We start from the raw sequence: 72,089 nt of genomic DNA, 5'->3' as shown, positions 1-72,089 counted from the left end.
AAAGAAATTGGTGAGACCAAATTTTGCCTTTGAAGTCTAGAGAGAAGACAAAAATAGCTAATGATAGTGTTTGTGATAAATTTAAAGCACCCATTCAATGTTCCACCTCTCCTATGATAACTACTTTACTATTTTAGGAGTAATTTTATGATGATGTGTTATGAAAGCTCAAGCCTAGACCCATGGTGGTTTTAACTCTTGAGTGTCTAGTTAAGTATCCTCAAAAATAGACACATACACTTAACACATTAACAAAACATGAACATAGACATGCATAATAAGTGATTAACACATTCACAAACATCCACAAATATCTATAAATATTCAACCATGGGAGGAGCACAGAATTGGGTCTCCTCCACCTTGACTGAAAGTTTAAACATATCTTACTCATTCAAAGTTACTGACAAGTGGTCTGATTTATGGAGTGACTACAAACACGATTTACTGGCCTAGAGTGTGGTTACTTGGTGTTTTGGATATTAAGGTGGCTCAAAGAGGTAGATCCTCTCCACCTTAACCAAAGGTCAGGGAATTCGAGCCTATTTCTGCTCCTTCAAGGCTATGACAGGAGGTTTGACCCAGGGACTGGCTGCCTGCAGGATATTTTATCTAAAGTTTGCTATATGTCCTAACTAAAACAACAGAATGCTTAACTAGGATATAGTGGCTTTATGTTTCAAGTATTGAAGCAAGTAATTGCTCTGTTTATTCTGTGTCATGTTAAAACAGTCTTTTGCATTCTCTCCCCCCTTTTTGGACTGGGTATGTAAATATATAGAAAATAAACATGGGCATATTCAGTATTCACTGGATTGCCCTCCTGATTATATCCTATATCTCTGTATTTCTTTCACATCTCTCTTCCTCCTACCTGTTTTTTTTTTTGTAATTCACATGCCCCTACACTGAAATGTGCAAACCCCATTGAAGCTGGACCCTGACAGATATTGCCCCAATGTGAGGTTATGACACATGTACACATAGAAACCCTACTATATTAACATCTTGAAAATGCCAGATCTTGGAGGGAAAATAGAAATGGAATTTTGTTGTTGTTGCTGATATTTTTTTCCTTGCTATGCAGCATATCAAAACCAGGTCTTCCTATATGCTAAACAATACACTGTATTACTGACCTATATCTTTATCTCTGCATACTGTTTTCAACATAAAATGTACAATGAACAGATTCTTTTGTCTCACCATTTTTTAAGAAAGCTAATTTTCCTTTGAACAGGATAAAAGAAACTCTATGTCTCAAGTATTTACAATACCAACTAAGTAGCCAGGCATGTTAGTAGGCGCCTGTAATTCAAGCTACTTAGAAAATAAAGTGAGAAGTACTGCAAATTCAAAACTAATCTGAAAAAATTAAATTGAAACTTTTCTCAAAAAAAAAGAAAAAAGAGTAAGACAAAAAAATCAGTAGCACTCCTTTACACAGATGATAAATGAGCTGAGAAAGAAATCAGAGAAACATCCCCTTTCACAATAGCCACAAATAGCATTACATATCTCATAGTAAATCTAACCAAACAAGTGGAAGACCCGTATGGCAAGTACTTTAAATCTTTGAAGAAGAAAATTGAAGTAGATACCAGAAAATGGAATGATCTCTCATGCTCTTTCTTAGGTAGAATTAACATGGTAAAAATGGCAATCTTACCAAAAACAATCTACAGATTCAATGCAATACCCAGCAAAATTCTTCACAGACCTTAAAAGAACAGTATTCAACTTCATATGAAAAAGCAAAAAACCCAGAATAACCAAAACAATCCTGTACAATAAAGGAACTTCTGGAGGCATCACAACCCCTGACTTCAAACTCTACTACAGAGCTACAGTGCTGAAAATAGCCTGGTGTTAGCATAAAAACAGACAGCAGGACCAATGAAAACAAAGCAAAGACCGAGATATTAATACAAGCACCTATGAACACATGATTTTTGACAAAGAAACAAAAATATAAAATGGAATAAATAAAGCATATTTAACAAATGGTGCTGGCATAACTGGATATCAACATGTAGAAGAATGAAAATAGATCCATATCTATCACCATGTTAAAAACTCAGGTCCACATGGATCAAAGACATCAACATAAAGCCAACCACATTGAACCTCATAGAAGAGAAACTGGGAAGTACACTTGAATGCATTGGCACAGGAGACCGCTTTTTAAATATAATCACAGCAGCAGAGACACTGAGAGAAACAATTAATAAATAGAACCTCCTGAAACTGAAAAGTTTCTGTAAAGCGAAGGATATGGTCAACAAGACAAAACAGCAGCCTACAGAATGGCAAAAGATCTTTATCAAGACCACATCAGACAGAAGGCTGATCTCCCAAATAAAAAAAGAACTCAAGAAATTGGTCATCAAAAGAACAACTAATCCAATAAAAAATGGGGTACAGACTTAAAGAGAGAACTCTTAACAGAGGATCTAAAATGGCTGATAGACACTAAAGAAATGCTCAGTGTCCTTAGCCACCAGAGAAATACAAATCAAAAAAAAACTCCAAGATTCCGTCTTATATGTGTAAAAATGGCCAAGATCAAAAAGACTGCTGACAAATGGTGCTGGAGAGGATGTGGGGTAAAGGGAACACTCCTGCATTGCTGGTGGGAGTGTAACTGTCATAGCTCCTTTGGATATCAGTATGGCGATTTCTCAGAAAATTAGGAAACAACCTTACTCAAGACCCAGCAATAACACTTTTGGGTATATACACAAAGATTGCTCAAGTATACCACAAGTACATGTGCTGAACTATGTTCATAACAGCATTGTTTGTCATGGCCAGAATGTGGAAACAACCTAAATGCCCCTCAACTGAAGAATGGATAAGGAAAATGTGGTACATGAACACAATAGAGTACTACATAGCAGAAAAAAATAATGAATCTTGAGGTTTGTAGGCAAATATATGTAACTAGAAAACATCATATTGAGTCAGGTAACACAGACTCAGAAATACAAATATCGTATGTACTCATTCATAAATGGCTTTTAGACATAAAGCAAACAAAACCAGCATACAATTCACAATCCCAGAGAACCTAGACAAGAATGAGGATCCTAAGAGAGACATGCATGGATCTAATCTACATGGGATGTAGTAAAAGAAAAGATCTGTGTATATTGGGAGCATGGATACCATGGGAGAGGGCTGAAGGGGAGGGGAGATGAAGGGAGGGTGGTGTAGGAGGCTCTTCTGTATTTGTGTGTTGCTTTCATTGGTTATTAAAGCAACTGCCTTGGCCTAGTTGATAGGGTGGAACTCAGGTAGGCGGGGAAGACAGAACAGAATTCTGGGAGGAAGAAAGCAAAGACAGGCAGATGCCATGGTTTTCCTGCCTGAGACGGATGCTGGTTATATTCATGCCAGTAAACCACTGTCAAGTGGCAATACACATCAATGGAAATGGGTTAAACTAGTATGTGAGAGTTAGCCAATAAGAGGATAGAAACAGGCAGTGTTTTAATTATTATAATTTCTGTGTGATTATTTCAGGTATAAACTAGCCAGGTGGGGCGGAACAATGGGTCCCACACTCACAGACAATAGGAGGGGAGCAAATAACTATGTAGAGCTCAATAAAACCAATAAAAAAAGAAGCAATATGTATTTCAATTTTGGTTACCTAGCTAAATTGACAAATGCAAATTGAATCCAGCAACTTTAGTATTGGCTACCTAGCCAAAAGAAATGAAATAATCATATCAAATGAAACAGCATATCTGTAATCCCATGTGCCTTGAAGCATTCTTATTCACAGTAGTAAAGATATAAAACAACCCAATTTTCCTTTGACAGATTTAAAATTGTGACACAAATAAATGGAAGAATAATGCATAATGTATACTTCCTTGTGTGCTTTACTTAGTACATGTAATTGCCCATTCATTTTATGACTATTTAATATTATTTTAAAACTTGCTAAGGAAATAATATTCAGTTTATCCAATTACTTTTATTTAAAATATTTACATAACTATATTTTGATCATTTTCCCATCTATCAACTCTCTTCATATCCTCTCTACTTTCCTATCACCCACCTTCATGTTCTCTCTGTCTCTCACAACAAGCACCCAAGAAACAAAAAAGACCAACAAGACAAAAATAGGAAGAGAAAATAAAATCAAACAAAATATCCACAAAATGCATAAATAAAAAATAAAGAGTTCATTTTTGGCCAACCATTCTTAGGCATGATGCTTACATTGGAGTTGTTTGATAAGCCCAGTGACACCCCATCACAGAAATCTGATTCTACCTTTTGCAAATAGCTTCTTGGTTGGGTGTGGAACCCAATCCCTCTTCTCACTCTAAATGTTGGTAGACTGTCTGGCTTGAATCTATGCAGGTCTTGTGCATTCTGTCACAGTCTCTGTGAATTCTTATGAACACCAGTTCTATTTTGCATGAAAATCACTCCTTGAAGTCATCCACCATTTCTGACTCTTGTGATCTCTCTGTCTCCTCTTCTGCATTTATCCCTAAGGCTTCATGGGAAGGGTTTGATAAAAATATCTGTTTAGGACTGAATGTTCTCCAAAGTGTCTCCCTATTCACATTATCCTGTTATGTGTTCCCATATCTGTTCCCATCTTCTCTAAGAAAATAAGAATCTCTGATGAAGCTTGATCAATATACTGTCTATGGGTATAGAAATATGTCAGGAGGGCACAGAGGCGGAGCGGCGGCGGCCAGACGCACAGAGGCAGAGCGGCGGCGGCGGAGCGGCGGCGGCCAGAGGCGGCGGAGCGGCGGCGGCCAGACGCGGCAGAGCGGCGGCGGCCAGACGCGGCGGAGCTGCGGCGGCCAGACGCGGCGGAGCAACACCGCATACAGGAAGAGGCTTTCGGGGACCGGCGCAGAGACAGACCCAAGCGGCGGGAACAGGCGTGCAATAAGGAGAGCAGATCGCCCTACTACAATCGAATCAAAGAGGTAGGCCTTTGGTTGGCCAGGTCACTGGCACAAGGGGAGCCTGGTCCTGTCCTGAAGATCCTTCAGAGGGGTGAGAGGGTTCTTGGCCTGCAGCAGGAACCACGAAAGAGAGTGAGGGCATTTTGTAAGCGGAGCCCTTGGCCAGCAGGGAAACCTGATCCGGTTTTTAAAGGACCCATTGGATAGGATCAATAGGAGGAGATGGGCAGGCGTCAAGGCAAGAATTCTCCCAATAATCCGAAAAACAACATGAAAACATCAGAACCCAATGATCTTACAACAGAAGTATTTGAACAACCTAACACAGAAGAAATGGAAAAAATCGACTTTATGAAGATAATAGAGTCCCTTAAACAACATGTAAAAAATGCCCTTATAGAAATGGATGAGAAGTATAACAAAAAGTTTGAAGAAATGAGTAAATACGTACATGATACCCTGGGAAACCAAGAAAAAACCATCAAACAGGTAATGGAAACAGTTCAAGAATTGAAAACTGAAATGAAGGCAAAGAAGAAAATACAAACTGAGGACCAGCTGGATATGGAAAATCTAGGCCAACGAGCAGAGTCTACAGAAACAAGCATAATCAATAGAATACAAGAGCTAGAAGAAAGACTCTCAGATGCTGAGGACACCATAGAGAAAATAAACGAACAGATCAAAGAAAACAGCAAAGCCAACAAATTCTCAACACAAAACATTCAGGAACTATGGGACACAATAAAAAAACCAAACCTAAGAATAATAGGAATAGAAGAAGGAGAAGAGTCACAGCTCAAAGGCCCAGAAAATATTTTCAACAAAATTATGGAAGAAAACTTTCCCAACTTAAAGAAAGATATTCACTTAAATATTCAAGAAGCATACAGAACACCAAACAGACTGGATCAAAGAAAAACATCTCCTCGCCATATAATAATCAAAACACAAAATATACAGGTTAAAGAAAAAATATTAAGAGCTGCAAAAGAAAAAGGGCAAGTAACTTATAAAGGTAAACCGATCAGACTTACACCTGACTTCTCGATGGAAACTATGAAAGCCAGAAGGTCCTGGATAGAGGTTCTGCAGAAGCTAAGAGACCATGGATGCAAACCCAAACTACTATACCCAGCCAAGCTATCATTCATTATCAATGGAGAAAACAAAACATTCCAGGATAAGAACAAATTTAAACAATACGTAGCCACAAATCCAGCCCTACAGAAAGTAATAGAAGGAAAATCGCAACCCAAGGAATCCAACACTGCCAACACTGCCTACAATAACCCAGGCATCTAATGACCCTTCACGAGCACATCTCAAAGAAGGGAGACAATCTCTACTACCAAAAGCAATAAGAATAACCGGAGTAAACAACCACTGGTCATTAATATCACTTAATATTAATGGGCTCAATTCACCTATAAAAAGGCACAGGCTAAAAGATTGGATACGAAAACAGGATCCAACATTCTGCTGTTTGCAAGAAACACATCTCAACCACAAAGACAGGCACCTACTCAGAGTAAAGGGTTGGGAAAAGCTGTTTCAAGCAAATGGTCCTAAGAAAAAAGCAGGTGTGGCCATACTAATTTCTAACAAAACTGACTTCAAACTAAAATCAATCAGAAGAGACCGAGACGGTCACTTTATACTCATAACAGGAACAATTCATCAGGAGGAGGTCTCAATCCTGAATATATACGCCCCCAATATAAAAGCACCTACTTATGTAAAAGAAATATTACTAGAACTCAAGGCAGACATCAAACCACACACACTAGTAGTAGGAGACTTCAACACACCTCTCTCTCCAAGGGACAGGTCAATCAGACAGAAACCTAATAGAGAATTAAGAGAATTATTGGAGGTAATGAAGCAAATGGACTTAACAGACATCTATAGAACATTCCACCCAAATAGGAAAGAATATACCTTCTTCTCTGCAGCTCATGGAACCTTCTCAAAAATTGACCACATACTCGGAAACAAAGGAAACCTCCACAGATACAAAAAAATATCAGTGTCCACCTGTGTCTTATCAGATCATCACGGATTAAAATTAGAAGGCAACAACCACGCTGCCCCCAAAAAACCGACAAACTCATGGAAACTGAACAGTCAACTACTGAACCACACCTGGGTCAAGGAAGAAATCAAGAAAGAAATTAAAGTCTTCCTTGAATTTAATGAAAATAAAGGGACAACATACTCAAACCTATGGGACACAATGAAAGCAGTGCTAAGAGGAAAGTTCATAGCACTAAGTGCCCACTTAAAAAAAACGGAGAATGCATACATTGGGGACTTAACAACACACCTGAAAGCTCTAGAAAAAAAAGAAGCAGACGCGCCCAGGAGAAGTAGAAGACTGGAAATAATAAAACTGAGGGCTGAAATCAACAAAATAGAAACACAGAAAACAGTCCAAAGAATCAATGAAACAAAAAGCTGGTTCTTGGAGAAAATCAACAAGATCGACAAACCCCTATCCAAACTAATTAAACGACAGAGAGAGAACACGCAAATAAATAAGATCAGAAATGAAAAGGGGGACATAACCACAGACACAGAAGAAATTCAGAGAATCATTAGATCTTACTACAAAAGCCTGTATGCCACAAAACTGGAAAATACAAAAGAAATGGACATTTTTTTAAATAAGTACCACATACCAAAGCTAAACCAAGACCAGGTGAATGATCTAAATAGACCGGTTTCTCGCGAAGAATTAGAAATGGTTATCAAAAATCTCCCTTCGAAAAAAAGCCCAGGACCAGATGGTTTCAATGCAGAATTCTACCAGAACTTCCAAGAAGAACTAATACCTATACTCCTTAATGTATTTCACAATATAGAATCAGAAGAGTCATTGCCAAATTACTTTTATGAAGCTACAGTTACCCTGATACCAAAACCACAAAAAGACCCAACCAAGAAAGAGAATTACAGACCGATCTCACTCATGAACATCGACGCAAAAATTTTCAATAAAATACTGGCAAACCGAATCCAAGAACACATAAGAAAAATTATCCATTATGATCAAGTAGGCTTCATCCCAGAGATGCAGGGCTGGTTCAACATACGCAAATCTATCAATGTAATCCACCATATAAATAAACTGAAAGAAAAAAACCATATGATCATTTCACTAGATGCTGAAAAAGCATTCGACAAAATTCAACACCCCTTTATGATAAAGGTCTTGGAGAGAATAGGGATACAAGGGTCCTACCTAAATATAATAAAAGCTATTTACAGCAAGCCAACAGCTAACATTAAATTAAACGGAGAAAAACTCAAAGCCATCCCACTTAAATCAGGAACACGACAAGGATGTCCACTCTCTCCATACCTCTTCAATATAGTGCTTGAAATTCTAGCAATAGCAATAAGACAACATAAGGAGATCAAGGGGATTCGTATTGGAAAGGAAGAAGTTAAGCTTTCGTTATTTGCAGATGATATGATAGTGTACATAAGCGACCCCAAAAATTCTACCAAAGAACTCCTACAGCTGATAAACAGCTTTAGTAATGTGGCAGGATACAAGATCAACTCCAAAAAATCAGTTGCCTTCCTATACACTAAGGATAAGGAAGCAGAGAGGGAAATCAGAGAAGCATCACCTTTCACGATAGCCACAAATAGCATAAAATACCTTGGGGTAACCCTGACCAAGGAAGTGAAAGATCTACTTGACAAGAACTATAAGTCTTTGAAGAAAGAAATTGAAGAAGACACCAGAAAATGGAAAGACCTCCCTTGCTCTTGGATTGGGAGGATCAACATAGTAAAAATGGCAATTCTACCAAAAGCAATCTATAGATTCAATGCAATCCCCATCAAAATCCCATCAAAATTCTTCACAGATCTGGAGAAGACAATAATCAACTTTATATGGAAAAACAAAAAACCCAGGATAGCCAAAACAATCTTATACAATAAAGGATTGTCTGGAGGCATTACCATCCCTGACTTCAAACTCTATTACAGAGCTACAGTATTGAAAACACCTTGGTATTGGCATAAAAACAGAGAAGTCGACCAATGGAATCGAATAGAAGACCCTGACATTAACCCACAAACCTATGAACACCTGATCTTCGATAAAGGAGCTAAAAGTATACAATGGAAAAAAGAGAGCATCTTCAACAAATGGTGCTGTCAAAACTGGATGTCAATCTGTAGAAGAATGAAAATAGATCCATATCTATCACCATGCACAAAACTCAAATCCAAATGGATTAAAGACCTCAATATCAGTCCGAACACACTGAACCTGATAGAAGAGAAAGTGGGAAGTACTCTACAGCACATGGGCACAGGAGACCACTTCCTATGTATAACCCCAGCAGCACAGACACTAAGGGCATCATTGAATAAATGGGACTCCCTGAGGCTGAGAAGCTTCTGTAAAGCAAAGGACACTGTCACTAAGACAAAAAGACAACCCACTGACTGGGAGAAGATCTTCACCAACCCTGCAACTGACAAAGGTTTGATCTCCAAAATATATAAAGAACTCAAGAAACTAGACCGTAAAAGGCTAATCAACCCAATTATAAAATGGGGCACTGATCTGAACAGAGAATTCTCAACAGAAGAACTTCAAATGGCCAAAAGACACTTAAGGTCATGCTCAACTTCCTTAGCGATCAGGGAAATGCAAATCAAGACAACTTTAAGATACCACCTTACACCTGTCAGAATGGCTAAAATAAAAAACACCAATGATAGCCTTTGCTGGAGAGGTTGTGGAGAAAGGGGTACACTCACCCATTGCTGGTGGGAATGCAAACTTGTGCAACCACTCTGGAAAGCAGTGTTTCGGTTTCTCAGGAAATTCGGGATCAACCTACCCCTGGATCCAGCAATACCACTCTTGGGAATATACCCAAGAGAGGCCCTATCATACAACAAAAGTATATGCTCAACTATGTTCATGGCAGCATTGTTTGTAATAGCCAGAACCTGGAAACAACCTAGATGCCCTTCAACGGAAGAATGGATGAAGAAAGTATGGAATATATACATATTAGAGTATTACTCAGCAGTAAAAAACAAGGACTTCTTGAATTTTGCATACAAATGGATGGAAATAGAAAACACTATCCTGAGTGAGGTAAGCCTGACCCAAAAAGAGGAACATGGGATGTACTCACTCATATTTGGTTTCTAGCCATAAATAAAGGACATTGAGCTTATAATTCATGTTCCTAGAGAAGCTAAATAAGAAGGTGAATCCAAAGACAAACACATAGGCATCCTCAGGAATATTAACCTTCATCAGGCGATGAAAGGAGACAGAGACAGAGACCCACACGGGAGCACCGGACAGAAATCTCAAGGTCCAAATCAGGAGCAGAAGGAGACGGAGCACGAGCAAGGAACTCAGGACCACGAGGGGTGCACCCACACACTAAGACAATGGGGATGTTCTATTGGGATCTCACCAAGGCCAGCTGGCCTAGGTCTGAAAAAACATGGGATAAATCCGGACTAGCTGAACATAGCGGACAATGAGGAATACTGAGAATTCAAGAACAATTGCAGTGGGTTTTTGATCCTACTGCACGTACTGGCTTTGTGGGAGCCTAGGCAGTTTGGATGCTCACCTTACGAGACCTGGATAGAGGTGGGCAGTCCTTGGGCTTCCCACAGGTCAGGGAACCCTGATTGCTCTTCGAGCAGATGAGGGAGGGGGAATTGATCGGGGGAGGGGGAGGGAAATGGGAAGCGGTTGTGGGGACGAGGCAGAAATCCTTAATAAATAAATAAATTTAAAAAAAAAAAAAAAAAAAAAAAAAAAGAAATATGTCAGGAGAACTAATTTTATTGCTATATTTCCTTCTGCAGAATGTAGAGTTTCCTCTTACAACCATGACCTCAGTAGTTTTGGGTTCTTGGGTACTTAAATAGTGCCAAGAATGAGCTCTGTCTCATGGGACAGACCTTATATCTAGTCTACAAAGTGATTGGTTATATTTGTTCCATTGTTATACAGGTGTATCATGCAGGCAGGTCACTGCTGTAAGTAATAGGTTTTGTGATTAGGTGACATTAAAGATTACATTTTTCTTCAGATAACGTGGATAGCTTTTAGAGTATCTTTCAGTAGCAGTAGGTATGAAGCTTCTACCAAAAGCTTCCTTTTCCACATTTGATTACATAAGTAAGTGTTGGCTTCAATCAATAATAGGGCCTTACATAAGTTGTAGAGAGCATCCAGTGTCCTAACCTGTGATGTTTGGGTGGTTCACTTGGATACCTCTGTCTAATGACTCAAAAATATGTAACCCATTCCTACCAATGGAGGTTTTGTGGCAAAAGTTGTCTAGTTTTCTCATGAACTACATTATAATCTAAGAAAAAAAGATACTCTAACTTTAACATTTCTACTTAATTTAATACTGGCAGAAATATAGTAGCTAAACAAAAAACAGTAATTAAATAAGTGTCTATCTTTAAAATTTTGGATATATGGTCTCACTATGTAGCTCTGGTTATCTTAGTACTCAGTATGTAGACCATATTGACATCGAACTCATAGAGATCCACCTTTCTCTGCCTCCCAAGTACTGGAATTAAAGTTGTGTGCAACCATACCTAGGGAGATATATTTATAATTCCACAGGAGAAAAATAGTCAGTCATGCATCAAAAGTCAAGGAACTACATAAAAACAAGCAAAATCTAAGGCAAAATACTTGCTTAGAAAATTAGAGAATATATTCATATATAAATTCCAAGTATATTTTGGATCAATATATCTACAAAATTTCTGACCCTTTTTATGTTTTTATATGTTTCACTAAGTAGCCTAACCTAGAACTCCTTATATATCCCAGAATTGATTCAAGTATGTGATTTTCGTGCCTCAACTCCCCAAGTGACATTATAAAAACCAAAGAAAATTGATTGCTTATATAAGTATCCTTCTGTGCCATCATCTAAAAATTGCATACCCTTTAAAGTCACAAAAAATGATTTATCCCAGCAATATATCAATAACTATAAACAAGGAATAGAAAACCCTGTCGGTTAATCCATTTCAATCTATGCACACCTCTTTGTATTAATAAGCTCACGATTTGATATAAAATTATCTTGGTACTCTGAAGAATGAGAACAGATTAATGTGTTGAATATAGTTGACTAAAGCCTGACTTATAAATGATCTGTAACAAGTATAACATCAGAGGTGTGGCATCATATTGTGTATCGAATGCAAATATGCCTCCCTCTCCAATTCGTTTGTAAAAGATCTGATTTAAGATATATTAATTATTTTTTTTCATCTCTATGATACAAATGCCTTACCAGATGTTATTCACAGCAATATGGAAATATTTTGGTTACCAGTTCCAAGAGAAGTATTTTGTAATTGCAGGGAAGTCAGTAATAGCAGCAGGGAATAGGAGATGGATGCACTGTCTCATAGCATAAATAGGGTGGAGAGTGATAAATGCTGGTGCTCAGCTTGCTTTCTACTTTTCAAACAATCTAGGTTTCTGACCAAGCAGGGAATGGTGCCACCCACACATAGGGCAAGTTTTCTTACTTCAGTTAGTGGATAATCCTTCATAAGCTTCCCTACAGGCTTATCTTTCTAGTGATCCTGAATTTGGTCAAGTTGCCTGTCAATATTAATAATCGTGTCAGGTTAACACAGAATATTATTAAAACTTGAGATAGAAATTTTAAATATGATTATTGGGTTAATCTAAGTTGTGAAGATAGACTCGTCAACAATATGACTTTTTCACATGAAAAAAGATACTAAGTCACTAAAATATGTTGGTAGAGGAATGATTTTGTAAAAATTCACTGACTACACTCTGAATCATAGAGAGACCTGAGGAGTAATCAAAGCCTTTTAACTTGGAATTAGAAGTTCTGGAACTGGGGGCTGGAGAGATGGCTCAGAGGTTAAGAGCATTGCCTGCTCTTCCAAAGGTCCTGAGTTCAATTCCCAGCAACCACATGGTGGCTCACAACCATCTGTAATGGGGTCTGGTGCCCCCTTCTGGCCTGCAGGCATAAACACAGAATATTGTATACATAATAAATAAATAAATAAATAAATAAATAAATAAAGAAGTTCTGGAACTGTGAGAAGGTAAATTGCTGTTTTTCAGTTTATGCAAACATTAGTTTTGTAGCAGCATTGCTAGAAAACTAATACTAGAGACTATGTGTTTCCCCCACTTATTAATCAATCCTGTAGAAGTTAATGGACAAACCATCATAACTGATTTGATGCAGTGGTGACAACCTGCATTCCATTCTTGAAAACCACATGTTGAAAGCAGAGGACTGAAACCCTTTGACCTCTGCATGAACTCATATCCTCTCCCAACACAAAATTGTTTTAAAACATGATAACAGTTAATGTAAAATTTTTAACAGCAAATATACACGGTTTTGCTTGTACATTTTTGTCTATGTTTTTGTTTAAGAAGGTTTATAAAAAGTAGCAATTTCTAGGTCCTGAAGAAAGTAAATAAGGGCAAGTTCACATTATATATCCACCAGGAAATAGTAAAGTACTCCTCCACATTATATCCTATCCCAAACATATCCCATGTCTTGGCAGTCACAGTTCTATAAAGCCAACTGCTGGGAACTGTTATCATAAATCTGCCTCCTCAGCATATGGTCTTGTTTCAATTATGTAATTATAAGTAGATATAAATTAGAATTGATTTTTCTAAGTGTTACTAAATAATAGATAAATTTGGAGCTGTGTACATATATAAACTGCAAAAGAATGACTATAGAGATTCTTAGACCAAATGAAAAAATACCTGCCTAACATGCTTGTTCATGAAATAAAATCAAAAGCTTTAATTTATGTTTTCTATAGTACATATGTCTATTAGTAAATAAGCCCAATTCTTTCTCAAATGATAACTTTTAATTGCTTTAGTAGTCATTTTAGTTTTTGCAAGGATTTCCCAGTCAGCTGATGTGTTGATTATAGTTCTTCTGCCCCATCAAATTCATTCTTCAATTTTCCCTTACGTTCTCCAGAGGGTGACTTCTGTACATTACATATTTAACCTTCCGTTATTATTTTCATATTAGTAGAACAATGGAATGGGAAGTCAGGAGATAATCTCTGCCTCTTCATTCTTTCATTGTGATATGGGAAGAACACAGAAATATTTTGATAGTACAGCTATAATTTCTTCTACTTTACACTGTGGGAAAGACTAGGAGTTTCCTTGCAAATAGATGTTAGGTATTAGAGTACAAGAATAATGGGGAATCTAGTTGGAAATTCAGTGTAGCCGTACATTTTAATTAGTGTAACTCTAAATGGTAACAGCCATTTTATTTGATTCAGTTCTTACTAACTGAAGAGAAATGCGAGTTCTTCTTAATTCATAGAGCCATCTTTTGGGATGAATTCTAGGAAGCTTCTAGAATGTTCCATAGAAAGTAGCCGCACAACATTCTTGCCTATTTTTAAAGATTTATTTTATTTTATTTGTATATGTGAGTGCAAGAATGTATGTGTGTGTGTCATGTGCATTTCAGGTGTCCTTGGAGGCCAGAAGAGTTTGTAAGAGCCATGGAGGTAGAGTTACATGTGGTTGTGAGCCACCCTTTGTGAGTGCTGGCAAGCAAACCCTTGTCCTCTGCAAAGTCAACATGTGTTTCTAACTGCTGAACCATTGCTCCAGCTTCATATGAAGAAGATTTATTTCATTTATAGTTTTTAACTAGAAATAGAAAAAGCATTAATCTTACATTTTATTAAGCAATTTAGCTACTTTGAACCAATTTCTTCTTCAATTGAAAATATAGATGATTCATATCACAGAAAGCTTCTAAAAGTAAATTAATCCAGCATGCATTATATGCCAAGCAATGTAAAGGACATCTGGTTAAAGGCTGGTGCTGAAAAGAGCCAGTTTATGATAAATTAGATGAATTGAGTTTAATGAATTACATACATATGTACAATATTCCAATCAACACCATGGACCACATATATGACAGTGGTCAACAACAGCTTCATATGCTTATCACTTTCTTATATGTTTGATTTAATTTCATATTTCTAGATTCATAATGTACAATAGGCATGGAAAATCTACTGCTAAAGATGTCAGTAAGATGCCACTTCAACTGACGGATGTGGAAACAAAATTAAAAATGAGTAATGACTTTGAAGGTGGAAGAACTGACACATATATGCACAAAAAGAAATGCATCCCTCTCAGCACCTCGATGATCATAGCAAAGAATGCTGTCTGTGATGTTCAAAAAAGCCTAGAATAACCTATTATGCTGAATTTTTTGCTAGATCTTAATGGTTTAAATGATTACAGGGTTTTTATTCACTCTACTGTGTTTGAATAAGTGGCCTGTTAGTAATGATACGAAGGGAGCTAAAGAATTCTTGGAACCTGTAGATAAACTGCTTATAGAGGAAATTGTTGGGCCAAAGCACGTCTACAGAACAAATGGAATCTCCCAGTTCTAGAAACAGATACCTACAATGATTCTCTTTTATCAGGAAGCCAAATATATAAAACATTATGATGCATTTAAAGATAAAAGTCTTGCTAGGAGGAAGAGTTTAGGGAATACAAATTGAAATTATGATCTGACACAATGAGGACCCTTGAACCTTCAGGCACAAAAGTAAATACAAACTGCAACCTCACTACAGAAGCAATAAAAAGGCAGAGATAAGCCAATTTAGCTATACCAGTCATATGAAGAAGTACTATATAGAGGACAACATGCTCTTCAAGATTTTGCTTATGGTTCATAATGGTCTAATTCACTTTCCTTTACTGTGACATTTACCCAACATCAAAGTGTGGTTTACACCAATGAACAGCATCTCTTTCATTCAACCAATACTTCAAGTAGTTACAGAGGGTTCTAAGGTCTACTACAAGAGAAGACCCATATTCCAAACTAGTGCTGCAATTTAGGAGGAAACTGAAAATAAAATGTATATAACTTTGGAGCTACTAAAACATAGACTGAACACTTGTCAGAGGTATATGAATGTTATGTGGAAAACTAAAGGGAGTTTTCTCATGACTTCCAAGTACTTTTTTCATTTTATTCAAAATAGATTTTTCTAACATAATATATATGACCATAGTTTCCTCTCCCTCTAAACCCAGCTCCTCCTCACCTCACCTTACTTCCCCTGCAAATCCACTCCCATTCAGGCTCTCATTTAAAAAGAACAGGATCTCTGTGTCTGTGGATTGTAGCATGATTATCAATTGTTTAACAGCTATTTTCTGCTTATACAGTGTTTGTCTTTATGGATCTAGGCTACCTCAGTCAGGGTGAATTTTCATAGTTACTACTACTTTCCTGAAAATTTCATGATATCATTTTTAACAGCTGAACTCCATTGTGTGAATGCGTTTTACACATTTTAAAATAATCTATTCTTCAGTTAAGGGATATCAGGGTTGTTCCAGTTCCTGGATATTACGATAAAACTGCTTTGAACGTAATGGAGCTAGGATTCTTGTGGTAAAATAGGGTGCACATTTGTCATATACCCAGGAGTGCTATAGCTGGGTCTTGACTTACATAGATGCCAAATTTTCTGAGGAACAGCCCCATATTAATATCCGAAGCACTTGTAGGAATTTGTACTCCAACCAGCAATAGAACAGTATTCCTCTTACACCACATCCTGCCCAGCATTTGCTGCCGCTTGTGCTTTGGATCTCAGCCATTGTGGTAGGTGTAAAATGGAATCTCAAAGATGTTTTGATTTGCATTTTCCTGATGGCTAAAGATGTTGAACATGTTGTTAAGTGTTTCTCAGTCATTTGAGATTCCTCTGTTGAAAATTCTCTGTTTAGATATATGGTCAATTTCATAAGTGGATTATTTGATTTATAGATGTATAGTTTCTTGGAATCTTTAATTAATTAATTTATTTTTAATTTAAAATTTACACCTTTTCCCCACCTCCCATTTCCCTTCCCCACCCACCTCCCCCTCCCCCTCCCTCTCCAGTCCAAAGAACAGTCAGGGTTCCCTGCCCTGTGGGAAGTCCAAGGCCCTCCCCCATCCATCCAGGTCTATGAATATCTTGCATATCACCATAGAACCTTCATCTGGCAATGGATAGACATACAGACAGAGACCCACATTGGAGCACTGAACTGAGCTCCCAAGGTCCAAATGAGGAGTAGAAGGAGGGAGAACATGAGCAAGGAAGTCAGGACCTCAAGGGGTGGACCCACCTACTATGACGGTGGGGCTGATCTATTGGGTGCTCACCAAGGCCAGCTGGACTAGGACTGATGGAGCATGTGATCAAACTGCACTCTCTAAACGTGTTGGACAAGGAGGGCTGACTGAGAAGCCAAGAACAATGGCACTGGGTTTTGATCTTGGATTCTTTAAATATTTTATATATCGACAGTCTGTCATATGTGGTGATGGTAAAAAAATATATATATTTCCAATTCTCTGAGCTTCCATTTTGTCCTATTAATGGTGTCCCTTGTATTAGAGAAGCTTTTCAGTTTTATGACATCCCATTTGTTATTTGTCAATTTTAGTGTATGTCCCATTGGTATTCTCTTAATGGAGTTTTCTCATGTGCTCCTTAGGTAGGTGAAATAGAATAAATTTCATCACAGGTTGACTGGAGCAAGTGGCAATGGCAACAGGAGGAATAAGTAGGAGTTAGGTGTCAAGGATGTAGGGAGAGAGTACTGCAAGAGACACATGGAATTAGTGGGCATTTCAGGGGTGATGTGGAAACCTAGTTTAATGGAAACTCCCTGAAACCTATGACGGTAACCCTACAAATACAACTGGTAATAGAAGATATGAAGCCTGAACCCACAATCTTCTGTAACTAGGCAAAGATTCTAGTGGTCGGACTGGAACATTAACACAGCCACAAACCTCCCACCTAAAATTTGTCTGGCCTGCAAGATGTGCTAGGGAAAAGTGACATGGCAGTACGGGAATGGTCAACCAATGGCTGGTACTAATTGTGGCCTAAAAAATGAGATGGACCTCATGCCTGACACTGACTGGATTGCCAGGAACAAGATACTGGATAGTATAGAGACCTATGACAGAACCAAACACAATTGGCCTTAAAATGTAAATAAAATGATTTCTAATTATATTTTGCTTTACTAGACTGGTTTATAGCATAATCGTCATCAGAGGTCATTTATTCAGTAATTGATAGGAGCAGACACACATATCTACAGCCAAACATTAGGTGGAGCTCTGGGAACCATGAAAAAAAAGGGTAGGATAGATTGTAGGATCCAGAATGTCAAGGACACCCCAAGATCATGACCTATAGATTTGACTAAGCAGAGCTTATTAGGACTCTCAGAGACTGAAGCTACCAAACCTGGGCCCTAAGGAAAGAGTGTCTGAACTGGCCTTGTCCTGTAGTCAGACTGATGATTATCTTAAATATCACCATAGAACCTTTGTCCAACAACAGATGAAAACAGAAGCAAAGACCCACATTGGAGTGCTGAACTGAGGTCCCAAGATCTAGTTTAAGAGTGGAAGAAGTGAGAGTATGTGCAAGGAGGTCAAGACCATGAGGTGGTCATCCACTGAGACAGTTTGCCTGAGCTAATGGGAGCTCACCAACTCCAACTCCACTGGGAGTGAACAGTCATGGGATCAAACTAGTCCCTCTGAATGTGGTTGATTGTTGGGGCAGACTGAGGGGCCACTGATAGTGCCAGTGGGATTTATCTCTTCTGCATGTACTACCTTTTGGGAACCTATTCTCTTTGGATGTATACCTTGCTCAACCTAGATATAGTAGGGAGGGCCTGGGATTTGCCACAGAGCAGGGTGCATTACCCTCTCTTAGGATTGAGTGGGTAGGGTGGGAGGGTGTAGAGAGGGAGTAGGAGGAGAGTGGGAGGGAGAAAGAGAGTGGAAATTTGGATTGGTATTTTTTAAAGTAATAAAATAACATAATTTTAACAACCGTTTCTATTTCACTATGTTTTTATTAGATTAAAAAAAAAACATGAATCCAAATTCCTACTTCCTCTTTTCCTCCCATTCCCTCTACACACCCTCTCACTCCACCCCCTCTAATCCCAAGAGAGTGTAAGGCACTTTTCTTTGTGGAAGGTTTATAGATCTATAGACAACCTACTTGCTTTTCTCAGAAGTTGGCTGTGAGTTTTCAGGGAGTGACTAAAACAGATGAGCACTGTAATAAAACGAGGAGAGAAAGGGTGTTTAAGAGGGGAAGGTTCATGAGATTCACAAAAGATGTGGGCAGAAGGGAAAAGAATGCTGCGTAAGGTGTTCTGTTGCAGAGACAGGGATGAGACTAGTGGACAGGTCTTGACGGAGAGGAGAGAGTGATGGAGGAAGGTCATTGGTTAAGTAATAAAGAAACTGTTTGGCCTCATAGGTTAAAACATAGGTGGGAGGAGTAAACAGAACAGAATGCTGGGAGGAAGAGGAAGTGAGCTCAGACTCGACAGCTCTGCTCTCTGGAGCAGAGGCTATGCTCCCCTCTCCCGGGCAGACGTATGCAATGAAGCAAGCCGCCAGGTCAGACATGCTGAATCTTTCCCGGTAAGACCGGTGCTACAAAGTTTATTAGAAATGGGTTGATTGGGATATCAGAATTAGCCAGAAAGGGCTAGAGCTAATGGGCTAAGCAGTGTTTAAAAGAATTCAGTTTGTGTGTTGTTATTTCGGGTAAAGCTAGCTGGTGGCGTGAGCTGGGTGGTGGAATGCAGCCCACAGCTCGTACTACAAGAGAGTGGTAAAGATCTTCAGTTTCCTTATCTGTTTCCCTCTCTTGCTCAGATGGTGTATTCATAGAATATGCCTGCTGCAACTGGAGGTCAGGATATTCTTTCCCTGGCCTTTCCAGTTGGTGTGTTTCAAATGAAGGTGTGTTCTTGTTGAAGCTAGAATATTTGGATAAGCCTGGAGAAGAAAGGTTAGAGAAGATCTTTGTGATCCTTTGGGATGGGGTCAGAGAGGACAGGGAGACTGAAGCAGGTGTTCTGCTACAGGGTGGGGATGAGAGGGGGCAGATTTGTGACTAGAGGAGCAGAAGGAGGTGTAAATATACGTTGTCAGTCTGTTTGTTTCCCTGCTAGCTATGTCCTTTGTGTTAGCAGGGAATGTCAGCTTGAGTTGTCCTGGAATAAAGCAAAACGTGGGGAGAGGAATGTTAGATGGGAAAGATATATGAGAACCACATTACATGAGAGAAGTAGCAGGGAAGGAATTTCAAATGATTTACCAAGAGCAAAGCTTCAAAATTTTTCAGTGCTGTCATTGAAGAGATACTTTTTTTTTGGTGACCTAGACACTGGGTACATCACCCATTATACATTTTCATGTAACAAATCCTAATTAAACTAATTGGGGAAAATAACAAGAAAATCGAAGGTGTCTAGGAGACAAGAGAGGAAATTTGGGCTAAATATGATCACAATTTGTGTGTGTGTGTGTGTGTGTGTGTGTGTGTGTGTGTGTTTGTAAATATCAATGTAACAGATTTAAGTTCAATGGGTTTGAGAGTGATATTGTCCTTGGGAAACTGACTTGTTGAAATATAGTAGAAGGCACAGCTAAAGAAGAGGAACAGGAAAATAAAAAGATAATTTTGCTTTTCCTTTTATATCTACAATGAAAACTGCATAAAATCTATTTCGTATCTTGACAATCTTCTTTAAAAGTTTGAAAACATAGGCACCAAAGAGATTAAAAGTTTGAAAACATAGGCACCAAAGAGATTATTCAGCAGAAGAGCTCTTGCTATTCTTGAAGAAGACACAGGGTCAGTTCCCAGATCACGTGTGATGATTCATAGTAGCCTGTAACTCTAGTCCTAGGTGATCCAATGACCTGACATCTTGGGGTACAGCACACCCATATAAAGCACAGATACACATGCAGGCAAAATACTCATACACATAAATATAAAATAAATAAGTTTATTAAATTTTGAAAACATGAATCCAAACACAAACATTTTCATTAATGAAGAGGAAGATTCAGGGACATTATAGGCTTACAAGATAATTTATGAGGATAGAGGTATATTTTTTTGTGAGACAGTAAAGGTCTGATGTGAAAATTACAAGTTCTATCCTCATGTCTGTAAAAATGAATAAATGAAACAAATTTAAGAAGTTTATAATATCAAGGAAATATCCCTAAAAGGAGTATCTCTACAAGAAGATCTTCGGGAGTGGCGGGGGAGATGACTCAACTTTTAAGAGTACTTGCTGCTCTTAAAAATTATCCTCAGCTTCTGTCTCTTGGCATAGTGTGAGAAGTTGCTATATAGGCTGCTAAAGAATAAAAGTCATTGATGGTCTTACCTAGCTTGAAACTCCAACTCAACATATAGGCACCCTATAGAAATAGTGGTGTGATTGGGAGGTATATACAATTGTTTTCTGACTGCATGTAATATTTGATCCATGGGACAGAAGAAATGCCTGATACTGTAAAACTGATCACAATTCTATGGTTAGGAAGGTTATAGGCCCTAAAGGGAATCTTCTACTAATGTTTTTCTAAATGGTAATTTGCACTTTTCATAGAGTTTTCTGTAATCCAAGTGAGTACTGTTTACAAAATACAGTAGTGCACAGTCACTTTGTAAGCACTCAAATTCATTCCCCACTCATTGACATAGCGGTGATTTCTAGTCCTGGAAGCTCCATTTATACAGTGGTCTATTAATTCTGTCTTTAAACACACACACACACACACACACACACACACACACACACACATATATATATATATATATGATGTACATATATTACAATTACTTGCATTATTCATTATAATATCCTATTGTCACATTTCTAAAACCTATACTTGACAAAATTGGAAAATCTAAAAAAATGGAGAACTTTCTTGATATGTACCACATACCAAAATTAAATCCAGACCAGATAAACAATTTAAACAGAGCCATAACCCGAAAAAAAAAATAGAAACAGTCACTAATTGTCTCTCCTAAAAAGAAAGAAAAAAGGCCAGGGCCAGATGATTTTAGCACAGAATTCTATCAGAATTTCAAAGTGTTAATACTAATACTTCACAAATCATTCCATACAACAGAAACAGAAGGAAGATTGCCAAATTCTTTTAACGAGACCACAATTACCCTGATAGCCAAACCAAACACAGATGCAACAAAGAAAAAAATTACAGACCAATCTCCCTCATGAACAATGATGAAAAAATATTCAACAAAATACTGGCAAACCGAATCCATGAATACATGCATAAAAAATCATCTCCCAGGCTCAAGTAGGCTTCATCCCAAAGATGCAGAAATGGTTCAAAATATGAAAATCTGTCAATGTAATTTACCATATAAAAAATTGAAAAAAACCCCCATCACATTAGATGCTAAAAAATTCTTTGACAAAATCTAACACCCTTTTATGATAAAGGTTCTGGGGAGGACAGGGATTGATTCAAGGTATATGCCTAAACATAAGAAAGGCAATGTACAAGTCTGTAGCCAACATAAAATTAAATGGAGAGAAACTAAAAGAGATTCCACTAAAATCAGGGAAAAGTTTGTTCACTTTCTCCACATCTATTAACTATAGTACTTTAGGTTCTACCCAAACCAATATGGCAACAAAATAAGATCAAGCAGATACAAATTGGAAACGAAGACGTCAAATTTCACTATTTGCAGGTGATATGAAAGTATACAATAGTGACCCCCAAAACTCTGCCAAGGAAGTCCTTTAGCTGAAAAATACCTTGAGTAATGTTTCTAAATATAAGATTAACTCAAAAAATTCAGTAGCTTTCCTGTTTAAAAAGTATAAAAGGAACAAGACAGAAATAGAGAAATAATGCCCTTTACAATAGCCACAAGCAATATAAAATATCTTGGGGTAAATCTAATCAAACAAGGGAAAGATCTATATGAGAATTATTTTAAGTCTTTGAAGAAAGAAATTGGAAAAGTGTTCAGAAAATGAAAAGATTTTCCATTCCCATGGATTAGTAGGATTAACATAGTAAAAATGGCAATCTTACCAAAAGCAATGTACAGATTCATTGCAATCCCTATCAACATATAAGTACAACTCTACACAGACCTCAAAAAAACAATATTTTTCTTAATATAAAAACAAAAAATACAGAATATCTAAAACAATTCTGTACAATGAAGTAAATTTTTAAGTATCTGTGTCTGTCATTTCAACCTTTACGATAAGTCTATAATAATAAAGGTACTTGGTATGGGCATAACAACAGACACATGAATCAGTGGAACCAAACTGAAGGCCATGACATAGCCACACACACCTACGAACACCTCATTTTTGACAAAGAAGTCAGAGGTACACAACGAAAAAAAGAAAGCATCTTCAACAAATGATGGCATGTAGAAGAATACAAATAGATTCACATCTATCATCCTGGATAAAACTCAAGTCCAAATGGATCAAAGGCCTCAATATAAATCTAGTTAAAATGAACCTGATAGAAAAGAAAGTGGGAAGTAGGCTTGAATTTGTTGTTATATGAGATAATTCCTGAATATAATTCCAATAGTACAGACACTGAGATGGACAATTAATAAATGGGACTTCTTGAAAGTATAAAGCTTCTGTAAAGCAAAGGACATTGTCAGTAAAACAAAACAGCAGCCTACAGAATGGAAATAGATCTTCACCAACCCCACAATTGCCCGAGGACTAATATTCAAAATATTTAAAGAAAACAAGAAAGTAGTCACCAAAATACCAAATAATATAATTAAAAATGTACTATAGATCTAATCAGAGATTTCTCAACAAAGCAAACTCAAATGTCCAAAACACATTTAAGAAATTGCTCAAAATCCTTAATCATCAGGGGAATGCAAATCAAAGTGATTCTAAAATATCATCTTATACCTGTCAGAATGGCCAAGATTAAAAATGATAATGACAGTCAATGTTGGAGAGGATGTGGAGTAAGGGGGACACTCTTTCAATGCTGGTGGATGTACAAACTTATTCAGCTTAAAGCCACTTTGAGAACCAATTTGGCAGTTTCTCAGAAAACTGAGAATCATTCCGTCTAAAGATCCAACAATATTTTTCTTGGGCATATTCCCCAAAGAATGCTCAACCATACCATAAGATACTTACTTAACTATGTTCATAGAAACATTATTTGTGAGATAAAAACCTGGAAACAACATAGATGCCCCTGAATTGAAGAATGGATAAAGAAAATGTGGTATAACTACATAATGAAATATTACTCAGCAGAAAAAGACAATGACATCATGAAATTTGCAGGCAAAAGGATGGAACTTGAAAAAATTATCCTGAGTGAGATAATTCAGACTCAGAATAACATACATGGTATGTAGTCACTCATAAGTGGATATTAGATGTAAAGCAAAGGATAGCCAGGCTACAAACCTCATCCCCAGAGAAGCTAGGCTCTCCTGGGAAGAAGAAATAGATAAGATGCCCATGGTAAACTGGGAGTTGTGGGGAGTATAATGGATGAGAACATGAGGGATAAGGATTGTTGAACTGCGGGTGAAAAAGAGTGGGAGAGTGATGAGAGAGATATCTTGGTAGAAGGGCCATTATGGGGTTTTGGAGAAACCTGGTGCCAGCGAACTTCAAAGGAATCCATAAGGATGATTCCAGCTAATACTCCTAGCAACAGCAAAGACAGTGTGTGAACTGGCTTTTCCCTATAATCAGATTGTTGACTACCGTAATTGTCATCAGAGAGCCTTCATCTAGCACCTGATAGAAGTAGATGTAGAGATCCACATCCAAGAACTGGGCTGAGGTCCATGAATCCAGTTAAAGAGAGGGTGGAAATATTTTATGAGCAAGCGGTAAAGTCATGATCTTGATAGGGAAAGCAACAGAGACAGCTGACCTTAGCTTGTGGGAACCCAGGGACTCTGGACAGACAGGTAGGGAGCCGGCATGGGACTGAAATAAGCCCACTGTATCTGGGTGACAGGTGTGATGTGGGAGTGTCATATATCAATCTGTTGATTTCATTGTTTAAGCAATAAAGAAACTGCTTGGCCCTCATAGGTTAAAACATAGGTGGGTGGAGTAAACAGAACAGAATGCTGGGAGGAAGAGGAAGTGAGCTCAGAGATGCTATGCTTCCCCTCTCTGGGCCAGACGCCATGAAGCAAGCTGCCAGGTCAGACATGCTGAATCTTTCCTGGTAAGACTGATGCTACACAAATTACTAGAGATGGGTTGATCGGGATATGAGAATTAGCCTGTAAGGGCTAGAGTTAATGGGCCAAGCAGAATGGGCCAAGCAGTGTTTAAAAGAATACAGTTTATTTGTTGTTATTTCGGGGCATAAGCTAGCAGGCGGCCAGGGTGCTGGGAATGCAGCCCCACCGCTCCTATAACTACAGGTGTGTAACTTGGTCTTTTGTGGGACCAGGACCTATCTCTGATGCATGATCTGGCTCTTTGGAACCTATTCCCTATCGTGGGGTACCTTGTTCAGGCTTGATGCAGGACAGAGGAGTTTGGTTCTACCTCAGCTTGGTATCCCATGCTTTGCTGATTCTCATTGGATGCCTTTCCCCATCTGAATGGAGACAGAGAAAGAATGGATATGGGGAAGGGGGATAGAAGGAAGGCAGGTGGAGGGAATAGGAGGCGAGGAAGGATGGGAAAGTGTGATTGATATGTAAAATAAATTTAAAATGGTGAATAATAAAATAAATTATCCTTTATGGCATTTTGGCTTTATTTTAATGTGGGAAGAAAATTTAGATCATTGGGGATCATTTTGCATTTGAATTACAACTTGACCTTGGACCAATTACTTTGATTCAGGTGGCTAGGATCATGAACCCCAAACTAAGTTCTGAAAGGGAACAAGAAAAGGACACACACACACACACACAAATATAGTGAAACTGGGATTATGAGGGTTATGCTACTGCCAGAACATGGGATCTCAGTATGTTTGTTAGGTTCAGGACAGGGTAAGGCCAGTAGTCACAGGTGTAAACATACCAAGTAGGAAGCTATAGTTAGTAGTCTTACACACACTGATGACTCATTCATAGACACTCATACTTAGATGCCCAAGAAGAATTTGTTACCACTATTGAGCCCGGTCTATATCAGTGTATGTGTGGTGGAGGTGAGTGCAGTTTTACCAACTTTCTACTTTCTTCTGGGTCTGAGGCCTTGGGTTCTGAACAAATGGTTGACTATGTCAGCAATGTAATTTTAGCCAGGACTTCATTCATGGGTTTCTCTGCCTCTTTCACCCAATTCTTTTGAACTGTATAATTCCTTTTCTCCAATTTGACAGTATTAAAATATGCACATTATAACAAACATGAATTATTTCTGATAAACAATATCTACAATAGGCCAACAGTACTCTTGGGTGCATCTTCGATTGATTTTTTGACAGAGGCAGTATAGAATGTTGATCAGTTTGATGAGTTAACTGGATTACAATAGGTTTCTTACATGAGATAGTGACACAGTCACATGACATATAAATATAATACTTGTAAAGTATTATTATCCACAAGAAATCCTAACTTGGAGGCATGGCTTTTCATCATTTTTATCATTTATCATCTCCCACTTAAGATACAGTCCCTAAGAAATATTATGTTTGAATTTGTTTTCAAATCACTGTTTACAAGATGTTAACTTTAGGTGTGAAGGTTTTTTTGAGTTTTTAAAATTCTGCTTAAATAATATGGCTCAAAGTAGGGAGAATGCTGGGAGAAGAAATGGGGTAAATATGGATCAGTCTTGAGCTGAAGCACACTAGCAGGAGTAAAATAAAAGTTATATACTTAATTCTCTTCTTGTCAAAAAATAAAATAAATTAAATCAAGATAATGAGAGTAATAAAGCCATCTTCATTGTGACATAGGATTGAAATGTCATCTTTACTATTTAATCATATGTCTCAAGTAAGTTGAACTTTACTTAGAACACATTTATTTAATGAAGATCATACATACAATTTTCTCAAAATTAATATCAAATGGAAGATACTCCAAAACCCACAACTAATAATAGTTATTAGTAGAACACACTTTTCAACCAGAGGTCATGCCAACAGTCAGAACTCCAGGTAGGCTGTTGGCCTGTTGACTCCACCCATGTTCTTGGTGCCCACTCCCATCCCAAATGCCTACATCCCTCCTAATTGCCATGTCCCTGCTCCCAATTCATAGGAGACTCCCTGATTGACCAAATGCCAAATAGGTCACTAGAATTCCAGACAGGTCATTGCCCCAATATGCCCCAACACTTTTGGTTCCTCCTGCAACAATATTCCCAATCCCTCCACTCCTTCTCATCACTGTGAGTGACCCAGGCTCCAGGGGCTAAACTAAGACCACACCCACCAGTGGCCAGAAGACCCAAGGTGAAATTGAAACCAAGAAACAAAATATCCATCCATCACAGACAAACCCAGAAATCAGTACCTAGACCTATAATCACCTCAAACTTAGAAGCCTACACTTCAGCATATTAGTACAATTAATCAGAGCAATAGAAATATGTCTCCACCAGAGCCCAGCTATCCTTCCACAGCAATCCCTAAATATTCCAACACAGATTAAGGACAAGAAGAAGACCATAAACCTAACTTTATGAAGATAAAGGAGTTCATTAAAGAAGTAATGAATAAGCCCCTTTGAAATACTAAGGAATAAGCAAAAAATAAAGGAAATTAATAAATCCATTATAGAAAGCAAGATAAGAATGCCAAAAATCAGTTGAGGAAATGAATAACATGTTCAAGACATGAAAATAAAAATTAAGTAATAATGAAAACACAAACTGAGGCAAATCTGGAAATGGAAAATCTAGGTAAGTCAATAAGAACTGCAGACACAAACATCCTCAACAGAATACAAGATATGGAAAAGTAAATCCCAGTCACTGAAGATACAATGGAAGAAAAAGATACACCAGTAAAACAAAATGTTAAATCTAAAAAAAAATTCTGACACAAAATATCCAGAAAATCTGGGACACTATTAAAAGAACATATTTGAGAATAATGGGAATAGAAGAAGAAGCATTCCAGCTCAAAGATACACAGAAAATATTTTCAACAAAATCACAGAAGAAATTTTTCCTAATCTAAAGAAGGAGCTGATTATAAAGGTACAAGATGCATATAGAAAACCAAATAGATTAGATCAGAAAAGAAAGTCCCTGAGACACATAATAATTAAAACACTAGACAAACAGAACAAAGAAAGAATATTACAATTGTAAGCATAAAAAGAGCAAGTAACATATATAGGCAGACCTATGAAAATTACACTTGACTTCACAATGGAGACTCTAAAAGCCACAAGGACCTGGACAGATGTCTTGTTACACACAAAGAGACAAACAGTGGCCAATATAGATTGTTTAGTTCAGTAAAATTTTCATTCATCCTATGTAGATAAAAACAATATATTCCATTTAAAGTCAAATTTAAACAATATCTATCTATAAATCCAGCCTGCTAGAAGTAAATAGAAGGAAATTTCAAACCCATGGAAGTTAACTCCACCCATGAAACACAGGAAATGAATAATCTCACACCAGCAAAACCAAAAGGAAGTAATCACACACAAACTACAGATACATGCACACACACACATACATGCACGCACTCCACCAACATCACCCACAACAGCAAAAACAAAATAAGAAGAATAAAAATCATTAGTTATTGATTTCTGCCAATTTAAATGTTATCAGTTCCACCATGAAAAGACATAGACAAAGACAAGGGATCCAAAATCAGGATTGATTCTTCTGCTGCACACAAAAAACATACCTCAACAACAAAGATAACATTAACTCACAGTAAAGGTTTGGAAAAAGATTTCTCAAGCAAGTGGACACAAGAAGCAAGCTGGTATAGCTAATCTAATATCTAACAAAAGAGACTTCTATTCAAAATTAATCAAAAGAGACAGGAAAGAACACTTCGTACTGATCAAAGGGAAAAGTCACTAAAATGTATTTAATTTCTTAACAACTAGGACCCAAAACCAAGGACACCCACGTTTGTAAAAGAAACATTATTAAAGACTAAATCACAAATTGACCTTCACACATTGATAGTGGAATGTCACTCAATAACCCATTATCATGAAGGAACAGTTCATCCAGACAAAAACTAAACAGAGAAATTCTGGAGCAAACAGATATTAAAAAACAAAATGACCTGACAGATATCTACAGCCTATTTTGCCCAAACACAAAAGAATATAAATTCTTCTCAGCACCTCATGAAAATTTCCCCCAAATTTACCACATAATCAAACACAAAGTAATTTGAAACAGACAAGACAATTGGAATAACCCTTTGCATTTATCCTATCAGACCACCGCAGATTAAAGTGAATTTAAACCAAACAGATACCACAGAAAGCCTACAATTTCATGGAAACTGAACAACTCTCTAGTGAATGAAAACAGGGTCCAGACAGAAATATAGAAAGAACTTAAAGAGTCTTGAAAACCCTGTGAAAATGAGTACAAAACATATACAAACTCATGAGACACAAAGGAAATGGTGCTGAGGAAAGTATGTCATGCCTATATTAAAAAAAATTGGGGAGCTCTCATTCTAGGAACCTACCAGCACATCTGAAATATCTAGAACAAAAAGAAGTAAGCACACTCAAGAGAAGATGATGGAAAGAAATAATCAAACTGACACTGAAATCAATGAAATAGAAAAATTGCCTTGAGAGGCAGGGTGTGTTATAGATATCCCATATAGGGCTAAGCACTCGAAAATCCCTTATTTTCTGCATGTTTTGGGTTTCTGTGCTACTATATACTACATAAAGTAGCTTCTGTGATGAGGTTCAAGTTTATCACTTATCTGAAGTTCAGTTTGAATTCTGGGTTCAGACTTTAAGCAGTCCTCCATCAGCTCAATAGGCTAGTGCTTGATGAGGGAGCAGGGAAAGAAAAGGACTGGTTCTGAGGATCTCCAACTAGGATTTTGGTTCTTGTTCAATGTAATCCTGAGGTCTAGTGGCAGCTGGATTGCTAACAGTGTGGGAAGGGAGGGTAAAGTCCCTACCCAAATTTGTGGTTTTAATTGTGTCCATATACCACGCCTAAATGCAATTATTTAATTTCTAGTTGTTTTTTAAAGAAAATTACTTTCCTTCCATCATTATGGAATACTTAAATCTACTTGTTTCTTCTAATCATGCTCCTTTGTGCTTTTCCTAAATGAAATCTCTAGCTTGCTTTTGTATCCATAGGAAGCTTGTGTTCTCAACACTGTTCATTGTCATAATAGTTTCTATTTGTCAAAGAACCTTTAGAAAAATTCCAAATCTGGTAATTTGGCTGGCAAAAGTAAGGAATTTAAAAGAAGCCACAGGATCAAATGTAACTTTATTCTCTTCCCTTAATGCTAGTTATCATTTTCAAGCCTGTAGTGCTCCTTGTTTAATGTTCCTCATCAATTAGGATTAGTCATTCTTTTTTTTAAAATTTCTTCCATGATGTTCTTTTATATGTCTTAGACTGAGTTTCTTCCATGTACGTTTCAATACATTGTAATTTATTATATACTATTAACCATCATGAATTCTCCATGATGAATTCATAAGAAATCAACTATCATTCTTTGTATTCCTAAGGCATAAAATCAGTGTTTAAAGTTAACTTTTAGTTAACAGTATCATCATTTATTATTAGTTTATTAATACATCGTCAGAATCATGACTTTCAAAGTGAAAGCATAACAAAACAAGTGTTTTGGACTATTGAAGTAAGAATATACAAATGCCAGTTAACCCAGCTGACTCAATTATTAATTGAACCAAAATCACTGACTAATTGATCCTGCTGAGACATGGATACAAAAGAAACATCATTCTCCTGGTTAACACATAATATATTAAAGCATAAAAAATATTCTCTTTGCTTTACAGGTGTAGTCACACCTTTTTGTCAGGACCAATGGCTCTCCAATAATGACACAGAGACTTATTACTAAATATAAAGACTTGACCAATAGCTTAGGGTTATTACTAAGTAGCTCACAACTAAAATTAACCATTTTTTTATCAATATACTTTTTGTTTCATGACTTTATTACCTTTACTCTGCACTGCCCATGTTGCTTCTTCTCCATCTGGTTGATTAATCCCACTTCTTCTTCCCAGAGTACTCTGTGTCTGGTTGTCCCAACTATACCTCCTGCCTAGCTAATAGCTGTTCAGCTTTTTATTTAAACCTATAGGAAGGGACCTTGGCAAAGACACATCTTCACATTGTGCAAAAAGATTATTCCACAGCTTATAGGTGCTTTGATATGGACACTTTTGTTTTTTGTTTTTTTTTTGGTTTTTTTTTTTGGTTTTTCGAGACAGGGTTTCTCTGTGGCTTTGGAGCCTGTCCTGGAACTACCTCTGTAGACCAGGCTGGTCTCGAACTCACAGAGATCCGCCTGCCTCTGCCTCCCGAGTGCTAGGATTAAAGGCGTGCGCCACCATCGCCCGGCTGATATGGACACTTTTAAGTAGAGGCTGAGCCGACAGAATGCAAGAAGTCAGATCAGTGATTCACAAATGTTAATAATATGTTAATGATATTATTATACTGCAGTTTTAGATGAGATAAGAAATAAGCATATGTAGTGAACTGAGCTCCCCAGTGATATTAGTAATGTTTGAATCTGAACTTTAGGTAGCAAGGAGTAAGAATAGTAAGAATAGAAATCATGGAATGGAATATGTTTTTTGAGAGGGGAGAGAACATGAAACTGACATAGATAAGAAAATATATGTGGATTTTTGTGAGCATGCAAGATATATAAGCCTTTCCTTCTCATATACGATGTGAAGGTGATTTAGATGCCACATCTATCATCCCACTGATTGTTAGATTTAATTCAGTTGCCTAGATGGGTGTTGCCTGCCTCCCTCCCTCATGACTCCACGTTTTTCCCTCCAAAATTTGTGCACTTGATTAAAAGAACCAGCTTACAAGATATAGGCAGTCCTTTTGTTGTTCTTTTTTTTCTGAAAAGAGTTTAAGAGCAGCTGTGTATCCCTGGTAGAACCTCTAAACAAACACACAAATAGTCACAGATGTTTCATAAATTCAATATTATAACATGACATTTCACATGTTTTCCCCAGAAATTTATGAAGGGACATATTTACATCCAATTTTGCTATGAGTAAAGTATTTGAATAGCTATATAAGCAAATCAAGAGAAGAACTGAAAAGGCAAGGATTGTGAAAAATGACTGGATAATAAAGGATCATGAAATGAGGGGTTTGAGCAAATTGCTAAATCTCCTAGGGATTGGGAGGCCTTAGCTGACATCTGGATTTCAATAATGTAATAATTGTGATCAATGTCTACCATATGTCTGGCATTCCTCCTTATGAAAATTACTTTATTAATCCTCACAACAATCAGTGGTGTATCATCCTATTTTATAAAGGTGGGAACTGAATTTACTGGTGTGGCCCAAGTTACACAATCATCAGGTTCCATAATGAATGTTTTAACCTTGAGCTTCCTCAATTAAAAGAATGTTTCTGTGTTTACTAAATTTTAAACATCTTTAAAACAAAGAGGAAATATGTAATAGATGTAAGCTTAAGGAAAGTGGAAACATAATTGAGGGAATAGAATAACAGTAAACTTCAAAATTATATTGGTATTTTTCCACCTATGTTTATTTGAACTTGACTGAAATGACATTTTGAATTGTGATAGATTGCAGATATATCTTATTTACTCACTTTACAGACTAATTTGAAAAGGTTAAATCTAGAGGTGAGAGCTACACTAAAATGAAATTTCTAAAAGGGCTTTCTTTTCCCACTAGGCTCAATCACTTAGCATTGTTGACATTTAAAACCCCCGTTTGGAAACCCCAAGGAGTAACTGCTCAGCTGCATTCGTCTATTTGAAAATTGTGAGTATAAATTGCCCCAGGTACCCCCTCATTGTAATCTTTTCTATGTCCAACCTTTCCTTTCTTTAGTCGAAAGCATCATGATTTGTAAACTGTGGGGTTCATATTTGCCATTTGAATATGTGAATGCTTTAGACCACAAAGAAAAGGAATGACCTCTATACCACACACCATACACACACATTCTCACACACAAACACCCATTTAATGAATAATTTTCTGATTCTGCAGAAGCAGACTCTGCCAAAACACAAGAGAAACATTTCCAGATACAATAGGTTTGAGATGTTTACATCACAAAGGTTAATTCATGAGAAAGGATTTTGAGCATATCAACATAGATAAAGTAGTTCTGTTTATTTAGTTAATTTTGATAGTCTCAAGAAGTAATCTTGACTTGTCTTAAACTCCCTAATTAGCTGATGATAACCTTGAACTGCTAAACTTCCTGCCTCCATATCTGGAGTCCTGGGATTGCAAGCATATATCGTCAGGCCTAGCTCATATGGTGCTGGCCAAGGAACTCAGGGTCTTGTGTGTGTTAGGCTATCATTCTACCAGCAGAGCTATATCCACTAGCCCTAACATCTTCTTTTGTTGCAAGTTGATGCTATATTTGATGGTATAAATTGATGATACTTTAGCAAAGGTTCAGGGCAGGTATTTCTTAAGATATTTTTTCCTGCCTGCAAAGACCTCCATTTGAATGCTCAAATAAAAATAGGCCCGTAGGAAAACAATTTTATGAACATTCACCTGAAATGTACAAAGATAGCTTTAGACAGAATTTAGAGTAATAGAAGATACTTAGCTAATGAGCTCCAAGGAAAGCTTGAGGGGGAAAAAGGGAACCAGTTTTCCAGGATGGTTTTTCATGCTTTCTTTTACTTCTTCTAACTTCACTGATCTGTGCCTAAATTCACAAATAGGCTATGCTTCAATAGCACACTCCCTTTCAGCTCCTTTCACCAAACATAAGCTTCAATTCTGAATATTACTTAAGTCTCAACTATTATAGCATTCATTTCTGAAGCTTTCATTCCTTCTTTTATCAATTAGTTTCCAAGAGTTAGTTACTCTGTACCAGATACAGAAATGACAAATATCTGTGATGATGTCCAAGTAAAGGCCAAATCAGTTCAGAATTGGGTTTGTGTTGGTAGAGTACTTGATACTACATTGACGGGCAGTGATAGAAACAGAGAAACAAAAAGAACTTATTCCGGCAAGACAAGTTTTGCTTTTAAATGCCTATATTCCCATATTCCTACCGCTTGGGTTCCTCGCTCAAAATTATTTTCATTACAATAAACATATTTATTTTAGAACTAATCATCCTTTTCATCCAATGTTCTCTAATGTTTTCAATTTCTTTTATGGATTAGAAAATTATTATGGTAATAGATACTAATATGAAACATCAATTATCATGAAATCAAAACATCAATACAATGTGAATAGTGAATATACTATTATCAACTGAATTAAATCAAATTTAATACAATTTTTAATAATCCAAATTTAATTCAATATTTAAATCAGAATATATATTAGAAAATGATGTAATTCAGTTGTTAGCCGTGGAATTTTAAATTTTTATAACTTGTTTTTTAAAAGGCATGATCAACAATAATCAATTACAGTTATTTGATAATCTTAAATGCAAAATGTTGCATAACATAAGAAACTCCATAGAAGCAGCAGAAAATATATATAACCTAAAGGTCTCTTGATCTCATTAATTTTCATAAGTAACAAGCAGACCTCATGATATTATAGAATAAATCACTTCACACATCAGTGGAGTGACCTGAAGAATGGACTTATAAGTAAAACAAGTAAACCTCTAAAGTATTTATCTTTGGTTCTTAGAGAAATGTGTCCATGTTATTGCCAGCCACACTGGAAAGGCATGTTGCAGTTATTTCTAATCTCTAATTGTTTTCCTTACAGAAAATTTGTTTCTCCATACCATCTTTATTCCTCTCTGGGAACAAAAGGGTCTTGACTATGCATGAGTGGAATGATTCCATAATACACATCTTTTCTAGGGTCTAGACATCTCCTCCCCCAGCTTCTGATTCCTATATAACCTCAGCCATTTTTTTATGCTATCTCTTGGTCAACAAGCTCTGAGCTTCTGGCTGGCTCTGGTACTGGGTCTCTCTTGGTATACTTGTTCCCTCTGTCCTCTCTCACTCTCCTCTTCCCATTCCCCTCATGATCTGGTTCAGTCTTCTGGCCTTGATCAATCTGAACTTTAAGATGCCACTGGCTGTTTTTTTTTCCATCATGTCTACAACAAACCTCTTCAATCAAACTTGGAAGCAGTCTTGTCCTCATTTTTCACTTAATTGCAAATCAATTCTCATGGGCGAGTAGTTCTTTCTTTACAGCTTACTGTGGACTCATTTCATTTCTCAATCTCCAATTATTTCTATTGTAGTTTGTGCAAAAGACACTGTGTATATAATATGTGCAAACAAGATAGCCCATAATATATGTGTACTGTCTTACCCCACCTCACTTCAAATTAGCTATCTTTTAGTATCTTTGTTAGATTTCCAATTTTAGGGGAACTATTCATCTACCATTTTTTCAGTGAAAGTTTGGGAGCCAGTTGAGTTTATAAAATCATTTATTATCAGATGCATAAAAGATACATTGTTGTACCATAAGTTACACAAGACTTTAACAGTGTCTCTGTTTATTTATTCTGAGATAAATCAACAATATAATTCACCTCAAAATAGTTCGAAATAGCTTTCTACCAAATGAAATTGCTAATTATTTAAGTAGTGTTTTTGGTTTGAAGTCTTTATTTGTAAATGATTGGTAGAGGACTTAAAACATTAGGCGTGTTGTTAGAAATAGTTTAAAAATCACAAATAGTACAAAGAATCAACTCCAGCAAGCAGCTGAGAGCAATCCAGAAAAAATAAAGTGTGGAGGTTGGAGTATGGGTGGTGAGAATGAGTAATAAGCATGACGGATAAGAAAAATATTAGTTGACTCAAAAAGTTAGGTGGTAGAATTTGGAGGCAAAACAATTGCTTTTAAACTGAGGACATGTTCAAGAAATTTTCTTAATGATTTACTTTTAATGTAAATTATCTACCTGCATGTGAAAGTCCACGTAAAAAGAAGTATTAGAACTCAGGTCATCAGAGTTCATTCTACTTATCTTCCTTGTTTAGTCTTCCAAACTAGCATCAAATAAGTCTTTGGAGATCCAAGTAAAAGAGTCCCTTTGAGTGTGTTCTTGGTTTGTTTATGATATATCCTCAAGTAATTAAGATGATCGTGCTTGAGAAGTAGAAAAGATGGCCAGTTCTATTTACAGTTGTAAGAAACCACGTGTTTTATCTCACCTGGTACTACTTTGCTTCTTAAAATGTGCTATGCCCCTGGAAACAGTTGGTAGAAGAGAAAGACTGTTAAATGCCCTCATACCCATTCCTACACACAAAATATAAGAGCCATTAGGTTGATGATGGTATTGTGTGAGGGGTGGGGAGAATGTGAGGTGCATTCTTCAGGTCATTATCTTCATTTTTGACTTTCTCATTAAGTTACTGAAAGGGTAAATGATCTGGAAAAATGCTTGGTCAATGATCTAGTGAATATATTGTGTGTATTGTGTGTGTGTGTGTGTGTGTGTGTGTTTTGAGGCAAGATGGAGAGAAAAAAATATGAATCTGTCCACCAATCACGCCGAATTCGACAATTAAAAAACCAGAAATTCAATTTCAAGGCTTGTACAGTTCTCACAAATTGATTTAAAGCACGAATCCACTCCTTAAGAACCAAGACAATGGCCTTTGAAGAGTCCTTATGTCAGTTTCCTGAAAAATCTATGTAAATGCATTAATTACCCATTCAGGAATGATATACCCACTCCTTCCTGCCTTAAGCCCTGTAGTGGAGCTTACTGAAGAACAAGGAAAGTTAACACCAAGGTAAGGTTTCAGATCTAGCTGAACACAGCTCTAAGTACATTAGGGATTTTAGACAAATTACAACAGACTAAACAGCAGAGATGCCAATAGGACTTGCTTTTCATTTTTGTGAAATCTCTCATTTCCATTTTATCTCCCACTTGCCCTTCAGAGGAAGAGCAAAGGCTGCAGTCAGCTTGAAAACTGACTTAATAAGGTGCTGGAAGGTGGGGATAGAAGGGTGGCTCCTGGACTCGTTCCGGGTTTGGAGAGTGTAAAGAATTTCCAGTTACTTTTCTTCTTCCATAACATCGTTACCGATGGCTGGGCAGTGGGCATACTGCCGCTGAATGGAGACCTATCTTTTCTCCAAAGGCCACAGGCTAGGAAGCCTAGGAATCCACATCAGATGTCTTCTAGGAAAAAAGAAGAAGAAGAAAAAAAAAAAATAAACAAAACGTTCAATACCTGTTCCATACGAAAAAGAAAGCCACGTGACCTGGAGACATCCCCATGGAGGGACCCCAGAGCAAACGTGGTAGGGCTGGCAGCAGAGAATTTCTATTCACAGTGGCCACCAGGCTAGCCTTGAGAAGGGCGGGACTCCAGACGCCAGAAACCAGAGCCATTCCACTCTGCAGACCCGCCGCCTCCCTTGCTAGGCGCAGCCTCTTGCAGCCTGGGGCGGGGCTGAGGCGGAGCCAGTCTGGCCACGCCTGGGAGGAGCAGGCGCGGGCGCGGGCACAGGCAGAGCGCTGCGTGAAGGTCCACTGTGCAGTTGCCGTTGTTGCGGCTGCTAACGACTTCCTTTGGTTCAGCCTTCCCCACTCAGTCCCACAGGCTTCTCGGAGTGTGGAACAGAGTCCCGAGGGTCGAGTCCCCAGCGCCAGTGTACCAGCGTCTCTCTGGTCCAGAGTTCCTGCTTCGGGCTCTTTGGACCCTCCTGGTGTCCTAGACTGCACCGGGGAGAGCGGCAGCGGCGCCAGGGTATGGCTTCGGCGGGCAGCGGCATGGAAGAGTTGCGCGTGTCGGTGCTGACCCCGCTCAAGCTGGTCGGGCTCGTGTGCATCTTTCTGGCGCTGTGTCTGGACCTGGGAGCTGTACTGAGCCCAGCCTGGGTCACGGCGGACCACCAGTACTACCTGTCCCTATGGGAGTCCTGCCGGAATCCCGCCAACCAGGACATCTGGCACTGCGAGTCCACGCTCGGCAGCAGTGAGGCCCCCGCGCCGCGCCCCTGCTGCCCAGGGCTCTTCTGTTGCCTCCACCTCTCTAGTCCACCCCTCCCCTCCCTTTCCCTCCCCTTCTGTACTCCCCTTTCCCTTCTCTCCCCTCCCCTACACTAAGACCCTCGGGCCCCAGGAAGCCCCTGCATGTTCCCCTCATCCGAAGGAGTCCGGGTCGCCAACACTCAGAAGACCTCCCACGCCCTCTCCTTTTTCTTTGCCAGTCTCTCCGGCTTTGGAGTAACACGTATGCTATTTTGGGCAATTGTTATCATTGAAGGCGAGAACCATGTGGCTGTGAAAAAAGATGCGACGCCTTCCACACCCCCGTTAAAAAAGAAACAGACAAAACGCCCCAAATTCAAGATGTTTGGTTTCTCCACTCTGTTCCCCTCCTTTCCCAATCCTCTGTCTAAGAGCAATTTGCCTAAGTTTTCCTCTCGGCCCACATTTCTCTCTGTTCTGTTTCACTTTATCTGTTTTTTTTTTTTTCTGAATGAATTTTCACTTTTTTTTACCCCCTCCCCTTCCTTTAAATTTTGGGGAATGATACCGACAGTCTGGAGAGACTGATGAATTTTGTCTCCTTTTTTGGTGATATCGTTGTTGCTTTTGAGTTTCCCTTCTTTCACTCCCACAGTAAGAACCTCCCCTCTCTTTCTGTCCCTTTCTCCATGAGCCAGTTGCAGTTGCCTGAAAAGTTGTGCTTTATTCAGCAAGCGGTGAAAATTGCACGAAGATGGGAAGAGAGGTAGAGTAGTCTGTAGACCTTGCGGCTACTAACTCGAAAGGAACTTTATGGCTTCTTTCCCTTCATGATCCTCCAATTTTGTTGTGCCCCCCCCCACGCCCCGCTCCCAGCATCCCAGTTACTCTCAGTAGGAATTTGCTAACTTCCAGTTTCTTACTGCAAACTATGCCATCTCGAATTCTGATTCTTCAGCTGCTGGTGTGTGCAGAGATTAAGGAGGGTGTATAAAGGAAGGTTCTGCTGATGCTTTCCTATGCTGGTGTGCGCGCTCACGCATGCGCGTGTGCACGCGCGCGCGCTCACACACACACACACACACACACACACACACACACACACACACACACGCTGACCAGAGAAACTCATTAAATTTATTTTTGACAGTTTCATATTTTCTCTGAGATTATTTATACAGCTTTACTGAAAACGTTTCCAAGTTCCAATGAAGTTAAAATAGCACAAAAGCCACCCCCCCCCGCCGACTTTCTTTGTCTTTCGTTTTTTGTTATAAGAGAGATTAGTTCACTTGGTTAAATTCCTTGCAGAAATTTAATTTTGTGTTACAAAGGCTTTTTTTTTTTTTTGCAGTTACCTCAGAATTCTTATTGAAGGGTTTCTTTGTTGATTGATTCATAGTAAAGGGGCCTGGCTGGCAGCAGGAGGTCAACACTTAGGTCTTTTAATTCTTTCGGGATTAGTTGTTTACAACTAAAGATGAAATAAATCGGTAAAAGGCCTTTCTTTGGTAACCAGGGGATGCAAATAAACTTTGGAAAAAATATTTTTTCTTTTCCACCTTCAATAGAAATGGAAATTTATGTAGGAATGCCAGCTTCAGCAAGTCTCCTTAGCAACGTGAATCTTTTGCCCCCTTCTCTCTGTCTCCTGAAATAATAGCCCTCTGACTGCACAAAGACTTTTCAGATAGGTTGGAGAAACCAGCTTCAGCTCCCATTTGCTCTTCAGGCTGTTATCCTTTTCTCTTGGCCTGGAATGTGGAGAATGGAGTGAAAGCAGCTCCAGTTTGTTTGCTAATCTTTCCTTAATTGCCTTCATACCCATTGATTTCAGCTACAAAGAAATCTGTAGCTGGACAAGAAAGAGAAAATAAAAGAAAAGAAAAGAAAAGAAAGAAAGAAAGAAAGAGAAGAGAAGAGAAAAGAAAGAAAGAAAAGACTTAAGCTGGACAAAGAAATAAGGAGGCATAAGCTTAATGCAAATATGGTCTCCATAGCACTGTGAAAAGGGAATATCAAAGGCAGGGACACTTTCTGATCCCCCCCTGCCCCGCCCGCCCCCTCTTTTATTCTGTCTTCATGCCTTTCAATTTGGGTTTCTGAAATCCGCTTTAGCTTCATTTTGCTTTTAAAAAACAGTCTTGTGTCCCCTTAAAAATAACAAGATAGTTTACAAGCAGAGATGGTTTTGTTAGAAGTTATGTGGAACAAGTTCTTGACTGTGTTGTAGTAGAAAAGTTGTGAAGGGAAGAGGCTGAAATACAGAAAATTGCTGTTCCTTCTTAGAAAATGTGCTCTTAAAGATGTTACATGGTCTTTAAACTTCTGTGTACCAGGGCTTTGAGACAAATCGGGACGCTAGGATTGGCCCAGGAATGTTGTTCTTGCCTGTTCCAAAGCCAGGCTGCTTATTCAGTCTGTTTGCTGTGCCTAGTAGCAGAAAGATAGAAGGAAAATGTCTGTCAGAATATGTTAAGGGATCCACTTCATTCTCTCTAGAAATACTTTGGGGAAAACAACCAAGGATAGTTTTACTGAAAGTTCTTCCCCAGGATCATCGGGGCTTAATTCAAAGTCTTTGTCTTAATTTGAATTAAAGCTGCCTTGAAGAGGCAAAGTTTTATTTCAAGAAAGAAAATTTCAGGAATGTTTTTCTTCTGAGGACAGCATTTCCTACTTAGGTACAGTTTCTACTGAAACTTTCCCCTAAGTTGTTATTCTAAAATTGCATTCAATTTTGTTACCAAATATGCTTTGTTTGTTGTTTCTAACCAGTTTTATGCTTTTAAGCCAGAGCAGAGCCATTCCTCTTGTGTCCTGGTATATTGAAGGTTGCGTCAGCAGTTCTTGTATGAACCAGTAATCTGGTTGTCACTCAGCCAGAATGCTTTCCTCTGGAGCCTCAATTCGAGATGTGGGGGGGAGTACTGGCATTCATCTTTACTTGTAATTTTTCTAGGAAGACAAAGGAGAAAACTGCGAATTAGTTGTCATAGGTAGTAGGGTTGGGGAACTTTGGAATATGCAGTAATCACAAGACTTCAGTCTATAGAATTCTTTTCCCAAGTAGTTTCTGTATAGTCTTTTAATAAATTTTCAGTGTTATTCAAAGTGTTCATAATGTTTGAACCACTGTTTCCTGTTTAGTTTGGCAATTCCCCCCTCCCCCCAAGAATATAGTAGTTAGAGTTTCACAACCATAGCAATTGCAAGAGACTAAAGAACACAGGTTCCCTAAACTCCGCATTACAAAGCTTTCTAATTTTAGTATGATTTTATGCTTCTTTTTAAAGCAATTAATTTGTAGCTATTTCCTGTGAAGCAAATGGCTTTTTACTGTCTGAATTTTCACTCAGCAAAAAGAGAGGGCATATAGGTGCCTAATAAACATTTTAACAGACAGTAATTTGGAACTGTACCAAGGGTATGTTCGTCTATTTTTTTTTATCAGCAAAACACATGATTAAATAGTACCCTTTTCAAGGAACATTATTAACATCATTGGTGCACCGCCCTAAGAATAGCTGCATTTGTAACATGAGTCATTGGTAGTTTTGAAATAGCAGGGCACTCTATGCTAAAACAGGTGAATATTATTTTCAGTTGACAGAAGGTTCGTTTAAGAGTGTGTACATATAGCCCTTGTTTTTTGCTCTACTATAAAATTTTCTTTTAAAAGGAATTTATAAGAAAAGCTATCTTTGGTGAAGTTTAAGATAAATGGAACTGCCTGAACACCTTCAATTCTTCGAAAATCTAACAGTGACATGGATTCCGAGTTCAGATCCATGTCACCTGTGCATATTTTGAGACTACAACTTAAATTGGAAATGGAATTTCATCAGGACCTGGACATCACAATGGGATGTGGTCCAGAAAGGTTTAGGTATTCCTAGAGAAAGCTTAACATGTTTACAGATAGCTACCTGTGTAGTCACTAAAAGTGTACTCTCTTCCAGCTTCTTTTAAAAGAACACCACCAGGACAAATGCACTAATAGATGGAATGGTGCCAGTACTAGTTAGCACCCAACTTTTATTTTAACTAATAAACCAAAGAAAACCCAGGCTGCATTAAACCAAGATCTGAATGATGACTTCTTCCTTTTAATGTCTTCTTGAATTTCAAATTTTCCAAAGGATATCTTAATTTGTGGTCAGATGAAATTCTTCTTTTCCTCATATTCATAGAGATATTAACATCCCCAGGGATTTCCTTAGTGGAGTCTTTTAGCAGCAAAGGGTTTTGATAAGAGTGTTAAAAGTAGTGTTTTCATAAAAGGCCTGCATTGTAAAGCAGAAAAAAAAACACAACATAACTAATAAAACAAAAACATTTCTGAAACAAAATAGCGTACCCCTTGACAATAAATACACTTTAGGATTTTGTTTATTCCTGTTTATTAATAATACAGTTTAGAGACCTAAGATACAACCAGTATTATATGATCTATTAATGAAAATGTTTGTAGATATTTCAAATTAAGTCTCCAAAATAAGCTTTTGTATGAACTATGCTAAGTTATACCATAATCTTGTGGTAGGACAAAATACTGTTACAAAGACTACATGAAACTTTAGCTTCCTGCTGACCTGAACTTGTCCACTCACCAATTATGCAAGTACATAAAATATACTTAACCTTGTGAGATGCATATAATGAAGATTAAATAATGAAACATTGTTTTCTTTCATATTATATCTTTAGAAAAGCAAACTCAAAGTGAAATTTTTCAGTAGAAGGAATTATTCTTTTTAAGTAGTGAAAGATCTTGCATTGGATAAAGAAGTAATTGTTTTCATATCAGATTTAAATATTGTTATGTTATTTAGCACTTAGTAAAGCCAACTGTAGGTTGGAGAACTTTTATCTCAGTAAGTAATATTTTTTTAGGACTGTTAAAGCCTGGATACCTACCTTTCTTGTTCCCAGTGTCACAATATGAGTATGCAATGTTATTGAGAGTACTATGGCCTTTATAAGTTTACCAGGTTTGTGATAGCGATGAACATTTGCTCAATTTATTAATTACTGGAATCTAACAACACCAAAAATTTATGCTATGGAACACTGAAGGCCAGAAATGCAGATAGTACACAATGAGCCTAACGTCACTCCTCCAGATAATTGTGGTCATAGCTGAGTATGACTTTCGTGGTAAGGGACTGGAATATTGGGACAGTATGATCCTTTTCTAAATGCATTTACTCAAAGGTTTGGCACTTCAGTGGGAATGATCAGAAGGCTTTTCTTGGCCGAAACACTGCCCAGTGTATTTGTAGGTAGTCCTTTTAGCATAGTGTCTCAAGATATTTAGAATAGTTACAACTGAATAAGAATTTGAAGAGAGCTATCTTCTCTGTGAACTAGCTAGGACATCTTACAGCTCTCATATTACATTCTATTGGTTACGCAGAGTGACATGGCCAGCTCAGATTTAAGAACAGAGTTGGATTACACCTCTCAATGAAACATCCCATCTGGTACAGTCTAGCTGCACATATATAAAATCTTTATTGCCTCTGAAGAACAAAGAGAACCTCACAAAGTAGCTTTTGTACTTGATTTTTCTAATCAATATGTAAATAATTCCTAGCTGTGATAAATACTCCATTTAGCAAATACATGGCTTTAATGATTGGTCACTTATAAAAAAAATTATAAATTATTCTTCGTGGGAAGAAATGAGCATAAGAAGATATTTACAAATATGAGTGGGTAGATAGATAGACACATAGAGAGTTCACATAACCAAGATTGAAATTCATTATGGTTTAAATATGTCATGTCAAAGGCACTGACAGATAAATCTATCACTCTTTTCAAATTATTAGATCTCTTGAAGTTAGAAAAGAATACTCTTTTGCTCTTAAATTTATATGGGAATGGGAAAACTAGTAAATCCCCAATTTTCTGTTCTATTTGAATATTTGCCACACAAACCCTTATTTATAAAATACATGCATGTACAAGAATGAAGGATATTTGCAGTTTCTCAAAAGAACCAGGAAAACATTTTAGGTTTTCTCTCTCTCTTTAGCTCTTTCTCTCTCTCTTAACTGTTGTAAAGTTTAAGGTAATAATTTAAGGAGTTGTTTCAGTATAATGCCACAAACTTTGCTTTGTTTGTTTAAGGTGTTTCTTTTGTTAGAAAAATATGATGTAAAAAAATAGAAGATTAAATCTCCCAAATTCCATATTATTTGTATGAAAATAGGCACTGAACCTAAAATTCAAATTTTAATAAGAGATTTTTTTAATGTTATGTTTAAGACTTCTAAACCAATATGCACCAAAGCATTGCCGTAGTCTATTATGAATGAAACTTGGAGTCTATTCCTAAACTACCATGTTGCGGAGAGATAAAAGTGACTTCCATTTTGTTAACCTTCTCACAAAGCCGCAGCTACTTTACTTCATTGACAGTGATTCACTAACAAGAAGTACATTTGATCTTGATCTAAATTTATACGGTAAGTCTGTGTGCTCGGTCCTGTGCTAGGTAGGGAGAATAAAGGAAGGGAAGAAATAAGTGATATGATTTAAGACAATGGAATAAGTTTACAGCATCCTGAAAATGAAGCAGTAGTTCTCTTTCCCTAGAGGAGTGGAAGAAGGAAAGAGCTGTCCGAGGGATTAGCACACCTGTGTTATTCTCTCATATTTACTAGGACGTTATTTAATGTGGGTGGCTATTTGAAGATCTTCCTTCTACTCTTTCAGTTTTATTAGAGAGATGGCCACCCATTTCAACTCCCGCTTGTGGGTTTTCAGCTTTCTTCTTTTCTCAAATAAACCCAGGTATTTTGATCACAATTTTGGCTATTTAATTTTATTTTTTTTTAAGAACAGAAAAGAAACAGCCTTCAGTTAATCAAACCCAACACATCTTTGTACAAATAAACATTAGTAGTTATTATTGAGAAGTAACAATGCTTGATAACTACTGGCATTATCAAATGCAAGTGAAAGTTTCCTCATATAGCACAAGAAGACATAGCAGTCATTTGGTATGATGTTGGCTTTCTGTGTAAGTGCTAAAACAATCTTTAATACCAAGGATCGTTGCTAAGCACTGTATATAACAGTTTTATTTGAGAGGAAACACCATATGTTATAGTACTTAGATTTTAAATTACATTTCCACTAAGTTTTCTAATTCACAACTATGTGAAAGAGCCAAGAGATTCCTTTGTTTAAAAAGGGGGCGTCATTTTTCTAAAACTAGAAGAAAGTGGCAAGTGTTTGAACAAAATTGTTGTGATTGAACATCAGTAATTCACGTTCCGTGGAGAATTTTTCCTTTAAATATATCACCTTGGTAATATTAATTCCTAATGATAGAAAGGAATTTACAATAATGAGGTAGTTTTCCAAGTTATCAACATGATTAAATAAAATTAGCCAGAACTAGTTGCTGTTTGATAAGACTGAGTTAATGTGCTCATATTATTTAGGTAGATCATGGAAAATCTGGAGAAAATTTATAGGGAGTGAGGTAAAAATCACCTTTTTAGGTGATATGAGTTACTTTCACATAAGTTATGGGTTTCATTTTAGTTAATAAAATTTCTTCTAGGGGGGATTAAAGATGAAAATACAAGTGGCTGCCAGACAAATTTGATTGTGATCATACAAGCTTGTAAAAATGTATATTTTAATTTCTAATGAGAATTATAGAAAAGGAAGAATAATCCATTAGTACATTAATGCATAACTTTAATATAAAACATATAATACATTTAGAGAAATACTACTAATCCAAATAATGAAATTTGAATTTTAAAATAAAAACACATTTTATTGCTTTTATGGGATCGAATTTTTTGAATGAAGTAACAATTTTGGGTTCAAAGATTTGTGCATAATAGAACAAGTCTCAGCATAGGTTTGGAGACCAGTTGAGGAGGAAAGCTTTAGACACTGCTGTTTTTAAGGCTCTGACTTTGACTCAAAGTAGACAATATATCCTCATTAAGATTTTTCTTTCCTGGAAATCATTAATGAATTTTGACTATGAATTTCCCTAGGAGAAAACAGTTTTCCAGCTAGGCAATTGTAACATAGGCTATAGAATTTTCATAATGTACTGGCAACTTTTGGCCAGTCTCACATATTACATTGTTAAAAATATGTCAGCACAATTCTATAGAATACTAACATATTTATAGAGAGTGGAGACTCATGCTGGTGAGTAAAAATACCTTGAAAGAGGACTCAAATTTAGTTCCTGACCTGTATGTTAGTATTGAAGTTAGTGCTATAATACAGGGCCTTCCTGTTTTTTTTTTTTTCCTGTAACTGTGGAAGGAAATACTTTGTTCATGTACATTTTTGTTTGTTTACTTTTACTTTTGATTCTGTTAGGAAAAGTACATAGTCATCTTAGGCTGTGACTTCCCTAAGTTCAGCTCCAGAGCTCTAGTACATTCCTTTGTCACTTTTGTTCATGTGCCATAGGCCATTGATTTTCAACAGGACTGGTTTTTATGTTCACTGTTCCACTTCAGTATCACATCATCATTTACAGAATGTTTAAAATAAAACAAAATAATCTCAAATTTTTGTACTGCATCTTACTCAGTAGCATGAGGCAATTAAACCAAAGAGTGAAGATTAATATAAAGATTAACTGATAGTGAAAGCATAACACACATGACATTTTTGTGTAAAAAAAATAAAATGCCCGAAAATAACAAATGTTATATTTTAATATGCCTTACACACATTGAATGTGGGGTAGCACATTTTTATGGAATATAAACTTTAACTAAAACAGCACTAAGGTAGCAATAAATATTTTAATCACATTTTAGTGTATTACTCAGAAATTGCTCAGGGTTTTTTTATACATTTGTGATAAATCCAATTTTTAGACTGACTGAAAAATAAATGTTATAAACACAAGCCTGGTAATGTAATGAGATATATATCTTAATTACTTTTTGAAAAAAAATTCTCCATTTCATAGTGTTGTTTAGTAAGAGGAAAGGGAAATGTTAACAATTTGTCCATGACTTAAAGATCACCTATTAGCCATGTTGCCCTAAGTCTTAAATCTCTTCTATGTAGAGACACTGAGCAGAAGCCCTGTTCTTAGCTACAAAGGCCTAAACATACCCCTGAAAAGCATACTGAACCTCCTTGATTATATTTCTTATTCCTAAGCACTGTTTTAGTTTGTAAATTGAGTATTAACTGGGCAGTAATGTAAAGTTTAGGTCCTGGACAACCAACCTGAATGAATCTTTCCATGTGGATATACAAAAACTAAATTTAAACTTGGCATTTGCTATTAGGAATACAGTCTTGGTATTCAATTTCAAACCCCAGCTTGTGGCCAGGACAGTGAGAGTCATGAATTGTTTCTAGTCTCTCTTGGAAAATAAAACAGTTTTTTCTGTTTGACGAATAACTCTGGTTGCCTATCAAGGGGAAGAAGAGTGACAATATCACAGAAAAACTGTGTTCACTCTCCTTGTTGATTTTGAGTATAGAGAGATATTTTTCATTAGCCGTATAGCCAGCACTAAAAATAAATATAGGACATTTAGTAGAAAACCCATACCTGCTTCTGTTCATCTGCTTTTAATGCATTTCCTGTCTTGTAAGATATTCCTTCCTTAATTTCTAATTCCTTTTAATAACTTATTTTCCCATTTCTACTACTGAATTTTTATGTTGTATATGAAAGAGAATATCAGTGTTTGAGAAAATGCACCTTTACGTGAAATTAGGATTTGCTTTGTTTTTTTTTTTTTTTTTGCAAATTTAGATGAGTATCACTTGGAATTCCACATTTATCCCATTGACCTTATTATGTGATTTCAGTTGTTTGATTAGCCTTTGCCTAGAAAAAAATGCTTAATATTTGAAAATGGGATAGAACATTGTCTAGGACAGGGTGAACACCAGCCTATCCCCTCCTTTTTTTAGATTTAATGTTTTTAATTTTGTGTGTATGTGTGCACACACATTTTTGTAGTCAGTGTGCTTGTGGAGTCAGTTGTACTTTTCCACCAGATGTGTTCCAGGCATTGAACTCAGTTCCTCAGGCCTGGTAGTATGTGACTTTACTTGCTGAGCTGTATGATTATCCCACCAAAATCATTTTTGTTAAATATTATTATCAGCATTTGTTCATTTACTTACTGTCTATGGCTCTGTCCATACGATATCATAGTTAAATTGGTACAAATATGACAATATGTATTATGTATTCACTTTTTTTTCCAGAAAATTTGCTGAGTTTTTTTTTCTCAGTCTGTCTTTATAAAATACAAGTAAATGTATGACTTGGTTATTTGAGGATATTAAAGGTAGGCAATATTGGCTAAGATTATTAATTGTCTTGTTTTAGGTTGAAAGTAAAAATAGAGAAAACTGCTGTTTTATGCTTATTTGGTTGCATGGAATAGCGTATCATGAAAATCAATCTATTCTAGCTTTGTATTGATATTTTTAAAGGAGGTGACTAATTAGTTGTACCTTTATTCAAAGAAAACTAAGACTTCTTTTAAAATAATAATTGTTTTTTAAAAGTAGCATTCCAACTAAAATTATTTAAGTAAAGCTGCTTAAATGCTAGATGTTTCACTGATTTGTAAATGCACAGATGAATTTTACTCTTTTGTTCTTTTTCTATTAATTGCTTTAGTGTAGTTATACTGATATTTTTTAATTAAGAAATTTCAAGTTAATGTTTCCAGTGTCAAATAATATACTATGCATAAACTTTTTCAAAGTACTCTAGAGGTTTCCAAGTACAAGCATTGTTTTGTCTTTTTAATTCAAAGCTACATGCTGTTAGGGAATAAAAATGCCATAATATGGCTATCCTTTTAACTTTTAGTTGAAAGCCAGATAACACTTTTTGTTTGAAGTTATATGGCTTTGTTACAAATAGATGCATTAAAAACGCTCTCTACTTTCTTGTGATGTTTCTTTCATGTTTATATTTTAAGATGTTGTGGATCTGTTTTGTGTATTTGTTTTCTGATTGCTGTGCAGTTTCTAGTTGAAAGCCAGTGAAACATGAAGAAATTATTTGGAGGCAAGGATGTAGAAAAGGGTGTTCAAGTATAAATACAAAAGGAACATCTTAAGGTTTCTCTACCAGCCCTTTATCTTCAGCACAAGAAGCTTTTTAGACAGATAATTTCAGAGGAAATCATCAAACTATCATAGATTTTGGACTTTGAGTAGATTGCATTGCAGTTTAACAATAGATTAAAATTTCTTTGCATTTCCTGTGCAAACAGTAAACTGAGGTGCAGAATAATTCTGGAAATTTCCTTCAAATTACCACCACTGTAGTATGTTAATCCTGTATTATCCCATATGTGATGCTTCCTGACCTATGTGTAGTTTATAATAAATTCCTCTTCCTTTTTTCTTGCCTGGAAAATGAAACGTCTTTCTTTCATACCATTGCTACATCCTGACAAGAAATGACAAATTATCATCAATGAGGTTTAGGTTTTACTGAATACAAGGCATTCCGTGTGGCTTTACTTGTTCTTGATTGAAGAAAGGGGCTGAACAATCATTTAGAGTCTAGTCTAACTCCCTGACATTCCTTAGTTTAGAAACCATTTTGGCGATGATTACTAAAGCAGTCAGAAATACATGAAATGAAATAAATAATCCACCAACAAAACTTCCTGATATAAATTAACTAAAGGATAGTTTTATTAGTGAGGGAAGGCAAACAAAAATTTGGAGTTTTAATGAGGCTAAGGAAGGCTTTCTAAGATGCAAAGGAAATTAAAAATTGTGTTGTATTATCACACATAATAATGAAATGATCTTCACAGGCTTAAAAGAAAGACACAAAATAGTTCATATCATGAACAGACCAAACTAAATTGGTTATGGTGCTTGATCTCATCAATAGCCCAAGTAGTAGGATAGTTATTGAGTGGAAAAGGCGTAAGGGGGTAGTTACTTGCTGATGAAAATATCTAAAATGTATAACTGAGTGATGGTTATATACTTAGCCTTATTTTTCCCTAGTTAAGATTTTGAACTTTATAGTTCAATAAAAATTTAAATTTTAATATTGAAAATAAGTAGGTCATAGAGAGGGATGCTCCATTTAACATTAGTAGAGCGCCTGTAAGAAGTGTGGCAAAACTCTGTCCTAAAAACTCTGCTGAGCTTAGCAGAGGAACCATTTCCGAATAAGAACATTAATATTAATTTTTGTTCCAAAACATTTCAAACCCCAAAGATGCTTAGCATGCAGTAAAATCACTTCCATTGAGCCGCATTAAAGTGAAGGGTACTGAACAGAGGTCTTTTGATTCTCTGCAGCTTTATTTCAATGCTTTTGTTTTTACTTTCCAGATAGGCAGATTGCTACTCTGGCTTTACTCTTGGGCGGTGCTGCCATCATTCTCATTGCATTCCTGGTGGGCTTGATTTCGATCTGCGTGGGATCTCGAAGGCGTTTCTACAGACCTGTTGCTGTTATGCTTTTTGCAGCAGGTAAATAGATTAATTACATTCAAACCAGCATTAAAGATTCATGAACCTTTCTACCATTCTCCCTTCTCGTGCATCAGCATGTGTTTGCAACTTACAAAAAAAAAAAATTGAGAGGCATTTGTTATATTTTAAGGTAAATTGGCTGAAGGATTATCATATTATCAGTTTTCAGCATGTTAAGCATTTCACAGAACAGTGGCAACTTCTAAACATCTGGCTAAAGCGTGAATAAATAAAACGTCTTAGGCTGGATATATAGCTCAGTAGTAGAATGCTTGCTTAGCATGCCTTTAAGCTCTAGGACCTAGAGTTTAGGTTCAATTCACACCACTGCAAAAATAAAAACCCCAAATCCAAAAAACCCTCCACAGGGCTGCTATTGCCTTAGAAATTGTAGCAGATGTATTTATCAAGTCTGCTTTTTTTTGTCCTTTGTTTTTATTTTAAGCATCCATTCTCCCCCTACCCTGACCTCTAGCCTCCTTTGTGATCTTAGGACAATGGCAATATATTAAAATAGTCTCATGAAACAAGGAAAGGGAAGTTTCAAAAAGTGTATTCTTAAAAGCATGCATGTTTTGAAAAATATAGAAAAATCATGTCAGTTAATGTGAACCATCAAAGAAGTTAATTATATGAGGGCAGTGGATGTCTATTAATTTGACAGCTATTATTCTGTGAAGTGCATTTTAAATCGAAATATCAAACATGGTAAACAAAAGACCAACAGCTGTGTTTTAAAAAAATGTGTTGTGGGTGGGCTTTGTGGACTGTTACAAGCCCAGTTCATTAAATGATGTGAGTTTTGATTTTCAGTTATAAGAATATCATTGAATATATTACTCATTTTGACTCTTAACTGAAATATTCTTGTGGTATCTTCAATTTTCCCTGTCAGTCATATCTGATTTGATGTCTAAAAAATAAGCCCCTGTGACTGTCAATAATGAAGATACTGACAGAACCATCTATGCTGTTAGATGGAGTTTTAAAAGCTGTTTAAAATTGGAATAGATCAAATTTCTCAGGATTTAAAAGGTAGTGTGATCTAAAACTACAAAACCCAAAGTGTTCTACTGCCCCCTGCTGCTTGTGTTCATTTTATAACAAGATTGATCAGAAAGTAGGCATAAAGTCCAAATCAGGCAGTGGTGGCACAAGCCTTTAATCCCAAACTCAGGTAGGCAAATACCTGAGTTTGAGGCCAGTCTGGTCTATAGAGCGAGGTCCAGTACAACCAGAGCTACACAAGAAACCTTGTCTCAAACAGACCAAAAAGAAACAGAGAGAGAGAGAGAGAGAGAGAGAGGGGAGAGAGAAGAAAAGAAAATTCAAAGCTGAACAGAAATCTAGAAATATGTTTAATTTACTTAAATGACATACCCAAGATCAAGTAATGACTGCATACCTGGGACTAGAAAAAAATGAATCTTAAGCAAGTGGTTCATTGATTCATGACTTCCTCGCGCATCCATTTAGCTATTTCTGGGATGTCTTTTATGGACTAAATATTGTATTAAAAATTGCTAAAAAACTAGTCAAAGTATCTTCACAAAACATTTTAGCAGACTACAAAGCATTACCAGAGAATATATTTGGAAATGTTTATAATACCACAGTATTATTATGTTATTGATGCCATGTCTAATGAAAGCCTAAATTTGGAATGCTACAGTACCAATAAAAAACAACTTTGATATACATATTTTCTAACTTATTTCTTGGTTCATTGGTTTATCATTTTTTTTTATTTTCTCTGTTTTAGAATAAAAAATAATGTAGACCCTTTAACCGAAGTGTGAGTTTGTCTTTGAAGCTAAGATTTAAGAACATAACAATGAATAATTAGTTTAATTCTTTTTGATAAGCTGTACCCCCATGATATGAGAAGTTTTAAAACTAGAATTCTTACAAGCCACTTTGAGAATAGTAGACATTTCTTATTAGTGGCATAGAGATATTCCATTTAGCCTTTGATTCACTGCATGATGGCAAGTGAACTGTAAAGAAGTCCCTTGCTGGCACCATCTAGATGTTTGTTGAAAACAACTCAGAGTTTCCTTTTTCTGCTTAAAAACATATTTTTCCAAACATAAATACATTGATGAAAATAAGTACTGATTATAAAACATATATTGGTAATAGGTTTGGCCAGAATAAAGTTTTTAATTTGGCTTTAACTATCACATAGTAATGAATGATAAAAAAAAAATGAAAGGAAACCCTATAGCAAGATACATATAGTTTTACTCCATGCACTGAGGCCTAGAATGAACATTATACTCACTGCTATAATTTAAAATGTACATGTCCTCAGATTTAATTATGCTCTTTTCTTTTTGGCATTGATTATGGAAACTTGCTTTGAAATAACCATTAGTTTAATGTTGACTTTTCATACATACAAACAAGACTAAACATATTGTTTATTTGTAAAATACCACAGAAATGAATTACATCATTACATTCGGTTGATTTTTGAAAAGAGTGTTCATTGCCCATAGTAATCAATTATTAACCTGGAGGTGGTGGTGGGGAGGAGGCAGAAATCTTAAATAAATAAATAAATAAATAAATAAATAAATGAGGTGTGCTCTAAAAAAAAGAAAGAAAAACTTAGAAAATCTACATAATTTAAACCAAATGTATTGAAGCAAATGGCTTTCCTGTTGCAGTCTATTTCATTCACTTTATAAATGCAAATCTTTATCTGATAGCATTTCTTTTTTTTTTGTTTGTATTGGCATTTGTGAAATAGTAATCATTTTTCTTAACAAAATGGTTTCCTATCCAAATATCAACAAGCCTTTTGTTACCAAGTAATGTCAATGTCTGTTCATATAGAGAATGAGTTTTCTCAAAAGAAAATTTCATTTTTCTTTTGCTGAGATGGGCAGTACCTGCATTGAAAACACATATACCACTTAAACTTATAAAAAACCGGACTCTCTAGTAAGGTGAGCATCCAAACTGCCTAGGCTCCCACAAAGCCAGTACATGCAGTAGGGCCAAAAACCCAATGCCGGGGAAGAGACGGAAATCTTTAATAAATAAATAAATTTAAAAAAAAAAGGACTCTCTGAATATGGTGGACAATGAGGGCTGCTGAGAAGCCAAGGACAATGGCACTGGGTTTTGATCCTACTGCATGTACTGGCTTTGTGGGAGCCTAGCCGGTTTGGATCACAGCTTCCTAGACCTGGAAGGAGGGGGGAGGACCTTGGACTTCCCACAGGGCAGGGAACCCTGACTGCTTTTTGGACTGGAGAGGAAGGGGAAGGGAGTGCAGTATGGGGAGTGGGGGAGGGGGAGGGAAAAGGGAGGCATGGAGGAGGCAGAAATTTTTAATAAAAAAAAAAGAAAAAAAACATTCTATTCTATTCCTGGAACTCATCGATACTCAAGAAATAATCTTTAAATGACTGGCAAAAAATATCCAATTTTCCAACTACTGTATTGGAGAGCCAGGGTTTCAATTGAGAGCATCATTCTGACTTAAAAGACTAAGATTTCCAACTCATCTTACAGGTTAGCTATTACATCCAAAATAGGAGAGCAGAATAAGTCCTGATTTTGAACTTTTTTATCACCTGTATTACAGGTGGTTCTATCCTTTGAATGCAGTTTCAGGAATAATACTTAAGGGAAGTCAGAAGTTTGAAATGTCATAAAGACCACAAACTACTTGTACTACATGACACACATGAATTTTTTTTTTTAATTTGGCAAACACTTGTTTAAAGCTGGAAGCCTGATACTATGTTTCATGTCTGTAATCCCAGCACTTTGGAGGCAAATGTATGTGGATCAGAAGTTCAAGATCATTCTCTCCTGAGGAGACAGTCAAGACAGATTTGGCCTCCATAGAGTCCTAGACCAACTAATGCTTGCTACATAGAGAGACCTTATCTCAAATCTAAGCAACAAGATAACACAAAAGTAAAATACACAAAGAAATTAGTAGCTTTAAGTTCCTCTTGTATCTCTGCCACAAAATTTTTTATTGATAATTTTTAAAGGAATTAAATTCCAGATATTCTTCAAATTCTGAAATGTTTCACAACTTTCCAAGTACAGTATCTGATGAAGGGCACAAAATACCACGATGTCCCATATATTTATATTATAGTCCATTGATTGGTAGTACGGTATAGCATGATGTCATTATCTTATGCTGCAAACTTTGTCTCAGCCTTTCAGAAATTTTTGTGAAGCAAGAAGGCATTTTTTTTACTATGTTATTGTAATAAATGGAGAACAACCTTTATTTGCCATTGTAGGTTTATATTTTTTCACAAATTTCTATTGTATTCAATTTTATCGGTGGTTCCAGAAATAATAACACAATTTGGAAGGATAATTTTTCTTCTTGCTACAACACAAAAGAAGTCTAAGCAAGCTTGCTCAAGAGAGTTTGCCAATGGACTCTTAATGGAGTCATATTCCAACTTGCCCTCTAACAGGAAATTATGTCATTACATTATACCCTGGAGGTTTAGAATTTGATGAATGAAACACATTGAAATGAACCTTTAAAACATCCTAGGTTAACACCTTATTCTAGGAACTGGCTGATTGGTTTATTTTTAATTAATTCAAGTTGGTTATTATTTCTCTACTCAAACTTCATTAGCAGCTGACTGTCACTTTGAAGGCAATTGAAAACTTTAACTGTGGTCTTCCGGGTTGAGACCTAACCAGGAACTGATGCATGATGATTTTGTATTGGATGTTGTTTGTTTATTTGGTTTGATTTTTACCCTCTTTGCTGAACCAAGACCACAGCATTGGCATCTTCCTTATTCTATAGGCACATTTCTCATCAGAAATTTAACACTGCCTGTTCCTTGGTCATTTTTCTTCCTGCTATGTTGACCTGTACCTCCATTCATGGTTCACATCTATGCTCTTATCACCTTCCCAGAAGAATCTGATTCCTTTGTGAATCTAAAAATGAGCTACCATCTCTTTTTTGGACCTTCTTGGATCTTAGTAATACTTGCTATTATAGTCAAGGTATATTGATTGGTTTATTGATGACTTGTTGGTCTTTGTGGCATAACATTGCTGTCTAGCCCAGTCTGGACTCTAGTAAATGATTCTCCTACCTCAGTCTCTCCAGTGCTGACTGCAATCATAGTCATGCCACATTTTTATTTGGTATGCATTTACTGATGGACTGCCTATACATGAGAACAGCAGCTTTATTTCTGTTGTTAGCAATAATGCCTTAAACTGTATAACTGAGATACATTTAAATATTTATTGAATGGATTAATTTATCAGATAAATTGATTTATTTTTGTAATTTATTTTTCTATTTTAATCATATCCTGTATATTGCAGTCATGATTTAGTGATGAGAATATAGAAATCTAAGAGGATAAGCCTTTAAAAGGGGGAGAAAACCTTGCTCAGTAACTAAAATTTGCTCTTGTGCATGGGTGGCAGTCATTTTTTCATTAGTTTTATGGCATTTATAAGAGATTTCCTTTTCTTTCACTAATGCAAAGAGCCCACCATTTTTTTTAATAGCTATTGCACTGTGGTTAGAAATACATGAAGTAAAGTTATATAATTCTGCTATTGGCAGAAGTTTAACTATTATCTAAAACTTTAAACCAGAAAGAAAGTGTAGTTTCTGTGTCCAGTGTCAAGAGACTCTCCTTTTCATCTACCCTCAGTAGTAAGGTGGAAGAATAGCAAGCAGATGCAAGCCCAGATTAGCATTGAGCTACAAGGCTACCACATTCGCAATTCTATATTAATTCAAATAGTCTTTTCTATCCTGATCATTATTAAAGAAACTTAGGATTTTGAGGAACCATATGATTCTTTATCAGTTTTATGCCAAAGCTAGATGATTGCCATGTAGACTTGCAAGGAGAGTTGATCATATTGGTAATGTGACGCTTTCTGGATGCTGAGAATAAGTGAGGGTAGATTTCAAAGTCTGAAATTCTTTTGTTCTTTTTAAGGTTAAGAAAATATCAAAACTAGCTAGGCAGTGGTAGCACATGTCATTAATCCCAGCACTCTGGTGGCAGAGGCAGGAAAATCTCTGTGAGTTTGAGGCCAGCCTGGTCTAGGTCTACAAGAGCTAGTTCCAGGACAGGCTCCAACGCTTCTGCAAAACTCTGTCTCAAAAACCAAAAAAAAAAAAAATCAAAACTATATGCATAATATACACACACACACACACACACACACACACACACACACACACAAATACCTATCATGCAACCAACACAAAGTATGTTGTGTTTAACTGTTTATATTTTTGTTGCTAAAATTCTGGAATTTAGAGTATTTTTAATAGGACCTAAAGAGTAATCACTTTTAATAAAATTGTTTCATATGTCAGGGCTATCTTTATTTTTTTCAAGTGTCCAGAAAAAAAATACATTGATCATTAGGATATTGTGTTTTTTTTTTTTTGTAACTATAGCTCTGCCGTTATGATGTGGCCAGTGTATAGCTGAATGAGCATGAATGTTTGAATTAATTTTAAGCCCATTTTATGTATATCTCTACCTAGATTTTAAGGAAAAATCACCTTTCTTGAGTGTTAAAGCATTCAAGGTAGGCGAATATGGCAAATTTAGCCCCATACATTCTAATTAAATTAATTTAATTTAAATTAAATAGAAATTGTGTAGTAGTTATTCCAAAAGGAAGTTATAAATTTTAAATGGGTGACTTCATCTCCTGTGTAATCCAGTGTAGTGACTTTCATATAATAATACCCATAGGATATATGGCCCTTTAATTTTAGGTAGTTAAAATAAGCCTTCCCCTTCCTTCCCTTCCTGTTTAATTGTTTTGTTTTATATTAATAAACATGACTCATCACAATTCTCCTTCATTCCTGAGTTAGAACCAAGAGCTATCTAAAAACTAATATTTAAGTTTTGTTTCTGTTATAGTAGTCTTCTTGGCCTTGTTTTTTCTGGATCATTATTCCTTTTTCCTTCACTGACTTAATTTTTTTTAAATCCAATGGGAAATATATATGAAAATATGTGTAAGATCTTGTATAAGGGGTATAATTAGTTACAGCTTCCTGACAAAGATGACTTTTCAGTCTCTTTTAAAGATGAGAAGTGTAGACTTGGTGAGAGGGAAAGGTTGAATGAAAATAGTTTCTAATTAGATAAATAGAAGCAAAAACATCACAATGATTCTTCCTGGAACATTGGGCTGAATCAGATGGTTATGAACAAAGGTATAGTTAAAATTTCTGTTGCAACGAATAATCACTAAAAAATGTTGAATTTTTCAGTTCCTTAACTATAAAAAATAGTGAGGGTTTAAGTCTGCGTTGATGCCACTGTTGCCAGCTCTTTATGGATTTTGTATGAAGCAGTTTAGTATAAATAGTGACGCTGACTGTCTTTAGTGATAATTGTACATGCGTTTGCAAAGCAAGTATCAGTACTTTGTATATTCATGAATTATTATGTTTTACTAATTTCATTAATTGCTAATAACAATTCACCAGTTATTAACAGAACAATTATTACAGTATTGTCAGAGTAGCTAAACAAAAAAAAATAAGTAAATAAATAAATATAAAAGAATAAAAGAAAATGTTGTTGATATTTTAAAAGATGACATTTACAATTATTAATGCTTTAAATTTTGGTCTTTATACTTATTTTATTAAAAATTAGCTTTTGAATTTATATTTATATGCCTATGCTGATTTATTTGCTTTAAATAACTTCATAATTTTGTTTGATTTTTCTTTTTTCAGCAGCCTGGTTCTTTACCCAATCAAGTTTATTGAGACTGTGAGCTTGAAAGTTTACCACGAGTTCAACTGGGGGTATGGCCTGGCTTGGGGGGCAACTATATTTTCATTTGGGGGTGCCATCCTTTATTGCCTGAACCCTAAAAACTATGAAGACTACTACTAAACCAAGTCTCAGCACACACACACACACACACACACACACACACACACACCACAAAGAGAGAAACTGACCAACAAAAACGATTTATGTCATCATCTTTTTAAACAATATTTTCTAAAACTCTCATGGGGCATTAAGCAGTTTGCACAGTTGACTTAATATCCTTTCCCTTTTGGCTGTCAACATCATAACCAGCTTTTATATCCATTTTAGAGAACTGCACAAATTAAGAGAGCTGATTAGATGTAGGCACATGCTGCAAACTACCAATATGCTCATGCCATTTTTCTTGACAAGTGAAGGGTTTGTATGACAGCAACCATTGTGAGAAGCTAGATGGAAGGAAAATTGCCATAGTCTCTTATTGCCTGCAGGGGAGCATCTGGCATAAGCAACATTTAAAAGTTGCTTTGTTCTGACAAAGAGTCTACTGTTGGAGCCCCTATCACCTGTTTATAATGCACAGTGACTACATTGGCTATTGGTTACTTGCTTGAGTGAGATTTTAAAAGCAAAACTGTTTTGAGCATCATATGATAGTCAGATAATTCTATGTTTAAGCATGTTCTTCTTAATGGCAAGTTATAGTTACACAGTAAGGAGGCCAAAGTTTGGAGACATGCATTTTTAATTATGCAGACAGGAAATTGTGCCTCAGCCTCCTCTAAAATGAGGCAAAATGAGAGTATCTGCTTTCCCCGGGGGCAATCAGAAAGAAATGTACATGAGTTGCTTTTGTACCCTTTAAATTATTCACCAAAATTTGCAGCAAACAATTGTGCATATGTAACAAGCTTATTTTTCTAGACTGTGCGCCATTAGTATAAATGTTAATAAGCTGTTCATTATTCCTCCACATACATACCTATCATGCATATAATCAATACTTGCTCTAGTGAAGTCATTTGAACACTAACTTTGTGTGCATTAAGAAGCTTAGATCAACATTCAAAAGTTCATATACCTTAAAGCTTTGCTCTATGTTCTCTACTGAATCACTGGAAAGTGTTATAATTGCCTAAGAAGCAAAATTGAAATGCTGTTAATCTGAAATTTAATGATTGTTTCATAAAGCACTGCAGTTCAAAAGAAAGTAGGAATTAGGATGATCACTTTGTATAAAATTCATTAAAATACAAGGCTGCTATTTTTGCAAGTATTTTAAATGTCTTCATTTGAAAGAAAGCAATAGTGATAGTTATATAAATGTCTAAGTGTATCAGTAGGTGAGTTGAATTTATTTGGTTGTCACCTGGTCCTCTGAAGTTAACTGATGAGCTAACTGATTTGTGCACACAAGTATGATGAATTTATGTTAGGGAAATCATTCACTGACTGTTCCAAGGGAAGGAAATATTAACAATAGGAGAAAGTTTGCAATTAATTTCCTACTGCAAACTTTGTTCATTTTGTTTATTATACAAATCTGGATAATTTAAGTATAAACCTATTTTTATATAAAATATACAATTCTGATATTAAAGTTATAAATGATTATTTTTGTTAATGAAGACACTAAAACAAGTATGCTCTCATGTGACCCTCTTGAAGAAAGAAACATTGGGGAAAAAAAAACTTTAAAATGTACCTATTTGCTAAAATATAATCCAATCAGAGCAGGACCATATCAAGAGTATTTAATAATTTGTTTTACCTCACAGAGCAGACTTCTGCTTTCAGCTTAAGAATGGTTGCCAAAAACATTTCCCTGCCCCCAAAGGATTTTACTGAAATGCCAAAACCAATTGTGAATTTTCTTTGGAATCACAAAGTAATTATGAATACATAACTCATTCTGGTTTTAGTAGTGATAAACAAAAGTTATTAAATTTATCTTACAGGTAAAACTTTATGAAAGTATATAATTTTATCAAGAATTGTAGGAAACTGAATGGAAAATCTCCAGAAGAGTATTAGTATTGTAGAATATTTTGAGATAGCTTTCTTAAAATCATAAAATCTGGTGTGGACTCTCTTATAAAGTTCTTTGCATATTGTCAGAACAGAATGAGGAATGTGATATTTGGATAGGGATTTCAGTTACTGCTCACAGTCTCTTGTGAGATGATCTACTTATTCTTGAATTATGGAAGATCAGTACTGTGGTCCTGGCATCAATGAGGCTTGTTGGAGGCTACAGTGTGCAGGTGGACCAGTATCATATCTAGAGTGTCATTCTCTGTCCACCTGACAATCCAAAAGGTGACAGACTATGTTACAGGTTGAAGCACACAAATTTGTAGTCTATTGAGAAGTAGATTCCTTCTGTAATTGTAATGAACCCTATATCGTATTTTTACCACCACTAATATTTGGAACTTTTACATTGCTAACAAAACTTAGCAGAAAATTGTTGTTCCTCATCCAAAACAGTATTGTGTCTATCAGAATAAATACAAGTGTCTATTTAAGCTATACTAGCCTCATGTCTTTGTAGCTTTAGGTTAGTTTGGTATTTTCTTAAGCAGAATTGTTAATCATGAACCCATGGTTTATCTTAGAGAGTTAATATACATAGAGAGATATCATAAAAGTACTCAGCAGGGCTAGTTATTCAGATTTCTTGCACAAGTATTTAGCTTTTTGTAAGGTAAACATGTAAATTTTAAAGACAAATATAGAGAGACTTATGTGTTTGAAATATAAGTGTTATATATGGATTAGCATGTACCTGTATATTATTAAACATGCAGTGAACTGACTGGTAAGTGATTGTCTAATTGTATGGCTAGCAATGTAATTTATTCAGACTGTATTTTTGTACAGAGCAGCGCACACTAACCTATGCCTCTGTGTCCTCCTTAATGCCTAAAACTGTGCCTAGAAATTTCATCTGTCTTAAAGGAAATAAAATGTATCCCATTCTGTTTCTGATATTAGTTTCTCTCTTACTATTCTGTATTTATTATTTTTAAATATCTGACATGAGTACTACATAAATATGAATTTATGGTATTCTGTTTTTTTTTTCTTAACAGTCATCTTGTGAAACCGTTATTTCATTCCAGTGATTCTTGTGTGTGCAGTCCCATGATCAGTTCTTCATTTCATGATTTTTGTAGTTGACCTGAAATTATCTATGTGAAAGAAACAAAAATAAAAGTGGATTCACTGATAATGCTTCATTCTATGTCTTTTCTTCTGTGTAAACCCTTTAGACAAAATTTCTAAATTGCATATCTTCAGTTCATTTTCTACTGTAAAATATATAGAAAACTTACCATAATGTGACACACTTATAGTTTTATTCTCAAATCATTGACATGTCTTTGTTGTACAAAGCAAATGTTTTCATGGTGACAATTTTTTACAAGGACATCTCTGTGACTGTATCTTCACATTTAATTTTCCTATATTATATCCCACCACCTCTTCCTAATGGGCTTTTTAAAACTTTTTTTTATGTGATGGTGTGTGTGTGTGTGTGTGCGTGTTTATTTTTGCTGTTCTTTGCATGTGTGTTTCCTTTTTTCCTGTGCTATGGATAGATCCTGAGGCCCCTACACATGCTAGGCAAGCATGCTACCACCAAGTTACACTCGCAGCTTCAAAAATATTTTGAATTTTTTTTTACATAAATTCTCCTCTATGATCCCTCCTGTCTTCCCCAAGTGAGTCAGATGGAGAATCAGTGATAACATCAAGAAATATTGACTTCTTGTTTTAAAATTGTTCTGTTAAAATGTACAGACAGTTTGTGAGGATTTGTGTAGGTTGCAGTGTTTGCAGGTTGTATTAAAATGTATTTTTGAAATCCTCTTCTAAAGAGGCACGCTCTATATTCAGTGTGGATTGGTAAATAAGCTTCTTCATATCTTATGAAAAAGTTAAAGATAAGAATCTACCAGTAACATTTTGCGTGTATGAATAGTATGCTTAGCAAGCAATTTCAATTAGACATTAGGTAAATCCAATTGTATGCTTACCAGATAATTTACCAGAAGATAAAAGTAGAATCATTCAGTTGAGCAAACTTTCTTCAAAATGCCAGTTGGAATATAAATGTATTTGTCACAAAGACTACTTTTAAAGACTCATGAATCATCAAATTTGAAGAATTTTAGTTTTGCTGCTGAGAGAGCTAATGTAAAGTGTAATATCACAAACTAAAATATACATATTTAATAAATTTTATCTTTTTCTCAGTTTTTCTGTTTGAATGGTTTTCCTTTTTAGTGATAATAACATCAGTTGTTTACTGTATTACATTTTCATTATGAATACTTACCAATTTCATAGAAAATTCTCATGAGAAAATCACCTTTATAAACATGTCTTGCCTAGTATTTATGCATGACCTAGTTTCTCTGAATTTGCAGACATGGAAACAGATTCATCGGATGTGACAAGAAAAATCCTTTAACTTCAGAGTTTTTATTGTAAACATAAAACAAGAAAGAAATTTTAATTTATTTTTTCATAATGGTCATGTAGCATGAGCAGTTAGCTTAATTGTCAAGCCTGTATTATTTCAACAATGTTCTATTTCTATAGTTTCAGTCCTTTTGTTTAGAAAATAAGATGATAGCAAAATTGCATTTCCTGAAAAGTCCCTTAATACATTATCAAATTTTCATGTTAGGACTTACTGTTAATATAGTTTCAGAAATGCAATGTCATCTGATAAAAAAAATGAAACTTTAAATAAAATTAGAATTTGGGACTTAGACATATTTTCACAGAGAGCTTCATTTATTTGAATGATTTAAATCCTGTGTCAAGTTATGGGACATTTTTGTAGCAATCTAAACTTAAATGACAGACTTAATATCCAAACTCAGCATAATGAAATGATATCAATTTTCTAATGTGAGCAAGTTGAGTATTGTTTAACTATGAGTAAATTTAACCCTAGGCAATGACGGTGTCCAATCTAGAGTGTAAGTTACACCCACATCCATCTAAAATTAGAGTATGTACACACACTTGGAAAAAAATCTATTTTCATTGTAACAAACTAGGTGACTCACATTTATATTCCAGAAGTAGGTCCAAGGGTTCCAAAGTTTAGTTAAGAGAACAGTAGCTGAACTGTTCAAGTGGAAAGGATAATATGTAGTGTTTCTAAGCCAAGATTAACAACACACAAAGAATAGCCTTCTTTGTGAAACTAAGGCTGTTTTGAGTGGTTCACCAGAGAAACTCAGTTTTGGCAGGGAATTATTTCCAAGTTGAATGACTTCATAGAATGGCTATAAAAGGAGCTGGGAACAAGCACTGGAAAACCATGTCATCAAACCACTGGAGACCTGGAATACTTCAATCTGCATATGTCAAGCATTAATGAAGAGAGAGAGAGAGAGTGTGTGTGTGTGTGTGTGTGTGTGTGTGTGTTTGAGTGTTAGATGAATGAAAATGCATCAATTAGTATTACCCTATTTATGAGACACAACTATACACAGAGGCAAAAGTAAAACATTTCATGGATAAGATGCTGGTTCATTCTTTTACTTTCAGATTGCTTTGAATTTATTATAAGAAATATCAATTATTCATAGAATTATTTAATTTTAAATAAAAAGATAGGTCAGAATTAAAATTTTAAAAAATTGTTTAAAACCTGATCATTTGTCTTAAGACTGTTAGGAATGGGAGCTTAATTGTTAAGATTAAATGAAGTAGAAGAATTATCCTTGCTGGTTTTGATAACTTCGTGGTAACTTCAAAGACAGCTAAGGCTAGTACATTTCCCACGCAGGCTTGCAAACCATTTTTGTAGAGTAAGCTCCTTTTTGCTTGTACTCTGGGGTAATTTGCCAACTTGTAGCATAAAAAATAGGCTTTCCAGTCATCAATGCCTAGGTGATTATTGCTCTTACATATTATTTAGTTATTATGGTTGTATTGATTTGAGGTATATAATATATAAAAAAGAAATCAAGTTGTTATAAAAGTTTTAGTACATAGTCTTTATAAATATGTTTCTTATTTGACTCCAAGCTTCTTTTGACTATTGGAACATTATCTGGCATAAATATGACATGATGTAGAAATCCTTATGGAGAAATAGTTCATATGTTGTTTCCAGTTACATTCTCTAAATGAAAACAAGGTATTCTTAAATGTTTCCTTATGATAAAGAACTTTGGAAAAAATCTACTGATTGAATGCTTCCTTATGATAAAGAACTTTGGAAGAAATCTACTGCTCGGAATTCAATGAATAAACCTCTATCTTTTGTACACATTTTTCTAGTAAACATTCACAATGTGGAATTCTTTAAGTTACTTTCCCTCACTTGTCAGGCTTATGTGGAATATTTTCTTAGCCATCTCTGAAAGTCAATATCAGGACATATTTAGCGAGGCATTTCAGCTTTAGGAAAATGCATTATGACTCAAACTCTAGTAAGCTACTGCCAATGATTGCATGACCTCTTTAAACCAGAAATATATCAGTTAAGATGATGCAACAAACAATTAAGTTACCCATCTCTTCAAACCTAAAGCATTGTTTAGCTTCACTTAATAAAGACTGACTTTTATGATGTTTAGATGAGGAAAACAAATGTAATAAACTTCGGATAAAGCTAGCCAAGTTTTGATTCACAAGAATATTTATATACACATTCCACACACTTAAGTACTTAGAATAAGTTCACTATATCCATTTTGGAATTTGAACATTTTGTAAATTGTTTGCAATCTGCAAAAATACAATGTTGAAGTCAAAAGTAAGGGTTGTGGGAAATAACCTACAGGGAAAGTTATCAACAAATTGGCTCTTCCAGGTATTGTCATTTACTCATAACTGCATGCTGAAAGGCTGTGTACATATAAGGAGCAGAATTCAAAATTTTTGATGTCATTGATTACTTTCGGGACTTATGATCCTACTATATTGATTTCTCTGTGAACAATAGAAGATTTGGCAGTCAACCATATTTGCACCACATGCTGCTGTACCCTTCAGAGATGTTTATAACTGAGACACTTCCTGCCTTTAGCTACTTCCATCCCATTTCTCGTGCCCATTAATTTGAAATTGGTCTCTGCATGTAGCTACTAATAAAAAGGCATAGAATATGGGTTCTGGGGTGTGTGCTGAGTGAGATCCAAGTAAAACAAAACAGAAAATGAAGGCGTGAAATAACTACACAAAAGAAAGTGAAAACCATGTGGAACCCAGACAGAGTCTCAATTATTAGTAATATCTTACTTTCCATGAAATGCCTATCTTACTTTCCATGAAAAACACTTATCCTTACAATAAAATTTAATTTTGTTCACCTAAATCTAGTTAAGCAAAGGAGAACCTTGACAAAGATCCTTTTAATGAAAGGATCCATATTCAAGTTATGTTAAGATTCCAAAAAGGAATTGCAAAATATGTTGGCATTTCTTAACACATTTTTCTTCTGATCCTAGGGTGCATAATAATCTCAATCAACAAAAGCTTCTATTATCTTCACAGGAATATTGTAATAGTGCTGCTGATGTTCAGGTGATTTGAAACCACCTAGAATCAAACATGTGGTATCAGACTTGGTATTATCTATTATGAAAAAATAACTTGTCCCTCCACCTTAGAGAAGGAGCTGCTTGGTTACTTTAAATATACAACCCAATGGCTAAATTGTCTTTCTGTTTACATAGTACCTACGCACATAAAAATCAATTGTTTACAAATCCAAGAAACTGGACCCATTGCAAGGACCTAATCTTTGGTATATGTGTATTCCCATCTCAGCCTGGGGTTACATAAGTATATAGAGAAAAACATTTCTCATATTTGCTTGTGTTGCATGGAGGAGGGCCTGCTTGTTCATCCTGGCCACCTGCCTTGCTTAGCCCCGAAATAACCAAACAGAAATTGTATTAATTAAATCACTGCTTGGCCCATTATCTCTAGCCTCTTATTGGCTAACTCTCACATTTTGATTTAACCCATTTCTATTAATCTGTATATCGACATGTGGCAGTGGCTTATGGGAAAAGATTCTATCCAGCATTCATCTCAGGCAGTGGATCCATGGCTTCTCTCATTCCACCCTTCTTCCTCCCCTCATTCAGTTCTGTTTTCTCTGCCTACCTACATTATGCCCTGTCAGCTAGGCCAAAGGAATGTCTTTATTCATTAACCAATGAAAGCAATACACAAACAAAAGGAACTTCTACACCATGCTGTGCATTGGATTTCTCTAAAGAATACATTATGTTTAAAATATGTACATGTGCATTATGCATTTCAATCTAAAATATACCTATGACATAAACAACCTTAAGGAAATGGACAGTTTATTCTTGAAAGTAAATGTTTAAATGATTTAATGTGACAGTTTACTTGGTAAGTCTCAAAATAATAGACAGCCCAATTACTTATCTTCATAGCTTTCATTCAGAGACTGAGGAAGGCACCTAATTTGTAAAGTATTTTTCCCTACTACATAATTAAAAGAATTAAATTACATTGATTGAAATGAGTTTCAATCAGTAGCTTATTTTTTAATTTTGACTGCAGGTGGCTTTAAGTTAGGTATCAGAAAGTTTGGCTGTATAATATAAAATCCCCACTTTCTGTCTGGAGTAAGCGTCTTCATGCTATGCACAGAAGATACAAAATATTCAGAATATAAAAAAGAATTGTTCTGACTAATCCTGTGACTACAAGATGGATCCCTCTTGGCTTAATTAATCAAGATTTTAGTGACACGGTAGGGTTCCATTTTTTTAAAGTAATTGATACTAATAAATAGTATAATGTTCTCATTTAAATTTCTCAGCATTCAGTAGATTCTTCAATATGTTTACACATTCTTTTCCTATGGCTGAGCAGCAAGCCTAATCTTTTTCTTCAAATACCCGGCAATTGTCTCATTTCCTGGGTCAAGGGAAAACCTATACTTTGTTATTTGTCACACTTACTTGTACCTAAAAATTCAGAACAGCATAACTTTTGCATTCCTGACACTTTCTTCAGGAAAATGATTCTAAACACTAAACTTACTTAGCACAAGGAATTTATGAGTGCTGTATTTTACACACTAGATTTAAATGTTGCATGAATAAAATTGAAGCCTTAGCTGGGTGGTGCACACCTTTAATCCCAGAACTAGGGAGGCTGAGGCAGATTGATCTTGTGAGTTTGAGGCCAGCCAGGTCTACAATAGCTAGTTCCAGGACAGGCACCAAATCTACAGAGAAACCTTGTCTCAAAAAAAAAAAAAAAGTGAAGTCTTTAAAATACATTTTTTCAAGATTTTCTTCATTCTCTACAGTTCAGAAAATGCAAACACATGGATAGTGAAAGCAATCAAAAAGCTAGAATTCACCCTTTCCACGGGGTGCCCTCTGCCACTGTCTATTTATAAAAAAATAGCTGACTCCCAACTTCATTCTCACTTTGCTCATTTAAAAGAGCAATTTCTATTTTTTGAAGTGTTGCTAAAATGAAATAAGTCATCTTTTATCATGGGGAAAGGTAAGCAAGTCAGTAATCCTCCATTCATTACTGAACAGAAATATCCTCTTTACTTCCAAATCCGACCCAAAAATGTTTCCTTTGAGATTGGCAATAATGCATCAAATGGCCCATGCACATAGCTATGCCTGGGCCATTCCTTACATGGTCCAGATACTTCTTTTATTACCTGTTAAGTCCAAGAATTCAATCTATTGGAGTAAACATTGTAGATAGGTTTCTCGTTATCTCCCAAGTACTCACCCATAATACCACATCCTAGTAAGGCCAAAATATTTTCATATTGATGAAAAACCTAGCAGTTGTCCATGCTCCTGTGTCCCAGATATTAAATTTTCTCTTTGGGTTCAAGCAGATGCATGCAAGCTCATGTACACATGTACACACCACACAGAAACACATACACACTGATTTTCAGACATTATTGTTTTTTAGATGTGTTTTACATACTTTTCTTTTAAAATTCACAATAAGTTCCATTTTATTATTTCTATAACATTGAAACAAATCTGTATTTGTGGTAGAATTGATACAGATGTAATCTCTGACTACATGGATCTTATTGTTATAGTTTAGTGGTAGTGAGAATAAATCACAATGTATGACAAACCCACGTGGAAGTTTATTGATAAGAGGTGAAGAGAGAGGGTTGTTGAAACCTGGCTCAGAAAGGGAAGTGGAAAGAGAGAGGAGGGAATTGGGTGAAGTTTGCCTTTTAAAGACTTTTAGAACATGCATACAGGTAAAGAGGCCTACAAGCCAGGCAGTGCATGAGTATAGTTTACATAGTGATGTACTCTTGTAAGTACTTAGGGCTGACTAAGTATTTGCCTGAATACTGACAATGCATGCGTGGACATAAGATCCTGGGAATGGCTCTGTATTTACCTGACAGCACATTCTGGCAGGTGACAGTTGACCGGGCAGCAAAATGTTTGTATGCTAACATTCCTTTCTTTCTTTCTATTTATTTATTTATTTGTTTGTTTGTTTTTGGATTTTTGAGACAGGGTTTCTCCGTAGCTTTTTTTTTTTTTTGGTTCCTGTCCTGGAACTAGCTCTTTCAGACCAGGCTGGCCTCGAACTCACAGAGATCCACCTGCTTCTGCCTCCCATATTCCTTTCTTTTATGTATTATGTAAAAGGTGAGGAGTTAGAATGAGGTAGGAGGTGAGGCAGGACGAGGGTGCCTAGTTCTTGAAATGGCTTCCTGCTGACCTGGGGCATCAGAATCTTGGGGGGACTTAATAAAACTGGGATGCTGGCCACGTCCTGGAGTAGATGGTCGCCTCACCACTGCCTAGGCTCTGTGGAACCATCCGTTGCTGTTTGCACCTGGCAAGCTACTGTTCGAGGTGGAACTAGCTCCATCTAAGATGATAGCATAGTTACAATAATCCCTCCTTATATTGTGGACTGACTTAAATTTTTAAAAATAAATTTGCTAATTTTACTGTTATTAATATTATAGCATATTATGATTTAGAGCAAGAAAAGTTTTAGGAAAAAAAATTCTTCTCTGCTGGCTAGATTTCATAATACCAGATTATGCTGTCAGCTCTTGTGGGAGAAGAAAAAACATCAATAGTTTTATCTAGTTGTTAACTATGGCAGCTATAAGAACATTTGGCCTGCACAGGTATACACATCAAGGCAACCATGTCATGAGTGTTATATTGTAATAAATGACAGCTTTCTGATGGAATATAAGCTTCACTCCATGGGAAGGAACTCATATGCTGTTATTGTAAATGTGGCCAAGAACCTGAGGCTGGGGAAAACGCAGTTTTATTGTTATATCCTAAATAGGTATAGCAATCAAAATGCCTTCTAAGTACATATTTTATGCCATCAATTGTATAGCTCTCACACCTCATATGAGAATATTTTTATTGCAGTGCACAGATGTTAACAAAAAGATTCATAAATTGTCCACATGCAGAGAGAGTAAGCTATATGGAGTGTTCATCCCCAAATAAAATACCAATGTCAACTCCTCTCCAAGGCTTAGGGAACTCCAAGGTAAAGGAGGCATAAAATTTATTATAGGGAGAGGTCAGGAGGACTGCTGAAAAATAGTATCTTTAAATAACTGCACATTTTACTCATGAAATCCCAAAACAAGATTATTCTACTCAAAATTACAGTATGGATAAGGATGGGGATCATTTAGCCCCTCTCCCAGTTCACAGCTACTGTGAGTTGATAGCTGCTTAGGAAGGCTAGTCTATTTTCTTCAAGGATGTGATCGCTCAATGTTCACCACACTCCATTCGATTGATCTATACCCATGCATATTTAGGTATCAGTGAACAGACTCAATAATCTTTGGTAAATAAAAATAGTATATTGGTAGGTATGGGAGTAGTTTGAGGCAGTACAGGGATTGATATGACCAAAATAATCTGTATACATGTATGAAATTCTCAAAGAATAAGTCAAGTAAAATTAAAACAAGATAACACAACACAATAGTAGAAAATGTACATTTGGGGGAGTAGAAAAAGATGTGAATAAATGACTGTGTGAATAGTTTTGCTTAAAGCTGAATACTAAATAATATAAAGACCCTACAAATGAACTTATTTGAATGCTCCATTTCTTCTGAAATTTTTTATATGTGAAGAAAGAGACTGATAATTGACAATTATTAAATGATTAATATGCAAATAACTGATACAAGAATACATTAAATAAACAACAACAATTTTATTGTTTACAACTCAACTCTATTTTCCAAGGCAGATTTTTCTTATTTTGTCAAATTACATTTGGGGTTATGTGGGCATCTCTATTTTGTTTTTGTCTTTTAATTGCATTATTTTCCTTTGTCTCCTCTTTTAGACACATTTTTTATAAAAGCATAATTATTGTATTTGATTTTAAAGAAAGGAATAATACACCCTGAAGGCTTCCAAGTTAAGTTTCTTTGCCTGGCATGGCATGCCCTGATCAACTTAGCCCATGCTTTCCAATATAGAAAAATTGATCATTTTTTTATTTTACTACTACTGTTAATACTTTCAAGAAAAAGTCACCTCCAGATGTTTCAGTAAGTGAAAAAATGAAAAATCAAAGAGAATTAAAAAAAAATCTATGGGCACAGAGACTATTCCATATAAATAAAGTCATAACATATAAACGTAACACCTATTAGCATTTTCATAATTTTATTGTGTATGTTTATTGACTCTTAAGGCATAATCAACTTCCTTTTGCACTATTTCTGTATGCATGCTGCCTGAAGCTCAGGAATAAATGTTCGGTTTCACTGGCATTCCCAGAGGTTATTTTGGTTCAATGTGTAACACTTTACAAAATTAAGAAATATCATATTAATGATTCTATTTCCCCTTCAGGTTTTTTTTGTCTATATGATCTGTTAGAGATTACATTTACTACAAATGTATCTATTTTAATGACTTTGCAAGAAAACTATAGTTTTGTTTTCCTGTTTCCTCGGTAGTTTCCTAACAAATAGGAACATTTTGTCAGATTCAGAAGGAAGGTGGCATGTTGAATTTTAACATTTATCACTTTTCCTTATATAGCTGACATATCAATGAACTCTATATTTTAAATCATCTAACACTTGTTTGGGGTTTCTTTTCATGTGACACATAGAAAATAATTACATGGAATTTTATAGGATCCCTGAAAAAGAATCACAGTCTCATAAAAATGCTTTATATTTGTAGTGTACTTTAACATTGACAAAGCACTTAAACAACAAACTCATTTCATCTCCACAAGAACAAAATTAGTCATTTTACTGGGTAGAATAATGCCTCTGGAATTAGGCTTCCTCATTGTTAATGACCTCTGTTATTTACTGTTTGGTAATATGACCATGGAAAAATTCACTGAACTTTTCTTTGTCTCTGTGTCTTCCTCTGTCCAGTACAGATAACAGTGCCAACAGAGATATGGTGTGAATGAGTAGAGATAATATTTTTTTCTGCTGATTATTGCTTTTGTAATATGATTACCAAAATAAACACATGTTTACAACTGTAAATTTAAAGATAGCAGCTAGATATTGGTGAGAAGCTTGCTATGCAAATCTGGAAGTGTTGAAGTCTGTAGACATAAGATGGCCAGGAGTAGGTTGACTTAGTGTCCTTCAATCAATTTCTTCATGCATTTAATTCTCTGCTTAAATCATGGTAGAAGAGAATAAAGTCCCTA

At 36.0% G+C, this 72,089-nt stretch overlaps 1 protein-coding gene across 1 annotated transcript; it reads left to right on the top strand.

The window, feature by feature from the left end:
* Positions 1-37,647: 37,647 nt before the first annotated feature.
* Positions 37,648-58,484, top strand: LOC121441546 (transmembrane protein 47-like). Its single transcript, XM_041642775.1, has 4 exons — positions 37,648-38,077; positions 50,425-50,565; positions 56,191-56,251; positions 58,322-58,484. Exons 1-4 carry the CDS (start codon positions 37,852-37,854, stop codon positions 58,482-58,484), a joined length of 591 nt encoding a protein of 196 aa, XP_041498709.1. The 5' UTR covers positions 37,648-37,851.
* Positions 58,485-72,089: the final 13,605 nt, after the last annotated feature.

The sequence above is a fragment of the Microtus oregoni genome, unplaced genomic scaffold, assembly GCF_018167655.1.
Source record: "Microtus oregoni isolate MIOR12 unplaced genomic scaffold, Mior012 000079F_000, whole genome shotgun sequence".
Classification (NCBI taxonomy): Eukaryota; Metazoa; Chordata; class Mammalia; order Rodentia; family Cricetidae; genus Microtus; species Microtus oregoni.
The sequence above is the reverse complement of the archived record's forward strand: the minus strand, read 5'-3'. Positions and strand labels throughout refer to the sequence as shown.

Excerpts from the sequence above, each read along its gene's own strand:
- LOC121441546 (XM_041642775.1), top strand. The coding sequence starts at position 37,852 with ATGGCTTCGGCGGGCAGCGGCATGGAAGAGTTGCGCGTGTCGGTGCTG. Across the intron at positions 50,566-56,190 it reads TGTTATGCTTTTTGCAGCAG|AAAGAAAGTGTAGTTTCTGT; the intron begins GTAAATAGATTA and ends ACTTTAAACCAG. Across the intron at positions 56,252-58,321 it reads CTTTTCATCTACCCTCAGTA|CAGCCTGGTTCTTTACCCAA; the intron begins GTAAGGTGGAAG and ends TTCTTTTTTCAG.